This window comes from Piliocolobus tephrosceles, chromosome 13 (assembly GCF_002776525.5).
Source record: "Piliocolobus tephrosceles isolate RC106 chromosome 13, ASM277652v3, whole genome shotgun sequence".
In the NCBI taxonomy this organism is placed as follows: Eukaryota; Metazoa; Chordata; class Mammalia; order Primates; family Cercopithecidae; genus Piliocolobus; species Piliocolobus tephrosceles.
This window is the reverse complement of record NC_045446.1, coordinates 34,571,116-34,643,204: the sequence shown is the minus strand read 5'-3', so window position 1 is coordinate 34,643,204 and position 72,089 is coordinate 34,571,116.

Sequence of the window (72,089 nt, the reverse complement as noted above, 5' to 3'; positions counted from 1 at the left end):
GATTTTTAGTTTCTTTGCGCTGGGTACGTAATTCCTCCTTTAGCTCTGAGAAGTTTGATGGACTGAAGCCTTCTTCTCTCATCTCGTCAAAGTCATTCTCCATCCAGCTTTGACCCCTTGCTGGCGATGAGCTGCGTTCCTTTGGAGGGGGAGATGTGCTCTTATTTTTTGATTTTCCAGCTTTTCTGCCCTGCTTTTTCCCCATCTTTGTGGTTTTATCTGTCTCTGCTCTTTGATGATGGTGACTTACTGATGGGGTTTTGGTGTGGGTGTCCTTCCTGTTTGTTAGTTTTCCTTCTAACAGTCAGGACTCTCAGCTGTAGGTCTGTTGGAGATTGCTTGAGGTCCACTCCAGACCCTGTTTGACTGGGTATCAGCAGCAGAGGCTGCAGAAGATAGAATATTGCTGAACAGTGAGCGTACCTGTCTGATTCTTGCTTTGGAAGCTTCCTCTCAGGGGTGTACTGCACTGTGTGAGGTGTGGGCTGTTGGTCTGCTCCTAGTGGGAGATGTCTCCCAGTTAGGCTACTCAGGGGTCAGGGACCCACCTGAGCAGGCAGTCTGTCCATTCTCAGATCTCAACCTCCGTGTTGGGAGATCCACTGCTCTATTCAAAGCTGTCAGACAGAGTCGTTTGCCTCTGCAGAGGTTTCTGCTGCGTTTTTGTTGTTGTTGTTGTTGTTGTTGTTTAGCTGTGCCCTGTCCCCAGAGGTGGAGTCTAAGAGACAGGCAGGCCGCCTTGAGCTGCTGTGGGCTCCACCCAGTTCGAGCTTCCCAGTGGCTTTTTTGTTTTTACCTACTTAGGCCTCAGCAATGGCGGGCGCCCCTCCCCCAGCCTGGCTGCTGCCTTGCCCTTAGATTGCAGACTGCTGTGGTAGTCAGCTCTCCCTGGTTGGGCTGCAGCAGGTGACCAGCACCGTTTGTCCGGCACTCCCTAGTGAGATGGTCCCAGTACCTCAGTTGAAAATGCAGAAATCACCTGTCTTCTGTGTCGCTCGTGCTGGGAGCTGGAGTCTGGAGCTGTTCCTATACGGCCATCTTGCTCTACCCCCTGCCCCCAACAAACTTTAATGCACCAAAGGAACACACCTCAAAGTAATAAGAGCCATCTATGACAAATTCACAGCCAACATCACATTGAATGGGCAAAAGCTGGAAACATTGCCCTTGAGAACTGGAACAAAAGAAAGATGCCCACTCTAACCAGTACTTTCAATATAAACTGGATGTCTTAGCCAGAGCAATAAAGCAAGGTAAAGAAATAAAAGACATCCAAATACGAAAAGAAGAAGTCAAGCTATCTCTTAATTAATGATATGACTCTATGCCCAGAAAACCATAAAGACTCACCAAACGCCTCCTAGAATAAGTAACTTCAGCAAAGTTTCGAGATACAAAATCAACATACAAAAATCCATAGCATTTCTACACACCAGTAATATCTGAGCTGAGAACCAAATCAAGAATACACTCTCAATCACAACAGCCACAAATAGAACAAAATATCTAGAAATACAGCCAACTGAGGTGGTAAAGGATCTCTCCAGTGAGAATTACAAAACACTTCTGAAGAAGTCAAAGACATCACAAACCAATGGAAACACATTCCATGATCATGGATACGAAGAATATTATTAAAACGGCCATCCTGCCCAAAGCAATTTACAGATTCACTGCTATTCCTATCAAACTACTGGTGACATTGTTTATCAGAGAACTAGAAAAAATGATTTTAAAATTTATGAAGCCAAAATGGAGCCCAAATAGCCAAAATAATCCTAAGGAAAAAGAACAAAGCCAGAAACATCACACTACTTGATATAAAATTATACCATAAGCTACAATGAACAAAATATCATGGTACTGGTACAAAAACAGACACAATGGAACAGGTTAGAGAACTCACAAATAAAGTTGCACACCTACCACCATCTGATCTTTGACAAAGTCAACAAAAACAAGCAATGGGGAAAGGAATTTATCTTCAATAAATGGTGCTGTGATAAGTGACTGGCCATATGCAGAAGATTGAAATTGAACCCCTTCCTTTCTTTACTCTTTTTTTTTTTTTCTTGAGATGGAGTTTCATGCTTGTTGCCCAGGTTAGAGTGCAATGGCGCAATCTCAGCTCACCGCAACCTCTGACTCCTGGGTTCAAGCAATTCTACTGCCTCAGCCTCCTACGTAGCTGGGAATACAGGTGCCCGCCACCAAATTAAGGTAATTATATATATATATATATATACACACACACACACACACACACATATATATATACACACACACACACATATATATACACATATGTATATACACACACATATATATACACATATATACGCACACACATATATATATACACACACATATATACATACATATATATACACACACATAGATACACATATATATACATACATACACATATATATACACATACATATATATATATATGGTCCTTCCTTTCAACATATACAAAAATTAACTCAAGATGGACTAAAGACTTAACTCTAAAACCTAAAGCTATAAAAACCTTAGAAGAAAGCTTAAGATATACAATTCTGGACATAGACCTTGGCAAAAATTCTATAATGAAGTCTCCAAAAGCAGCTGCAATGAAAGAAATAGAAAAGTAGTACCTCATTAAACTAAAGAGCTTCTGCACAGCAGAGAAACTATCAACAGAGTAATACACAACCTACAGAATGGGAGAAAATATTTGCAAATTATGCATCTGACAAGGTCTAATATCAACGATCTATAAGGAACTCTAACAAATAAACAGGCAAAAAACAAACAACCTCATTTAAAAATGAAGAAAGACTATGAACAGACACTTCTCAAAAAGAGACAAACACATGACCAACAAACATATGAGAAGAAGACCAACATCACTAATGATTAGAGAAATGCAAATCAAATCCACAATGAGATACCATTCAAACCAGTCAGAATGGCTTTTATAAAGCACTCGAAAAATAATACTTCTGGGTGAGGTTGCAGAGAAAGGGGAATACTTATACACTGCTGGTGCAAATGTAAATTAGTTCAGCCACTATGGAAAGCATTTTGGAGATTTTTCAAAGAAGTCAAACATAACTACCATTTGACCAGCAATCACACTATCGGGTATATATCCAAAGGAATATAAATTGTTCTACTAAAAAGATACAAATTCACAAGTTTATTACAGCACTATTCACTATAGTAAAGACATGGAATCACCTAGATGCCCATCAACAGTGGACTGTATAAAGAAAATGTGGTAAATATATACCATGGAATACAGCACTGCCATAAACAAAGAACAAAATAATGTCCTCGTCAGCAACATGGATGCAGGTGAAGGCCTTTATCCTAAGTAAATTAATGCAGGAACAGAGAACCGAATACTGCATATTATCACTTATAAGTAGAAGCTAAACATTTACTACACATGGACACAAAAAGGGGAACAATAGACACAGGGCCTACTAGAGGGTGAAGAATATTAGGAGGGCAAGGATCAAGAACGACCTTACTGTGCTCACTACCTGGGTGACGAAATCATTTGTGCATCAAACCTCAGAGACACAATTTACCCATGTAACAAACCTGAACATGTACCCCTGAATCTAAAATAAAACTTGAAAAAAAAGATATCTGAACTTAGAACATATTCTATAAACAAAAATAAAGGAAACATGAAAATGAGCCTTTCCTTTAACACATGCAATTTAATAAACCCATATATTAGTCTGTTTTCATGCTGTTATGAAGCAATACATGACACTGGGCAACTTATACAGAAAAAAGGATTGACTCACAGTTCTGCATAATTTGGGAAGCCTCAGGAAACTTACAATCAAGGCAGAAGGCACCTCTTCACAGGGTGACAGGAGAGAGAATGAGTACCCAGTAAAGGTGGAAGCCCTTTATAAAACCATCAGATCTTGTGAGACAAGACTCATAATCATGAGAATAGGATGGGGAAAACCTCCCCCATTATTCAATTATCTCCACTGGTCCCTCCCAAGATAAATGGGGATTATGGGAACTACAATTCAAGGTAAGATTTGGGTGGGGACACAGCCAAACCATATAACCCCTATCTTACTTTCCTACCTAGCACACAATAAAGTCAAAACAACGGTATACATTTCCTAGGAAAGGTAGCTGTTTGGATTCTTTCTAGCTGATTCCTCCATTGCTAGGTATAAAATTTGCCTCATCTTACACTGAAAATATTGCTTGTAAAATGTTTGTGAAGTAGTAGGTTGTAAAGCAAGCTAGAAGGAGCTGTTTTGTGCATTTGACTGTGCCCCTTCATACTTTTGTATACCATGTTGGGTCTTCCTTAGTGGAAAAGTAGGTGGATAGAGAGGAAGAGGCATGTTAATACAGCAGCAGCAGAGTAGCTTCCAATGGGCAGAACTTAAATCTGTCGCCTGCAAGCAACCCAAAACAATCTTTAGTTGAAGCTTAGTGTTATACTTCTATTGAAAATATAAAAATTAAATTTATTCTCTAAGTTTATTCTTCCCTATTTTAAATTATTATTACTATATTATGAAAAGTTAGACTGGCCTCATATAATGCTTTTCTCTCCCATGCATAATGAAAACATTTTTCTTGGGCAGAATTACTCCGCTTCAGACAAGTATGAAGAGGTTTTGCTAACTGACAGATGCTACACAAATGTGCACAATTATTATTGTTACTGCTGTCATTATTGTTTTGGATAATCTTAAACACCAATATCTTTCTTTTTAAAAATAAAGATATTGACACCTCCTCACATAAATAAATTAATGTTCTCTATAGACACACAGGAGTCGCAGCCTCAAATGTCTATGAATAGAGAGGCAAAGAGGAGAAGATGGACTCAACAGCTAATACATCTCATGATTTTACCTTTACATCAAGACATAACTTACTGTCTTTTTTCTAAAATAGGTTGATGCTTTTATTCACCATCTTTTTCATTAGTAAAATATTTATCTATTGAAGACAATATGCAAAATTCAGAAAAAATTACAGATAGAAAATTAAACCACTTTTTTTTTTTTTTTTTTTTTTTTTTTTTTTTTTTTTTTTTTTTTTTGAGACAAAGTCTATCTCTGTCACCCAGGCTGGAGTGCAGTGATTCGATCTCGGCTCACTGCAGCCTCTGCCTCCTGGGTTCACACCATTGTCCTACCTCAGCCTCCCAAACCACTCTTACGGATCAATACTACTAACGCTTCAGTATACTTGACTAGGCTTTTTCATATGAGTACACAAAAATGATTCTCCCTTCTGCAAGTTTAAATTAGATGTGCTGTTTCTCTATTGCCCACTTTAATATAGTTATTACAACATTCCATGCTATTAAATATTATACTATAACATGAATTGTGATATCATGTTATAGTACATGACTGTAGTACATGACTAATAGTAGACTATTCTTGAATAAATGTATTTACTACACTGTTAGAAAATTGTTAAGAATTTGTTTCCAACTCTTTATAACTATAAATAACCCTACAGTGTAAATCCTTACGTACAAAACATCCTCCATCTCTGTATCACTAGTGGGACATACAGCCCGTAACAGTCACAGGTTTCCTGGGATAACATAAGATAGCAAGGACCAGTCTGGCTTACTAAAACTCATTAGGAGCTTCCTCATTTTCTCTGTCCTTATCCCTGGTACATCCAGTATGATATTTCAGGGGCCAACTCAAGGAAATTTATTTCCCAAGTTGTTCATGCCCAATGACAGTATTTTTCTAATCCCTCTCTTAATTCAGTCCCCTTCCTTCACAACCCTCATAATAATAAAAATTCAAGTTATAATCCAGAGAGGCAGCGATGGGATAATTTTTGGTGTGTTTCTCAGAGGTTCCATCTGGGGCACATTCTTTACCTTGAAGTCCTTTAATATTTACCAATTAACCTGATAAACAATCTCCTTACATCAAGTAGTCTGCCACCTACCAGAATAAGAGAAGTATTATATAATAAATAGGGTAAAGATGAGAGATCTTTTTGTGCTCTTTTTGAGATGGGATCTTACTATGTTGCCCAGGTTGGTCTCCTGGGCTCAAGCAATCCTCCTGCCTCAGCCTCCTGAATATCTGGGACTACAGGTGTGCACCACTGACCCCAGCTTAAGAAAATTTGCTTTTAAGTGTCTAAAATAGTAAATAAATCAAACCAAGCTATAATAGGAGTCAAAAGTGACTATAGAAGGCTATTATAACAATAGTCACAGTCTTTAAAAAGGAAATGTAGATGTTAATAAAGTTATTTTTCTGTTTCAAGAAAAGGGGACTAATTTAATAAATTATGGACAAAACCACCTATCATCCTGCTCTTAGACCTAGGTCATCAAGAACCTCCTCTGAGGTCCCCTACTTTATAGATACTTAATATTGGTTTTATCTTACCTGCCTTTGTAATAAAGCTCAAGGGTTAAGACACTGTAGTCTTAAAGAATCTGGGTCTTTCCTCACCTTCTGGGTCATCTTCTTGACATGGGGGACTCCAAATTCCATGCCTGAATATCATAAACTCATCTCTGAGGCTTGTGCTGGTTTCTTTCCAGCAGACATTTCTTCAGGTGAACATATTCTTATGTCTGAGGCAGACTGAAGGGGCGTCTGTTTGGGGGAACAGATGGTGCTTGGACCTGAGTTCTGGAATGTCCACCAGACATGGATGAGGCACATAATAGAGCAAAAAAAAAAAAAAAACAGAGAGAAGGATGCAGTTGGGAACCTCCATGTACTCTTGTCTAAGGCTCTGTAAATGTTAGAAAGAGCCTGCTCCTCTGAACTCTTACACTTAGTGACAAGTATACTTTATGTCATTTTTTAATTTTAGCATTATTCTTCTTGAGCCTGGAGATTCTTCTTTTAGGAAAAGAGTCAATGTAAATGTGTAAATGTGATACATACTTTTAAAATCAACTTTTAGGACAGAAATTGAGACTGTAGTACCCTACCCCTCTATAAACCATAACTCAGAGGTCTGCAGGTGAGAATCAATGTTTTCAGAGGCATTACAAAAATTCTCTTATAACAAACATAGGAAAGGATGTCTGCATTTTAGAAAGTTTCAGCAAGGTATTCTAGCAGCCACTTAAAGGAATGACACTTTGTCCATGTCCCAAGATCAGTTTACTGTTTATCGCTTTTGACTCCTAAACACAGCCATTCTGTTTGCATCCCTCCCTCTCCATGTGACTACAAGTCTGTTTTCTGAGACAAGAGGAGTAGCGGGTTGAATTATTTCCCCAAAAAAGATATGTTGAAGTGCCAACTCCCATTACGTGTAAATGTGGCCATCTTTGAAAATAGGGTCATTACAGAGGTAATCAAGTTAAAATGAGGTCATTTTGGAGTACAGTAAGCCCTAAATCCAATAATGGTTGTTCTTATAAGAGAGGACCCACAGAGATCCAGGGTAGTCACATGGAGGCAGAGATTGCAGTGATGCAACCACAAGTCAAGGATGGCCAAGGACTGCTAAGGCCACCAGAAAGTAAAGAGGTAACTAAGAATTCTTCAGTAGAGCCCTCAGCGAAAGCATGGTCTTGTTAACACCTTGATTTCAGACTTCTAAACTCTAGAACTATGATAGAATAAATTTGTGTTAAGCCACCAATTTTGAGCTAATTTGTCACAGCAGCCCCAGGAAACTAATACAGGTGATACTGGCCATTCCCTTCTCAACTTCCCTGTGGAATATCACTGGGCCTTATCTCCTACTTCCATCTTCCCTTTCTTCCGAGGTGTACTCACAGGTCTTTTGTTAAATGGTTCACTTCTAGTCACTTCAAAGAAGTGGGCCGGTGATGTGGGCGGGTGGGGGATAGATAGGGGTAACACAATCAGTAAACTTGGAAGAATGAGAAAGAATTTTCTAAAAGTCACTCACTGGCTAAGTGTATTTCTCTACTTAATTGACTAAATCTTCACAATGGCACTGGGAAGTAGGTATTTTTAAATCCCTCTATTAAGAGGAGAACTCTATGGCTCAGAAAGCTTAGGTTGTTTAAACTTAAGCACTCTGTCACCCAGCTAAAAAAAGAAGAGCCAGGAGTCAAACTGAAATTTGATCCCCCTAAAAAAGGGTCTCCAAAAGCTTCTGGTTGTATTAATGCACAAGTAATATTTATAGTTTCTCCCTTTTGAAAATGAGTTTGTAGCCAGGCATGGTGGCTCATGCCTGTAATCCCAGCATTTTGGGAGGCCGAGGCAGGCAGACAACGTCAGGAGTTCGAGACCAGCCTGGCCAACATGGTGAAACCCCATCTCTATTAAAAATACAAAAATTAGCTGGGCATGGTGGCGAATGCCTGTAATCCCAGCTACTCAGGAGGCTGAGAGAGGAGAATTACTTGAACCTGGGAGGCGGAGGTTGCAGTGAGTCGAGATTGTGCCACTGCACTCCAGCCTGGGTAACACAGCAAGACTCCATCTCGGAGAAAAAGAAAAGAAAAGAAAATGAGTCTGTCATATCTCAGGATCAGATGTTATTGTCTCTGTATATACTTCTTTTATGACTGATTAGTTTCATATTAAAATTCTACTTATTTTTAGTAAGCAAGGCATGTGTGGGATAAACACACACACACACACACACACACACACACATAGGGAGGTAAATTTCTCTTCCCCTCTCTGACCTAGCCACACAGTGTTCCTATGTGGAAGAAGCTTATCTTATCAGTTTCCTAAGTATTCTTATCAGAATACTCCATTATTTTACCCATGTATACATACATATTATTGCTTTCTTCTCAAATCATAGTAATATAAACCTAGTTCTATATCTCTCTGTGAGCTTTTTTTTTTTTTTTTTTTTTTTTTTGACTCTCATCTTACCCAGTTGTATTAGTCCTTTTTCATGCTTTCATTAAAGACATACCCAAGACTGGGTAATTTATAAAGAAAAAGAGGTTCAATGGACTCACAGTTCCACATCGCTGGGGAAGCCTCACAATCATGGTGGAAGGTGAAAGGCCCTTCTTACAGGGTGGCAGCAAGAGAGAATGAGAACCAAGCACAGGGGGTTTCCCCTTATAAAACCATCAGGTCTTGTGAGACTTATTCACTACCTCTGCCTCTGTGATTCAATTATCAGCCACCAGGTCCCTCCCACAACACATGGGAATTATGGGAGTTATAATTCAAGATGAGATTTGGGTGGGGACACAGACAAACCATATCACCAGTCATAGAAATTCTCCTGCCTTGATAATGTTCCTGTCTTTTCTAAAATATTGCTAAAAAATTCACATCCTTTTTTCTTACTCTTCCTTCTTTCTCTCAATGTCCACATTTCTAATGCTGGCAAGTTTGATGTTGTTTTGTTCCTTCACACTATTATTGAAGCAAACACTCAAGTTAATCAGAATATTCAAAAAGCAAAACATCTCTTTATCCCCCAAACCCTAACAACACCTTATCATAATGTAGGTCATTAAATTTTTACTGCTTTAGAAGAAAATGTTTTACCAATTGGTGTGGAGTTCAGGGATTTTGTATATTTGTCTTGTTTTTGTAAAAGAAGTTGTCCCTGAGGATGCATGGGGAATATTGCCCCCAGCAGGAGCTAGATCCCGCCATGATAAAATTCATTTGTCATTTTCCTTCCAAAAATAAGCTAATCCACCAATAGAGCAAAAGAGATCAACTTTGTTTACAGGCTCAGGAGAGCAAATTGTACTCCATTTGATTTTTGTTTAAACATTTATAGCAACTCATCTGACTCACATGTGCATTGTTGATATCACACAGAAAGTTCATTTGTTTAACTTTGTCAAGACTCTCCAGCCAAAGACCACTGGGAATGCACTCAACATTTAACAAATTGTTTTTTATAAAAAAATTATAATTTGTTGCAGTAAGAGAGAACACACAACATGGAGAACAATGAGGCACCTCAATGAAAGGGTGTTAGAGAACACTTACAAATTAGGCTTGCATGAGGTAACTTTAGGGAAAGTTTAAAGAAGCAGGTTTTGCTTTGTTTTTTATGCATCAAGAAGCAGGGCCTTTTTTTTTTTTTTTTTTTTTTTTTTTAAGATGGAGTTTCACTCTTGTTGCCCAGGTTGGAGTACAACGGCGCCATCTCGGCAGCTCACTGGAACCTCCACCCGCTAGGTTCAAGAGATTCTCCTACCTCAGCCTCCCAAGTAGCTGGGATTACAGACACCCACCACCATGCCTGGCTAATTTTTCTATTTCTAGTAGAGACAGGGTTTCGTCATGTTGGCCAGGCTGGTCTCAAACTCCTGACCTCAAGTGATCTGCCTGCCTTGGCCTCCAAGAAGTGGGGGTAATTTTATGATTGGGTATCCTACCTAACACATCTTCTCTAGAAGAATGGAAAACTAGCCTAATACTTAAGCTTAAAAAAAGTGTTGAATACAGAAGAAGCAATCATTCATATTAACCAGGGTAAGAAAATGTTTGGTCATTTTTGTTGCTTAAACAATGTTCATGGTTTCTATTTTGTCTTTGTTCAAACATGATTACAGATTAGTTTTTTTTCCCCTTTCTTTTTTGTTGTTTTTGTTAGAGAGATAGGGTCTCACTCTGTTTCCTGGAACTCCTGAGCTCAAGTAGTCCTCCCACCTGAGCAGCTAAAACTACAGGCACACACCACTATACCTGGCTAGAAGTGTCCTCTTTTTTTTTTTTTTTTTTTTTTTTTTCTGGAGGGAGAGTGTCTTAAAATTACAAAGATTCACACAATGGTCATGAATGACGCTGAAGTTCTGGGATATTGTTTATGTTCAACAGAACACCAAAGCCTGACTAGCAGAATATTGGACAAGCTTGTAGCAACTTTAGTTCTGGCTGATAGTATCAGGTCAGCTTCTGAATGTTAGGGGCTGGTTAACTCTTTCCTCTTCTGATTAATGGCAGATGAAGTTAAGTTGCAGGACATTAATCCATGATACCCACATTTTCACCACTGCTGAGATTTTGCTGAATAAGAGATTGTTCAAAGAACGTAGTCTGCAGTTGGGCTAGGGCTAGTGGCCCCTGTTCCCTTTGATGTAGAATGAGTAGTTGAATCCTCTCATGTGCCAACAGTTACATGGGAAATATCAGCCAACTGCAACACAAGCTAATTATCAGAAGCAAGTCTTGAAGCCAGGGGTCTACATCATAAACTCCAGACAGTGAATCCAACTGGGTCTGTATTAGAGTACCAGGTGACTATTTTTGTTCTCAGCTTAGTCATGGGCTCCTTTATTTGTCATATGTAAGTGCAGGAATACGTAGTTGTTATGGTTTAAATATTCCCTTGGCTAGGTAAGAGGGAATCAAGAAATATGTGATTGTGCATTAACAACTCAGTAATGAATTTATTGGTTTGTTAGGTTTTCAGAGTAGCAGAGTAGCAGTCATATGCAAACAAAATACTGAGTGAAAGCAAAAGTGATCATGGTAATATTAATGGTAATCAATTAATGAATACTACTTTGTACTTATTTAATTCTCAAAAAAAAAATCTGAAGTATATGTTGTGTACTCTATTACACAATTCAAGAAAGTAAAGCATAGAAAAGGTAACTTCCCCAAGGTCACACCACTAATAAGTAGAAAAAAGAGAATTCAAACCTCCTCAGGCTTGTCTGACCATATAGACTGCATTCTTTTTTTTCTTTTTTGAGACTGAGTCTCATTCTGTCACCCAGGCTGGAGTTCAGTGGTGTGATCTTGGCTCACTGCAAGCTCCACCTCCCATGTTTTCACCATTCTCCTGCCTCAGCCTCCCGAGTAGCTGGGAGTACAGGTACCTGCCACCACGCCAGGAGTGTGCGTGTGTGTGTGTGTGTGTGTGTGTGTGTGTATTTTTAGCAGAGAATGGGTTTCACCGTGTTAGCCAGGATGGTCTTGATCTCCTGACCTTGTGATCCGTCTGCCTCGGCCTCCCAAATTGCTGGAATTACAGGCGTGAGCCACTGTGCCTGACCATAGAGTGCATTCTTATTACCTATCATTAGTAAGCTTCTAGAATCAAATCCAGTGATCCATTCCCTGAGTAATATGCCTGGAAAACTTCCCTTTGTAAACCAGTCTTCTTCCACTGTTGTTCTCTAAACCTTCCTGCCGGGAGTGCCACTGCTTTGTGGTTTTATGGGGAAAAACATATCACAGGAACCACAAAGTTGGGCAGTTCAATGAAAAAAATGAATGAGGAATTAAGAATGCCTCATTCCATACCTGTCATCTTGCCTTTACATGAACTGATATAATAAATACCCATTTTGAAATGATTGCATGCATTAGAAGTCAAAATTACAAAAATTCAAAGGCAGAGATTTGTCCTACATTTTTCTTCAATAAGCATGGCTATGGAGCATTTGAATGATGATTAATTTCACCCACTTTTTTAAAAATGCTATTTTTAAAGATTTGTTTTGTTAAAATGTTTCCACTGAAATGTAATAGAATAAGTTGTCAAACTTCCAACACTGCACCATATCATTTAACTTAGCAAAGTGTGCTGATGGATGCCCCCAGCTAATTAGAAAGATGACTCGAAGACCATATCCTAATGACTCAGAAAATCTGCCTCAACTATTTTTCTTCTAAACTAATTATTGGTTTGAGAGATACATATCCTATTTTGAGGGCTAAATTTTTCTTTCCTGGAATAAAAAACACAGAAATCTATATTGCTGTTAGACTTCTGTGTCCATGGTTCTGATTAAACTTTTCCATTTATATGTATTGCATCCTTGGCCATATAAATCATGTTTATAATATAGAATGCCATATCTACTCCTTACCCTGAAGCTTTGAACAAATAATTATTAAAAGAATTTAAATTAGAAAGCTGCTCTATCCACTGTGTTCTTCACCTTATATGTGATCATCAGGATACTAAATCTTGAATGATAAAAAAGATCTAAGAAAATGAATCATATTGTGAATATTTCATTGCATATAAATTGTTCTATTATAGCATTGCTTTAAAGCCAAATGTTGATTTTTAACTTTCTAGTTTGTGTGTACCGAAAGTTCATATGTTCCTATCTCAGTTTTTCCCAAAGTAGGCAGGCCTATGCTGTTGAACACATTGCAATTCTGGTGAGTAAAAAAAAAAAAAAAAAAAAAAAAAAAAGCAAAAAGTGTACTCTTACAATACTGCTTACATAAATATCAAGCATGGTGCTACGTAATACAGAGAAAATGGTATGCAGTGTAGTCATGCAAATGCACCAAAACTCAAGAAATATTTTTAGTCTCTGGAACTTTCAAAGAAATGGATGACATTAAGTATAATTTAACAGAAACCAGTTGGCCTATAGCTGAACATAAAGTTCTAACCAAATCCAGCATGAATCTAATTTTTGTCCAAAATATTGTGGGCTTCATGAAGTTGTATGTTTATTCTAATTTTATTTTAAAAGTGATGCTCATTTCTAGGGAAATCAAGTTCGCAAATCAAACCCTGATCCATTCCAAGTTACATATGGCAAAAAGATTATTTTATTTTTATATAATGTCATGCTTTGAGGCATTTAGAAGAGGAGAGGTGGAGAAGGAGGAAAAGGAAGAAGTAGAAGGAGAAAGAAAATGAAAATGTGGTGAAAGAAGGCCAGGAAAAGACAAGGAATGTTCACGTTAATCTAATAAAAAGAAGAATGAAAGACCAAAGAGGAATCAAAATGTGTTCTACATTCAGCAGTTCATGTGATTTCTAAATCTGGCAAACCTGGAATCATGTCTTCTCTCTATAGTGAAATCTCTTCACACTCTGAAGATCCTAACAGAAAACCTTCTGGAAGGTAGAACTATTCATATTTTGCTCTCAGATGTTCCTGCAAGACATTCTCAAATTTAATTACCTCTTCCTACTCGTGAAGATAGGTATGAAGGACTTTTGTAATGCTAGTTAACAGAAGATGCTTCAGAGATCACTAGAGTAATTTGTCTGATGTCACAGTTTAGGGCAATGCCCATTTTATAAAGCACACATCAAATCCCACTCTCCCCTCTAAGCATCCCCTATTACCTTGGTCTAAAATAACTCATATTTCTCTACTCCTATAAGCAACCTGCTCTTATTTTTTTCTATAAATGAAGTCCCTATTTATTCTTATAAAGTAAAATTTACATTTATTCCTGGGTTACTTAGCATTTAGGTCCTACAAGTTTAATGTTGGTGTTGAAAATCTGGCCTTACTATCCACTAGCCATGTGGCCTTGAGCAAAACACTTACCCTATCAGCTACCAAAGATATCATCAGCTATTTCAACTGCAAAATGAGATGAAAATACTTATTCTGCATGGTTACTGTAGGATGAAAGACATTGAAACATATAATGCTCTTAGAAGAGTGTCTAGCACAAGATAAAAACAAAATGAGTGTTAGCCACCATTCTATTAATAGTACTGTCACACTGTAATTATTATCATCATCTCTTTGATGGAACATGCTATGTAATATCTTTAAAATATTTTGACTCATTTTATTTTTTTTCAGGTAAACAAGAAGTTTAATAAAAATAAAAAAAATACAGCATGATGGGCTAGCTGCTTCAAAAGGTCTGTCATATGTTGGTCAGCATGATATCCTGACTCCGTGTGTTCTGGAGGTCACAGGACTGGTCCCTCACACACAATCAGGACTACAAGTCCCATAGATTATAAGGGTCATATCCTATTCTTTTTTGTATCCCAACTTCCCTCCACCATTTCCTTGAGATTTAGAAGTTCTCAGAAAATATGTGTGTGATAAATAAAATACAGACTTGTTTATTGCTGACAACACTAATATTATAGATTAAGTTTCTCTGCCATTAATGTATACAGGCTCTTGGAAGTCAGGAAATTTATCCATTTTTGCTCACTCAATACAGTTTCTAGCATATTATAGATAATACATATTGTTTTATGTGTAAAATGAACCAGTAAACACTAGAACATATGCATCATACATGAAAGTTATTTTTTCTGTCTACTGTCATATCCTTATTACTCCACACACACTTGAGATAAAGTAGACAGGCACTCAATAAACTTAGATGAATGAATGCATTTCCTAATATGCACTGACTTTAAAGATCTCTTTCAGTAAGCTCTGCAAATAGGCAAAATCTCTGAAAACCTTAAAACAGGTCCAAAATGGATATCACTCAATATCAAGTGAAATTGAATACATGAAGTATAAAACCATATTTGGACAAAAATGATTGACAGGACCACGCAAAAGAGTTGTTAATGGCCTTAGGTAACATTTAATACCATTTCTCCAGGGGCAACCTACTCTGTTTTCAGGAAACTGCTTTGTAAGTGCCTGAAACAAGTCACTTGCTCTAGTCCTTTGTTTTTGTGAAGCCCAAATGGTAATCTATCTCTCTAGAATGATAGCGTATACATCTAAGGTCTTGGGAGAAGTACTACAGTAAGGAAAAGATTAATATCCTCATTCTGCTATTCTCTACCCCAAAATGAACAGTGGGCTCACTGTTAACAAATACTAGCCTCTGACTTCTCTTTTGAGATTTCCAAATTCACAGGCTCATGGTTCTCTCAAGCAGAAAATAACCTATTTTGTCTGTGCTGTATCTTTCTCTTTTATTTTCCTTTGCAATTTCTTGAGTATTACACTGTACAATTGACCACGTAAGAGGAGAACAGAAACAGTGTGCAACCAGAAGCTTTGGGGGTAAATTGGACTAGTGTTTTCAAGGGGATAGTTTCTGGGAAACAGAGTGAATTGCTCATGGTCTTCATATAAGAGTGAAGTTACTTGCCAAGTGATTTTCAGTTGTTATGAGGAAAGAATATTAAGTTTAAGATGAACACATTTTGGGGAGAAATCATGAAGACTAAGATGTTTCAGATTTATCTTACTTATTTCTCTACTTATAATATTTATAATAGCAGAAAACCAAGTAATCAGTTAACTTTCTGCATAACTAATGTGTGCTGAGCATTGTAATATATACATATCAAAGTTACAGGGAGAAACACACACGTAATCCTTACCAGTACCATAAAATATGATGGAAACACACACATGCGCACACACACACACAATTTCCAGATGAAAACCAGAAGTAAATAATTAGATGTTGGCTGGACGTAGTGGCTCACACTTGTTATGCCAGCACTTTGGAAGGCCGAGGTAGGCAGATCACCTCAGGTCAGGAGTTTGAGACCAGCCTAGCCATTATGGTGAAACCTCATCTCTACTAAAAACACAAAAATTAGCCAGGCATAGTGGCGGTTGCCTGTAATTCCAGCTACTTGGGAGGCTGAGGCCAGAGAATCACTTGAACCCAGGAGGCAGAGTTTGCAATAAGCCAAGATCGTACCACTGCACTCCAGCCTGGATGACAGAGTAAGGCTCCATCTCAAAATAGCAACTAAATGTTATATTCACACTTTCATAAATTGTATGATTATTTATTATGCTCCTCATTTATTTATTTTCTCTCTCCTCATGATAAGATTACATGTCCTCAGCAGGCTTTGCCACGTGACTTGCTTTGGTGATTAAAATTGGAACAAGAAGCAGTGGATGTCACTGTCACACGTTTCACCATCGATCTTTTCCTAGTGCCATGCACTCAGGTAGGATGGCTCCTTTGGCCTGTGTCCTGGTCTGAAGGGGCATGAAGCAGAGCCACAATCTACATGTGACATTAATGAAAAATAAATTTTTTTTGGAAAGCACTGAGATTTGGGAATACTTTGTCACTGCAGCAAAACCTAGCATAAACTTATTATATGCATATCTTGATAAGTCAAAATATTTTATACTTTTTTCCTTTTTCTCTGGCTCATTCCTTACTTCAAATATTTTTAAGGTTCTTCTTTATTTAATATGTAAAGTCAAAACGCTTAATGTGGAATTTAAGACTCTGTATGAGGTAGACCCTGACTCTCTTTAATCTCACTTCCTGCCTTCTGTTTCACCCAATACAGCCATACTGTTCTATCTACCATTCATCCATTTCCCAAGATGTTTAATCTCTGTACCAGGCTTATAATTTTTCCCTTTTTCTGGAATATTATGCATTCCCCTTCTCTAATCTCACTTTACCCACAGGGTCAATTCCAACTCTTTTGCAAGAACAAACCCCCTCATCTCCCTTTTACTTAAGTATTCTCTGACCAACTAATTATTCTCTTCCTACTTCTTGTCATCAATGTACCACCTCAGACTTCATTGCAATTGCTCTTTTTTTGACCTCTCTGACATTGGACATTTCTTGAAAGGAAACTACAACGGTTTAGATATATTTAGATCCCCAGAACCTAGCAGAGAGTCTGAAATATAACACATATCTGACAAACTTTGCGGAACTCATGGGTAAATAAATACTTCAATGAATTAATGGTTCTCCTGTTTGTCCTTTCACACTGGCATGTGATTTTTTAAAGATTACTGGTAAATGATTCTTAGGATGGGAAGTAATTGATTTGAGTATATTGACTTTGCTTTGAAATAAAAACACTATTACCTGTGGATGTTGTGTCAATCTTAAAGGCTTCTGCAACATTTAATTTTGTACGTTTTTCAGGGTGGTATCATTCTAACCAGATCAGTATGTTCTTCACTTCATCTAGAAGGTTAACACCAAAAAGCCACAGAATCACCTGAGAAGTTTCTATTTGATACTTCATTCCATTTTAATGCAAGAAAAAAATAAATAAATTATCCCATACCTCTCCTCAACAGACACCAGCCTTATTTTCTTTCTAGCCGAAACATATTACTTTTGTCTTTCCTTTGGTATTAGAAATACTAGAAATACTTGAAGATGGCTTAGAACCAGAAGACCTGAATTTAACATCCAGCTCTTTCCTAAACTGGTTTTATGACTTGTGTTGTGTCACTTCTCCCTCTGTAGTTTCATTTTTCTCATCTCTCAAATGAGAGTACAAGAGAGAAAGAGTTCTGAAATCTCTTTTAGCTGTGATTAAAAACAAATTAGACTAAGTCAATTCACTTACAAACTGAGAACCAAAAGCAAGGCCTAATATTCAGATTTGAAATGAACTAAAAAAAACTACCAAGTCAAGACTACTTTGGAGTCTTTGGAGTCTCAAGACTACTTTCCTACTATTCCAAACTGAAATCTACAGAATAGGCTGCGAAATCAGATAGACTTGGTTAGAATTTCAACTCTACCTTTTATTGACTGTGTGATCTTGATCAAGTTGCCTGACCCATCTGACTTCAATTACCTCCCGTAAAATAAGAATAAATGCCCTTATCCTACAGAATCTTTATAAAAATCAAATGTCTTCATATCTCAGTTTATGACAGTTTCTCCTGATTGCTCCAAGCAAAGATTTTGAAGTCATTGATTCTTTTTTCCTTTTTCTCTTACTCCACATCTTATAACTATAAATCCATCATATACTTTGAATGCAATCATTTCCCACAATCTTTACTATACCACTTAATTCTTACAACAATCTCACAAATTAATAAAAGTGATGAGGATGAGGAGGAGTCATAGGAGAAGAAGAAGAAAGTTAACACGTAGTACTTATTATTTACTGAGCAATGGTTTAAGCAATCGGGCTATGTCTTAGTTGTTTCTGGCTGGTTTAACAAATTACCATAGACCAGGTGGCTTAAATGACAAATATTTATTTTTCATAGTTCTGGAAGCTGGCTATCTGAAATCGGTATGCCAGTATGGTCAGAATGCTAGAATCTTCCACTGAACAGAATAGAATCCTCATTTGGTTGCAGGGTAGAATCCCCATGTGGCAGAAAGAGGTCAAGAGAGTTGTCTGCGGTACCTTTATTATGAGCACAAATCCCATTTAGTAAGCCTCCATCTTCCTGACCTAATTACCTCCCAAAGGCCCCCACCTCTTAGTACCATCATACTAATGACGAGGATTTTAGCAGATTAATTTTGGGGACAAAAAGAGTTAATCTATTGCAGACCATCTATCTTTGTAACAATATTTTGAAGTAAATACTATTTTTATTCATATTTTACAAATGACAAAACTGAAGGTCAAACAGTTGCTTTGCCCAAGGACACTGAACCAGTAAAGGAAAATCTAGTCACTGAAACCAGGAATTTTGGCTCCAGTACTCTTAACCTGGATGTTGTAGTACCTTCCCAGGGAAAACAAATACTTGGGATCCTGGAGTGGTAGGAAGAACGCTAAAATTCAAATCAGGGCTGCACTTTTTAGAAGCACAGCCTTTGAAATCTAAAAATATGGGTTTGAGTTCCAGCTTCACTACTTTGTATGTTACCCTGTGTGCTTTCTAAACTGCTCTGAGCTTCAGTTTCCTCATCTTCAGACTTGGAACTTGGGGTTTTATCTTGGATTTAAGTGCCACTCCAGTATCCATTTCTCCTTATCCATCCTTAGCAGTGTTTCTAATTTCTCAACTATGTGTACTAGGAAGTAATGAGAAGCAAAAGAGCTTGGAGCTCTTAGAACTCCTAGACCCAGGCATGGGCTTATATCTATAAGAGAGGCCCATCCACTGGGAAATGTGGCTTTCAGTAGAGAATCACAACAACTATCAACTCTTAGCCCAGTAGGTAGCAAGTTGGGGGAATAATCCCCCAACTTCACTTGTTTCTTGCCTAACAATTTTCTGCTGAATCCAAGTGGAAACCAGGCAAGAGAGACTATGGCTGCAATCTATGAAAATGAGCCTCCTGGAACAAATCAGGATAGAAAAGAATGAAGAATGTATCTGTAGAGACAAATAGAAAAAAAGATATATCACATTTTAATTTCAATGTAAAGTCTAAATGTCTGAAGCGGCAAATATCCATCACAAAAGGGAGCATCAAGAACAAAAATCAACGGGGTCCCTCAAAGATGAAAGATTGAACCTCAGAACATTATAAATAAATATATTTCCTTTCAACTTAATTAAAACAGAAGTAAAAAATGATTTGTGTTATAATGACAGAAAGTTCTTTCTATTAAATTTTTATTTCTCAATGTTGGCATTTATCTTTAACAATTTTCCCAACTTTTCATTTTGCCAGTTCACCTCAGACAGTCTGTACCACTGTTTGTTGAAACTCTTTTCCGTCTTGACTAAATCATGTCTGGCCTGGCAGTTGCTGTTCACATAAAATTGGGGACCAAGTGGGGGGAAAAAAAAACCTGAAGTGATAATAACTCCTTCTTGAAGAAAGTACCTGGAGTTTTCCATAATTGGTTTTCTTGTTAAAAAAAAAAAAAAAAAAAAAAACTCTTCAATTCTCCCCCTCACTTCTACTGTATACCGCAGCCTGCATTTTCAATCAAGCCACCATGTAAGACTTGCTTTCATACACACCCTTTCAAGAGTTTTCTGTCTGGTACCATCATCATTCATACTGTAGTTTATCTTATCAACAATTAAAGCATTTCCAGCTGTTTCCCAGCCAACTCTGAGAATTCCTTTTTTTTTTTTTTACGGCAAGACAGGGAGAGTTTTGGGCTCATTCTTGCTCAAATTTCATTGCAAGAGAAAAGGCATTTCTTTCTCTATATAAATTTCTTGCCATTAGACCAGAAACAAGAATGGTTCAAAATTATTATAGGAGATCTCTTTACTTTCCAGTCTGTATACCCCATAGATTGAGACAATCTACACTGGAAAGGAAGAGTCCTTCAGAAGAAATCTCTGCACAACAATTTCTTTCAGGTACTTCTGGTGACAAATTGTCTTACAATCCTAGAAGCTGAAATTTCAAGATATGTGACTTCTCCAAAAAGTGTATAAAATAGCAATTACTATGCGGGCAACAATTCAGCGCCTCCTAAAGAAATGAAAAAGATGGAAATAAGGTTGGCATTTGAATGTTAAACTATGTCAACAGCACACACACAAAATGTGTTGTCTGCGGTACCTTTAATATGAGCACAAGGTATGCTCCAAGAAGAGTTAGGCAGTTCTCTGAAAGAGGCAGAACTGGCTATCAGTAGTGAAAGTACAACGACAACAATAATAATATTAGCAGCAAATTAGCAAAATTGAAAAGAACGTGTACATGCCAGATACTGAGAGGTGACAATGTGCTAGCAGCCCTCACTCTCAGCACCTCCTCGGTCTTGGCATCCACTCTGGTGGTGCCTGAGTAGCCCTTCAGCTCCCGCGCTGCACTGTGGGAGCCCCTCTCTGGGTTGGCTGAGGCTGCAGCTGGCTTCCTCTGCTTGCTGGGGAGGTGTGGAGGGAGAGGCATAGGTGGGAACCAGGGCCGTGCGCAGTGCTCACAGACCAGCGTGAGTTGCGGGCCAGGTGCGGGCTCCGCAGGCCCCACACTCAGAGTGGCTGGCTGGTGCCACTAGCCCAGGGCAGTGAGGGGCTTAGTACACAGGTCAGCAGCTGCGGAGGTTGCATAGGGTCCCCCAGTGCTGCCGGCCCATATGCACCATGCTCAAATTCTTGCCTGGCCTCAGCCACCTCCATGTGGTGCAGGGCTCCGGACCTGCAGCCCGCCATGTCAGAGCCCCCTGCCCCTCCCACCATGGGCACCTGCGTGGCCCAAGCCTCCCCTAGGAGCACTGCCCCCTTCTCTGTGGCACTGGGTCCCATCAACTGCTCAGGGGCTGAGGAGTGCAGGTGCACCACCCATGACTGGCAGGCAGCTCCACCCGCAGCCCCAGTGTGGGATCCACTAGGTGAAGCCAGCTGGGCTCCTGAGTCTAGTGGGGACTTGGAGAATGTGAAAGTCTAGCTAAAGGATTGTAAACGCACCAATCAGCACTCTGTGTCTACCTCAGGGTTTGTAAATACACCAATCAGTACTCTGTATCTAGCTAAGGTAGTGGGGACTTGGAGAACTTTTCTGTCTAGCATTCTGTGACTAGCTCAGGGTTTGTAAATACACCAATCAGCACTCTGTGGCTAGCTCAGGGTTTGTAAACACACCAATCAGTTATCTGCATCTAGCTAACCTAGTGGAGACCTGCAGAACTTTTTTGTCTAGCTAGAGGATTGTACATGCACCAATCAGCACTCTATGTCCAGCTCAGGGATTGTAAACGCACCAATCAGCACTCTGTCAAAACGGACCAATCAGCAGGATGTGGGTGGGGTCAGATAAGGGAATAAAAGCAGGCTGCCTGAGCCCGCCAGGAGCAACCTGCTCCCGTGGGCTTTGTTCTTTCCCTCTTTACAATAAATCTTGCTGCCTCTCACTCTTTGGGCCTATGCTGCCTTTAAGAGCTGTAACACTCACTGCAGAGGTCTGCAGCTTCACTCCTGTCAGGAAGACCACGAACCCACCAGAAGGAAGAAGCTTCAGACACATCTGAAAGTCTGAAGGAACAAACTCTGGACACATCATCTTTAAGAACTTTCACACTCACCGTGAGGGTCCACGGCTTCATTCTTGAAGTCAGGGAGAACAAGAACCCACCAATTCTGGACACAATACTATATATGACACTGACCATGGTTATTTGATTTAATTCTAACAAGACCTTGTGAGGAAAATATTATTATGGTTCTATTTTACTAATGAGAAAACTGAGGCTTAGAGTCATTAAATAACATTTGTTCAAGATTTACAGGAATAGTAAGTAACAGAGCTAAGACTTGAAAATTTGAAACTATTACAGTCTATGTATCCAATCAATGGTGAAGTACAGACAATGGAAACTTGGGCAATTACATGCTGGTCCACTCCCACATAGGAGTCACAAGGTAGCACAGCTCAGAAAAAGTGTCCATTCTCCCTGGAAGGTACTACCCTGCTGTGGAAATAGACATGACAGCTTGCTTTGGGCTGAGGTTATTAGAGCTGACCCACTCTCTTCTAATTCCCAGCTTACCAGTAACCCTGGATAATTTGGCTTCTCTTGTGGCTTTCTTACACGGAAACAATGTGTTGATGCTGTTGGCATTTTAATTATTTGCTTTGGAGTTTTATGAGTTAATAATAAGAGTTGACATCCTTACCTGATCTCAGAAATGGGACTAACGAGTTTGAACTAAGGATCTATGAAATGAGCATCTATTGTTTTTATCTTCCTGGATTAGCAACCAACTTCTACCACCCTTTGGCTGAGGAAATGTTTCTTCTCACTCTAAGCATGTATTTGAATGCAAGTTTTTCATACTTTTGCAGATTCAATCTTTCTAGCTGTAGTTAGCAGCTGATCTATGATGTATCTATCATAGTATCTGACTTACCCAGACAAATTCTCAGCCCAGAGAAATGTACCTGTTGCAAATACAACCAACCGTAACTTTCCCTAGGACTGTTTATCTCGGGATTAGCGAAATAGTGTGCATTTAATGTTCTTTTCTAAAATGGTGCTGTGTGACTTCAGAGCTATGAGCAGCCGCAGTTCCCATCCTGTGAAAGAAGCCAGTCTGTAGGAATAAATGAAACTACATATAGGAAAGAGCAGACATGAAAGAATGAGATTAAGCTGCCACAGATGGCAGCAGTTTCTTGTCCCAGCTGCTTTGCCCCCCGGCCTTCCGGTAAGTAAGCTTTCTCATCACTCTGCTGTTAGGCAAAAACTAGTTCACAGTTGGTTTTAACCAAAAGAGTACTGACTAACATCTTTTAATCTAAAGACCAAAAAATGAAATGATAAAGCCAGGACTATCACATACAGTTGTATAATTTGTGCACTGCACAAGAACCAAAGTGAGCAGAACACCACAAAATCCAGCCATGCAACTTGGGAGAGAGTTAGCACCCACCTACAAGTGGTGACATTTTCAAATATTCACAAACCACTCTAATCACAGGGCTAATGTTGGCCCTGAATGAAGTCAACAAAGTAAATAACAACTTGTAAGCCCTCTTGGGGACTGAGTACACTGAGAATACCCAGACCTTACCTGATTTTTTTCTAACTTAATAAATGTCTCTCCCAAAGAGTATGTGATTGAGAGATGTCAATATCTGAGAATGATACATGAAGACTCCCCACCCCCACCAATCCTCAGGAAATCCTAGATTCTGTTCTTTCATTTATATGAGAGAAAAACTAGCTAATTTTCTTTTACCATGGTCATTGAAAAAGAGTCTATTTTTAAATGATGAAATTTCTTACCACTGTGGAATGTTTGACACACATTATAGATTCAGCTGACAATTGCTGGATTAGATATGATTTTCCCATAAATTTTGAGAGACAATATGTGCATGTGAACATCCATGCCAAACTTTCGATTGCAAGCCACACCATCCATGCAAATGCTCAGTCATTTGGATGTGATATAAAATGTTTCCAAGTGCACGAGCTACACTTATCCTGTTTCCTGGGCATCTTAAAAGAGTGCCATTGTTGTCATAACAGCTCATAACCACTAGCCTTAAGCTCCTCAAGCCATCTTACACATTCTTCTTGACTGTTATTAGGGTTTATAAGAAGATGAAAACTGGGCAGCTGGCTTTTCCATTTACCCAATGAATCACTTTATCTCCAAGACATATAAGGAATTGTAGGAAGAATAATTATTTAAATCTTGACTGCATTAATAAGCAACCAAATGGAGAAATAGGTCACAATTCTTATTATGCAGATTTCTGAATGTCAGTCAAGTCTCTAGCCATACACCATCACTGCAGCTCCTGAAAACATAGCTCATGATATCTACTCACATTTCGAACCATTTGGATTAATCACTGATGACTTATTCTTTTAATTGAGAGAGAGTATAACGTAGTGACTAAGAATACAGGCTTTCTAGTTGGTACATGACCTTGGTAAAGTTATTGAAACTCTCCGGGCTTCAGTCTCCGTATGTAAAGTGATAATAGCAGCACTTATGTTGTATAATTATGGTAAGCACAATAATACACACATAGTGCTGAGAACCATTACTAATATATGATAAAGACTCAGGAAGTATCAGCTCTTATTAGTTTGCACATATTTCATATTCATTAAGCTTTATCATATGCTGAGTAATAAGAATTGAAGAAGAAAAACACAAAAATGAGTAAGACAATCCCTGCCATCAAAATATCATGTTAGGTTGTTGGATGAGGAAACATATAAACAACTCTGGCAGAAAACAGAATAGTAAGTGTTCAATAGAATTAAAAACCAGATAGTAACATGCTATATATGTTCCAGATAAATAAATCTAATTGGGGCTTCGATAAAGTCCCTTCACTAGGGCTTCTTGGCATAGATACATGATAAATAGTAGCTGATTTAGTTAAGTGAGTTCAAACATGGAACAGGAAATGTAATGAACATTTTCAGAGATATTTTTGATTAATTTCCTTCTTACAGAACACGGCCCACAGTAGGTGCTCAATTAATCTTTGTTGAAGGAATAAAAATAAATACTGTATCCTTCAATCCCTTTCTATGGATGAGTTCCCAACACTAATCCCTCCACATGCAGATGTTCAATACCCTGAGTCCTCACAGTGAACTCACCTGCAAGAAAATCAGAGGAAAATAAACCTAACCCTTGCCTTGCGATTTTACTAGCAGCCCGAAACTTCTTGCTCTTATGCAGTAGTTTTTACGTTCCCACATCAGAAAAGAAAGAAGAGAGACCTAGGTAATAAGATATCCCAAGAGTAAGAAAAGGGAATAACTCTGAAAATTCATACTACAAACTCATGTGCCCTTACCCTCTGGTTTCCTTGCTGCTAGTTGCCTCCATGACTATCCTTCTCAAACCATCCTTTAATTGTATAGATGAAGAAACAGAGGTATCAAGTTACTCACCCAAGGCCAAACAGCTCACAGCTCAAGAACAGAGCCATCACTGAAAACAGTTCTCCTGCCTCAGAGACTAGGCCCTTTGACCTCACAGTGGTGCATCTCTCTAAAAGGTCAGTTCCTTCACTCCTTATTACATCTTGGGTGTTCTTCTGTCTCCCAAAGTGTGAATTTTAACTGACTCAGGGATACCTTGAGAGCTTCTTTAATGAATTTTTCTTAAACAACAGCGCTTCTCATTTGGAAGCAGGTTTGAAGAGCTGGATCTAGGGAACCAGCTGGGATGCCGCAGGCATCGTCCCTGGCATGGGTGCAGCAGATGGAAGCACTCCACGCCTCCTGCATGTGGCTAAGTAGACAGCAGAGTAGAAGCACTGGACACATGAAGAGCCTCAATTATAAAATGTTCCTCTAAGCAGCAGGAAATAAAAATTGGAATCAAGATAGTAAATGTTGCCTATCTGCCTGTGTAAAAAGAGTATTTCTAGGGCAAAATGGCCCTTAGCTAAGTACATAAATATAAAGTAAAAGCTATTCAAAAACTTAGAATTGTGTTTACTTATTAGATGGTTACATCTCCTATATCCTGATTCTACTTCCAGTTAACCAAGTTTGATCACATGTCAATATATTATCTCTTGTATTTCTATTTAAATGTTATGAATCACAAGGTTAATTGAGTTATTTTGTTCTCCAACTCCCTATCCCCTCATCACCAACACTACCAAACTCTGATCTGTTCTAGAAAATTACAACCTGAGGGACCATGATAAATTATCAGGTCTAGCCCATAGTCCTCTAGAAAATGAATATCTAAGACAGCTAGGACTTGGAATTATATTTTACCTTCATGCAGATGACCAAGATTAGAGGCTTAGAGACTCTTCAGTCAAGAGTGTTGGTTTGTTATCACTCTGATAGTCAGAATGGGCCTCTATACGTTTTTAACAATTTATTGCACTTTATTCTAGTTTTTATTCATAAGAGAAACAACTGTCAGATATCTGGCTGGTCTCTAGGATTCTCTCCAACTCTCAGACTTTATGTCTCTATTAAACTCTGCATTTTCTATATAAATTTGAACTACCTTCAGCCTAAGTGAAACCATCACTTATATTTACATTTATCATTTATTCACAGACTTAGTCTGTGTGATATGCCAGGCACTGTGAGTGGCTTTAGGAACATAGAGTTGAAAGAATGTCTCTAAACTCTGGATGCATGAGATCTGAGATAGAGATGAGCATGGGGTGCCATGGAAAGAACAGAGGCAAAGAATAGAACTCACTGTGGAGTTTCATTGCCAGGTAGACAATGGATGAGCAAAATGTCCAAAGGTGATAGCCAAAAGGTTTGAGAGCAGAATGAATTCAGGTGTGAGGAATAGGTTAGAAAAAGTGGTTCATACCTACCTCACCTAAAAGGGGTAAATGCAACATAATGAAAGAAGCACACAGGGATGGACAAACAGACTCAAACAGAATGAGCAAGAAGTTGAAGGCAAGAGCCTTCATGATGGCAGATGCAAAGAGCAAAACCAGGTGCATGGAGAGGTTAAGGCTTTGATATGAGTCATCAAAGCACATAGAGATAAATCATGGTTTGAACTTGAAATAAGGCTTGAGAGAAAAGTGGCTCTGTGTGTCAGCATACAGTCAGTAAAACCAAAATCATGCATGCTAATTTGGTAGAGGACTTTAATACTATGAACTAGTTACGAAGGTCTAAGATAAACTGAAAACCAACTAGGTAATCTGAGGCAACTACAAGATAAACAACATTAGAGAGCCACAATGACACCTAGGAATGGAAATACAAAGAAGAGTATTCAGGAGGTGATATTACTAGATCTTAGAAGCTGGGGCTAGAAGAAGAGGCTTTATCACAGGACGTAGAGGCACAGTAGTTGGCAGAAGTGTCACAGGGAGCAAAGGAGTGAAGGAAGGAATATTCTGACTTCTTCCTTCCTCTGACCCTCTAATCTCTTGCCAGGGCTTCCACTGGCTGAACCTAACAGGAAGCCAGCTGTCAAGAAAGTCTGAGAAAGAGCAAAAGATCCTTTGAGATTCAGAGCAGACCATGGGGACAGAAGGGGAAGGGACATGAGAGCAAATGGCAAATGACTGACAGAGTAGATGAGTAATCAGAGGAGACATGGATCTGAATATTGAAACAAGAAAACTCATTTAGAAATTTTAAGTGACACAGGTGGCTAAGTATCCCATATTAATCCAAGAAATGACAATGGAAGTAGGGTGTTTGCCTTAAAGAGGCATAATTGCAAAGGAAGCAGCTCAGAAATTTCCACAGAGAACTTCATGCAAACATTATTTTGTGTGCTCGAGTAAAAATACTAATAGTAGTTTTATCAGTTGAGTGTCTAATGTAAAATATATGTTTTACAGGGCACTTTGGATGAACTAGTCTAAATCATACTGCAGGATAGCATCATAACCACACTTAACAGCTGCCAACCAAAACTAAGGTGCAGAAAAGTTGAGTGAACTGCCCAAGGTAAGACAACCAATAAAACGGAAAAAGAGTATTTAAAATCCAATCTTAAAACAAATCCTCTGTTCATGGCATTAAACCACCATGTATCAGTGATCTATAATTGTCATAGGATCCAAAGTGACACTGGGTGTCACTGTGCCGGCTGGAAACCTCTGTGGCCAGTGGCATCTCTCCTTGGGTTTTGCTTTTGCTGAGTTCATTCTACCCACTTGGTCCAACAGGCTGCACTTGGCTCACACTACTGGACCAGATCCCATGCTTGCCATGGGCAAACCAGGTGTGCAGTGGTGAGGGGTGTGTAAGCATGGGTTCCAGCCACTGTTCACAATCAGGCATGCTGACTGCAACAGGGTGGGCAGCTCCAGACACTAGCACAGGCACCAGCTTTGTGTGAGGCTGTGCCTGGACCGATATACCATCAGCAGCTTCCACTACAGTCACCAGGGAATGTAGTGTTGACCAAAAGCTTGGAGATGCTAGGAACCACAAAACCCCAAAGAGGGTGTTACAGTCCTGGTTCAGGGAACCCCTCAGTCTGGACTACTCCAAAGGCCACAGCTCTTCTCTCCTGATCACCTGCAATGTGGCCAGTAGGGCGGGACTGGGGGTTGTATTTCAGCCCTGGCATTTGGCAGGTCCCGAATTCTTCTTCCACATCCAGGAAAAATGAGGTATGTGGACAATTGGAGGATGAGCAAGGTGGAGAGGAGCATCACTAAGTGACTTAACAGCTCTCAGGAGACCCAGGGTAGCTCCTTTCTGCAGGCAGATTATCCTAATGAGTGTCCAGTACTCAGCAGAGAGGAGACCCTGTGGTGGGTAGCTCCTCTCCATAAGCAGGTCATCCTGAAAACTCAAAGACACCTGAAGTGGGTAGCTCCTTCCAGTAGCTGATAGTCCTGACATCTCTGTGAGTTTGGCTGAGTCTGGGGTTTTTATGGACTCAGAAGGGAGGAAGTATATGCTGATGGGTCCATGGGCTGCCATGGGCGGGCCTGGAAAAAGTACCGTAAGTTCTCACTCTAGGCCACATACTCTACCTGGAACCAGCAGCCAGGCCCCCAGGCATCAGGCCATCTCTAGCTTGAAGGTGAAGTTTGACTGGGGACGTGCCCCTTTCCACCCAGGAATATGTCTGCCTCCCACTATCAACATACCATCCATGGTGCCCAGGCTGTTCAGTGCCTGCTGGCACATACTAAGCTGCTCTCAACAACCCCCAGCCTCCCTCCTGTGCTCATCAACACCCAAAGTCCATAAAGGGCCAGCGTGTCAAGAAGCTGGCATGTCAGAGATGACCCAAGCATATGCACACCTAGCTGGGTTGCAGCAGCAGAACCCAGTCTCTGCCTCAACTTTGCTGTGAAATCGGAGCAGGCAAGGGCAGCAGGGAGAGACCAGGCAGTGGGGACAGGCACTTCCAAGCCTGCAGGTGGGTGGGCTTCCCAGGCCCTGCAGGCTGCACTTTGGCAGGTGGGGCTCCTGCCCTACCAACTCAGAAAGGGGCATGGCTTCCACCTGTTTCCATCTCCTACTGGCTCTGTGGAGCATGCAGTCCAAGCTGTACATGCCCCGCTGCAGCAGGTGTCTTTGTAGCGGCCTCTCCAGACAAGCTGCCATTGCCATCATAATGACTTATCTCAAATTCATATATTGAGAGAAAATAGATTTGGTGTCTAAACACACAGATGGTGAAGCCAGATGGATTCAAATCCCAGCTCTGCCATTTACTACCTGTTACCATGGGAAATGTATTAGTTTTCTACTGCTGCTATAACAAATTACCACAAACATAATGTCTCAAAACAATTGGATTTATTGTCTTATAGTTTTGGAGGCCAGAAGCCAGAAATGAGTTTTAGGAGGTTGAAATAGAGGCAATAGCCTGGTTTGTCCTTTCTGGAGTCTCCAGGACAGAATTTGTTCCTTGCTCCACTCCAGCTCTTAGTGACTGCCGGCAGTCCTTGGATCATGGCCACATCATTCCAGTCCCTGGTTTCATCACATCACCTTCTCCTCTAATGTCAAATCTCCCTCTGCTTCCCTTTTACAAGGACAACTATGGTTACACTGGGTCCACCCAGATAATTCAGGATATCTACTCATATCAAGATCCTAAACCTAATTACAACTACAAAGTCCCTTTTTCTATATAAGATAATAGTTACAGGACAGACACAGTGGCTGAGGCCTGTAATCCCAGCACTTTGGGAGGCCAAGGCAGGTGGATCACGAGATCATGAGATCAAGACCATCCTGGCTAACACAATGAAACCCTGTCTCTACTAAAAATACAAAAACATTAGCCAGGTGTGGTGGCGGGCACCTGTAGTCCCAGCTACTCGGGAAATTGAGGCAGGAGAATGGCGCAACAGAGCGAGACTCCATCTCAAAAAAGAAGAAGAAGAAAAAAAAATAGCTACAGATTCAAGGGATTACAACCTGAGTATCTTTAGGAGACGTTTTTCAATCTAACATAAGAGGGTTCATTAACCTTTTTGTTTTCATTCCTAAAGTAGGGATAACAATATCACCCAGAGCTGTTATAAAGGTTAAATAAATTAATGCAGACAAATCCCTTAAAAGCAATGAGAATAATCATTCATTAAATAATGGGTATTATTTTAGATTATGCTTTCACATTTCAAACACATGAGTATGATACTCTGTAGCAACAGGGTTCATAAGAGTAGGGACTGCTGATTTTGTTCCCTGCCACAAATTCAATGCCTAACATAATTATTAGCCCATGATGGATATTAGTATTAGTTCGTCAGGGCTGCTGTAACAGAGTTTTACAAACTGGGTAGCTTAAAGCAACAGAAATTTATTATCGTACAGTGGTAGAGATTAGACATCCAAAATCAGGTGCTGATAGGGCCATACTCCCTCTGAACAGTCAAGAGTAGAATCTTTCCTTTCCTCTCCTGGTTTTCTGGTGACTGCTGGCAATCCTTGGCTTTCCTTGGCTGAAAGCTACATTACTCCATTGCTACATGGCCTTCATCTTCCTGTGTATCTGTGTCTTTGTGTCCAAATTTTCCTATTCTTATAAGGACACTAGTCATTTACGATTTAGCCCCTTCCTAACAGTAGGATCACATTTTGACCAATCAGATGCAAAGATATAATTTCCAAATAAGGTCATATTCTGAGTTGCTGGATGAACATGAACTTAGGGGGACACTGTTCAACCCAATACAGTACTTAGTAAATACTTAATTGTATGAATAAACGAATTAGTTCTGATCTGAAGCTAACAAAGTAGGCTTATCACCATGAGTCATACACAAAAAAAGCAAAGCAAGAAGCCACAGTGATTGAGATTCAAGCGTGTGATGCTTGATGGGAGAAATCTCTCCACAGTGAAGTTGGTTAGTGCCAATTAACAATGAACTCAAATTCCACTGGACTCAAATAAAGAGACATATTCCCATTGTCTTTCCACACATAAACCCAAACACAACTTTGACAGGTTTAGCTGGGGTTAGAAATTGTCAGTTTGCATGTGAGCTTTAAACTAGAATTTCAGGTCATGAAAATAGCATTAATTGTGGACATATATCTTAATTTGAGCAAAGAAGCATATAGTAACTCTAGCCGCCCAAAGCTGTTATATGAGGATATTGGAAAACCTGCAAAACAAGAGTTTAGTTCACTTTGGTGGAAGCAACATTATTCTACTGACCTGAATCCTCTGCAATTATAAACCTGAAGTGCTCCTTACAATATATATTTCACAATACAGATTCTATAAATACAGCCTACATGCGCACACCTAGGGTGACTAGTAATTTACAATTGTTTTATTCATCTTGTAAGTCAAAATGGGATAGATACCATATATTAATAAAACATTAGTGTAGAATGACTGAAAATGGGCTTAACAGAAGGTTGGAAGTGCACAAAGATGCTGCCATATTTACTGGCTACCTATTACTTGTATCTTTATAAGTATGTGGTCCCCATGGAATGTATAATTAAGATTCCTTAACATAATGAAAACAATTTCAATCTAGATAATTCTTCATGTGGAAAATAGCTTATTCTCTACTTAAAATTTTAACTCAAGAGGATTTTTAAAATCCTAGTCAAAAGAACTGTTATGGGCATTAATATTTACTTTTTATCAATATCCTGGTAGGTGTCTCCCTTTCTATTCTTGTTTTCTCTTGTACTTTTTGCATACAAAATTCATTTATATATGCAAATCAGGAACCAATATAATCCATCATCCCTGTTGCTGTAACATCTGGTGTATTACATTAGCCAAAAATGTCTGCTTCAGAGGAGGGAGTTAAATATCCTAAGGCATGTAATTGCTTGATACCATCCTTAGCTATCAGAAGTAAAGAAGAATTTCTTTCTGACAAGAATACATAATTAGCTTATACTATACCTTAACTTCACAAATTAGCATCAGCCCATAGTTCAGAGTACAGAAAAGAATTAGTTTTGACCTAAAGTAAAATTCAGCTGGAGGATAAAGAGCAGGAATTCTATTTTCTGTGCTGCTTCTGCCGCTAAGGCTCAATTGCTGAAGGCAGACAGATCTTGCAGCAGCAGCAAGCATATTGCTCTGAGGTTTGGGAACTGGTTTCAAAAACAAACTCCTTCTCTGATTGAATATTACTGTAAGAGAGCATCCTCTGCGGCCATGTCAGTAGACACTGCATATTTGACCATTTCAGCTCAGTGATCCCTGATCTATTGCCAGAAAGGATGGGTCAGTGGTAGCAAAGGATAAAAAGCCCACAGACCTGAACTGGGAGAAGACAGATGAGGGCTAGATTGTCTCAGGGAAATAGTATGGATTTAAAAATATTAATGTATCCCCTTGGCAAAAGAATAACTGGATATAAAGGATTTTTCATGCTTTAAGAAGTAAATCACACATATAACAAAAATTCTACAAAAAAATCAAAATAGTATTTTATCATTTATTCTTTAGGTCTGCAATCCTAACAACTCTCACATCCTCAGAGTAATGCAGATTACTAATGTCAGGGCAAAAGGGCCCACAAAACATTCTCAGAAGAACTAACAAATAATTTCCATCTGCAGTAAATGTGTAAGGGAATTTCTCTTTGTTTTTTCAATGTTGTGAAAAGGGATTTGTTTTCAGATCAATCCCTTTTGAAAGACCTTTAGCTACTTAATAAATTGTGCCAATCCTTATTAATTTTTCTCTTATTCTGCCTCTGCTAAAAACTTAGGACCTGACTTTTACATCCTACTGGGCAAGTGTATCCAGTCTTCATCTTATTTTGTTATTCTTAAGGAGCCTTCTGTGCTTTGAAAACAGAATGATCAAATAGCTTTTGCTACCACACTATGGAACTACAAACTGGGAACTTTCGTTTTATCCACCCTACTGACTTCTTGCAATTGAATGATTATAATCACCTAATTCATGCCTAAAAATATTTGTCTCAATATGGGCAATATTAAAGGAGTGAACACTTTTATACTATTTTTCAAAAGTTTTATGTCAGTAAGATGTTTGTTTAGGCAACCATAATATGAAGAAAATAATGTCATAGCAAGAAAAACTGATATTAATGTAAACTAAGATGTGTTGTCAAACTGTCGCCCAGACTTAAAATTTCTTAGTTCCTTAAATCTTTCAGGATCCTCTATCTTAAAGTCCCACCATATAATTCACTTTTCTGAACCTTACCAAAAGAGGGCCCATGAATGTTATCAATTCCTTTGCCTAATCATTCAATGGGTGATGGTGGGATGATTTTTTTTAACTTCTCGGCAACATATTTATTAATTTCTGATGCTTTAATGTAGTGAAAAGACTAATAAAGGTGAAGCAAAGAGCTGGTTGGTTCTCCTCAATTATATAACTTTCAAGTTATCAGTACTGATTTTGGTAATAGAATCCAAGAAGACTGAATTTACTTTATTTACATCTGTATGACTTGGACAATAGCTACAGCCATTCAGAAAGAAAGAGGGGTCTTCGTAAACGACAACTGTTCCAGTTTTAAGAGACCTGGTGTATTAGTCCATTTTCATACTGCTAATACATACCTGATACTGTGCAATTTATAAAGGAAAGAGGTTTAATGGACTCACAATTCCACATGGCTGGGGAGGCCTCATATTCATGGCAGAAGGTGAAAAAGTGAAGGAGGAGCAAAGGCACATCTTACATGGTGGCAGGTAAGACAGCATGTGTAGGGGAACTCCCATTTATAAAACCACCAAATTTCATGAGACCTATTCACTGTCATGAGAACAGCATGGGAATAACCTGTCCTGCATGATTCAATTACCCACTGGGTCCCTCCCATGACATGTGGGAATCGTGGGAGCTACACTTAAAGACAAGATTTGGGTGGGGACAAAGCCAAACCATAACAGCTGGTGTTCTCAAATTAGTCTCATTTTCAGTTGTATATTTTAAAGAAGAAAAGAAAACATCAAGCCAATTGCCTAAGAGCTGTGTTGAATAGTGTTCCCCCAAAATTCACATCCACCTGAAACCTCACAATGTGGCTATATGGAAATAGGGTCTTTGTAGATTAAGTTTAAATGAAGACATACTAAATTAAAGTGGGCCTTCATCCAATGACTGGTATCCTTACCAGAAGAGAAAACAGAGACACTCACAGAGCAAGTGGCTATGTGATGATGGAAGAAGAGATTGAAGTAATGCATCTAAAGCCAAGAAATGCCAAGAATTGCCTGAAACCACCAGAAGTTAGGAAGAAGTTAGGAAAAAATCATTTTTTTAAGAGTTTTGAGTGAGAATATGGCTTTTCCAACACCTTGATTTTGAACTTCTAGCCTCCAGAACTGTAACAGAATAAATGTATGTTGTTTTAAGCCCCTCAGTATGTGGTACTTTGTTACAGCAGCCATCAGAAATTAACACAGGCTGTGATTACATCTCTACTCAGTGTGACCCTCTCTACTCACGTCATACCAGGAATCCAAAGATAGATTTCATAGCTTCTCTAGTTAGGAAATCTGTACCCAGAAATTCTACCGCTTCCTTCACTGCCATAATTTTCCCTCTTACTGAGGAATGCATCAAAAGACTGGCCAACTCTAGTCCCTTGAGATATCAAGTCTAAAGAATTCTTAAATAGAATCATGACAATTAGTACTATTATGTTTATTATAGCATGATCTAACAAAATAAAATTCTCCTAATTCGCCCCATTCCAATAAAATAGAAATATCTGTTGATCTCAGTGATGGTATTCATCACTGAATATTGTCAAGTTTTTCAGCAGCTCAAAGTACCAAAAGTAGGTAGTTGTTCTCCTTGTTGGCAGGTCCCAAAGATCCTGGGAGTAAGTGTGGGGGTTCCTAATTATCATGGTTTTCAGAAGCCTCTCCTCAAAATGTTGGTCCCAGTGAGTAGCAGCCTCTGATGATGTAACTTCTGCTGTTAGGAATGGTGGCAATTACCTGGGACAGTAGCTCCTAATGTGGATTTCATTCTGTTATTTTTTGTAGCTTCCCACTGTCCCTTTGGTGTATCTCACATCCTCAAACAGTGTCTAAGTTCTTTAATAACTGACATCACAGTGTAACTCTCATTACATCACTTCAGAGACTGCTCACTGCAGGATTTCTACAGAGACCTCAAGGGTAATAGTTATCACTGAACCCATATCAGAATCATGTGGAAAGCTTGTTTAAAATAGAGATTTGTAGGCTCAGCCCACAAAAGTCTGTAAAGCCCTGAGGGTTGAGTAATTCTAACATGGTAGGACCATGGCCTTATGTTTAAGAACTTCGACTCTAATGCTAGCCTAGAGTGTTCTCTCATGCAACAAATTTCATTTGAGGAAGTGAGTGTCAGTAACAGCTCACAGCTCCATTTTTCTAACTAGTCCCTTAGCCAAGAGTCTCTGTTTCTTAAGCACATCAAATTTCTTTACCATCAGGATCTTTGCACTTTATGCTTTTTTTTGTCTTTCATCATCATGTCTCTGCTTTTTTCTCATCACTAAAGCCTTAATTCCATGTTTCCCTTCTCAAAGAGATGTCTTCTCTGACTAGTCATTAAAAGTAGTGCCTCTTCCTCATTCATTTTTCTCTTATCCTGTATTTTTTTTCCACATCAAGTACCAGTAGCTGAAATTATATTACTTATATATGTTTGTCATGGATTAGTGTTATTTTCCCAGCACTTCACTGTGTTCACAATGGAGCACTGGCCCTTATCCATTGGTCCCAGAAGTACAACCAACCTTCAAAAGTGTCTGACACAGAATAGAAATGCAATAAATTGAATGCATATAGAAAGGAAATAATATATGTTTCACATTGCTTGATACCTAATTAGCAACATAACTTGGGACAACAAACAATTATTCTGGAATATCTCTTAACTCCCTTTGGCTTAAACCATTGAGGGACGCCAAATATGTACATGAAGAACACAATCACCACCATCAAGAAGTTTCCTAAATAGAGTTTCCATCTTGTTGGAGTATACAGATTACTTGAACTGAAGTATACAGATTACTTGATAAAAATCCCTAATTCCTCTTTCAATGCTCCCTACTCACCTTGTCTATATTTATACATATATTAAAAATGAATCCTACAATCAAGACTGGGTATTGTACAATTGTTTAAAACAGACGTAACAACTAAATTTTATTAGTAACCCTGAATAATGTTAGCATTAAAATGTCCTAAAAACTGAACAAAGCAAGACAGGTATCCAAAGGATGCTCCAAGTGATTGACACTTTTTTTTTCTATATAGCTTGTGACTAGAGTTTGCAAATGTTCATTTCTGGTGAGTAATTAATAACAAAATCACGTTCTGAACTATTGTCTAAGAAATTCAGTCGGACTTCCTTCAGCCCTTCTACATTTTAAATTAAATCCAGAATTATTTTGGTGCTGCTGGTAAGGTGATATACTATCCTTCTATAAGTAGTGTACAATCAACATGTTTGTTCTGGAGAAATAGTGTTTGTACCTCACATCCAGGCCAATCCAGACCCCAAAAATCCATCAAGTAAGGCTCACTGAACAAATATTAAAATCCTTGAAAAGTACAAACTTTAGTTACAGGTATGATATACAAAGTCTACAAAGGCCATGTAGAAAGAAATGTATCATGTTGCTTAGTGGAATTCTCATTATAGAAATGTACACAATGCACTCTTCTTTCATTTTCTCTTTTCATAAAAATTGGCTACTATAAATAAAAAATGGGCTTAGTTCAAGTAAAATTGAAGCCTATATTAGCCATGAGAAGAAAATCTACTCACTGTTATCAGAAAATGTACTCATTGTTACCAGGAAAAATAGAATATTGATTATATAGGTACTACATATTAGTTGTTTCATAAGCAGTTTTATATACGTTATTTTTATATAGTGTGCTATGGTTTGAATGTGGTATGTCACCACCAAACCTCATATTCAAATTTGATCTCCACTCTAGCAATGTTGAATGGTGAAGTCCAGATGGAGGTGTCATAGAGTGGATTCTCATGCATAGATTAGTGTTCTTATGCTAGTGTGACTGAGTTCTTGCCCTCTTGGGAAAAGATTAATTCCTGAGACAGTTAATTATCAAAAAGACTATGCCTTCCTTGTTTTTTTTTTTCTCTTTGCTTCTTCTCTTGCCATGTGATCTTTGCACACAGCTGATCCTCTTCTTAATTCTGCTTTCTGCCATGAGTGGAAGAAGCATGAGGCCCTTACCAAATGAAGTTGCCCAATTTTGGACTTTTCGGTCACAAGAATCATGACCCAAATAAACCTCTTTTCTTCATCAGTTACCCATCCTTGGGTATTTGATTATACAACACAAAGCAGACTAAAATATAGTGCAAACCACCCTGGCTCTATATACCAAAACTCCATTTTTAAATGAGTAAATTGAGTGTCAGAAAAGTCATCAAGCTAGTTAGAGAAAGAACTTGGACAGTAACTATGACCTCAATGTCCATACTGTTTTCCTTATCTCATGTTGATTCTCTTTGTGCTAATGACAATCTATGTTAGTATAACCTCAATTTTTAAATCAGCTACAAGGATTCAAGAAAATCTTGTCTCATAGCAATATTGCATCACTATTTAGCAAGTTCCAAGACTGTTTCTTGACATGACCTATCATGGAGAAAAATTCTGTTTAAATCATTGCATTTTCTACCAATGTAATCATTCAACATATTTGGATCATTCATAATATACCATATTATTCTTTTAGTATTGTTCAAATATTTAATACTTTTAATGGTCTAGCCGCTTCTTATTTTTCTAAAATGCTTCAAAATAACACATATCCTCCTTACTTCCTCTTAATACCACCTTGCTTCTCCTTTCAAACTAAAGTTGTTTTGGTTTGCTCTTTCTAAGATTGTTTTTCTGAATTCATATGCCAAAACCACTCCTTCACCCAAGGAGTAATTTGTATTTTCCCCCCAAATATTATGTTTTAGGGGCTTTGATTTGTTCTCTTTGATTCTGACCTGACTGAAGCAATGGTCTTTGATATGGCCTGGATCAGGTCTTCCAAATCTCCTAATGAGATGTTAGGCTTTGGATGGAAATAGAAAGAATGAAAAGACAAGGATTTGAAGAAAACATACAAAATCAGTAAAAGGTTGCATAGTCTCCACTATAACCATCAATTCATACGTATTCAATACCTACTGGATACATGATATGAACTAGAAAAAATAAAAATTCAATTATCAGCTGACCAATTAAAAATTGGCTAAATGGTACCTTCAGAGTCATAGGCAACTAGAAATAGAAGTACTTTAGATATCATTCACTCAAACCATGCCATTTGTTAAATGATCAGAGAGTTAAATGTTAAACGATCCTGACTGAGGTCCAGATCAGACAGTTAGGTGATGCCAAAAATTCCACGTAAGCTCAAACGTTTTCCAGTAGATTTACAGTCTGGGAGAATTTCAGGAGGATTTAACAAAAATGCCAAATGATCAGAACAAGTTTGTAGGATAAAAAGGTAAGATCAAAGATTTGTGAAGTAGTTAGAAAGGCCATGGAAGAAACACTATCATCTCGACTTCATATTTTACTGGTTAAAGCATGGATTTAGATCTCTATTTTACATCCTAGGTGTATCATATGTTACCTTGGGCAGGTTAACCTTTCTGTCTCCATATATTTAATATAAAATGGATTTGATAATAATGTCAAAAATGTGATCAGAATAATAAATAAGATAATGCATATCTTAGGGATTGAATTTGGCTGCATGTACATAAAATCCATTTACAAAGTTTCACCCAATGGAGGAAATGTATTCCACAAACTTAGCCTATAGGTAGGCATTTCAGGGTTGGCACAGATGTGCCAGGCTCCTTCTATCCTCCTGCTCCATCGTCCTTTATATGAGACTTGCAGCCCCATGGTGGCCTGACGGGAACCAAAAGGCTGCTCCACTCAATGTTCACATATGCACTTCAGGCAGAAAACAGAAGAAACCAGGAAGAGGCAGGACTTTCCTAGAAATCTTTAGCAGACTTTTCAGTCTAAATCTTTAACCAGAACTTTGTCACATGGCTCTTCAAGACAAACTAAGAAAAGTAGCTCTTAAGCCAGGCACAAAATTTAGGAGTCTGTTAATACAGAAGCATGAATACAGGAAAGACAATTGATCTTATCTACTCCAACAATTAAGGTAGTTATCGCCGTGCCTGGCACATAATAAGTACTCAAGAATATAACATATTCTTATTAATACAAATAAGGCTCCAGGAAAAAAATGGGATTGCCTACCATATTTCAGCATTGTGATAGAGAGTTGTATGTATGTTGTTTTACTCAATTACCACCATGACCCTATAAAGTAATTCAGTTTCGTTTGCCAGTAATGTTTTGGAGTAAAAAAACATTAATGCTTAAAGAGAAGTAAAAAATGTTGTCTACGTTCCCCCACTAGGCAATGACTGAGATACTATTCAAATTCAAGTCTATTTGACTCCAGAGGTCCATTTTTCTGCTCATACTTCCGCTTTTTCTTTTTCTTGTTTTTTTTTTTGTCAAGGAGAATGACACCATGGATACTATACTATTGTCTGAACTGATCTTTCTTGGACTTGATTCAATTGTATTGGTCTTCTAGAGCTGGGCCATTCTAAGCTGTGAGGTGTGAGTGCGAGCTGTCAGTAAGGTACTTAGGAGTAATGTGAGATTGAAAACACAGGCAGCAGATCCAAAGGAACATTCCTAACAGACATATGACTCATTTGGAGCCTGCTCCACAGCACATGCAGCCCCCACACACTCAGTACCTTAGAACTGAACAATGCACTCCCACACCTCATTCCTGACATACGCAATATTCTTAAAGCAAATGGATCAATAGGACCAAATACACTGCACAAATGAGTCACGTGATGTACTCGTCACCATGTCTGCGCAACAGAACGCTGAGCGCTTCTGGGTTTCTGGAAGACGTTATGAGGTAGGATTTCTCACTTCCTTCCTAGATTGGAGGCATACTTGGCTGCGCATCTCTAATCTCCCCGAGACTCTCTCAGAAGATTTTCAACAAAAAACAGGAAAGAACTATGCTCCAATAATAAGTGATAATTTACCCCATTACGTAAAAGAGGTTTCAGATCAAGTTAAATGAGTATCCCACCATTTCCAAAGTATCTGAAAAATATTAAAGATGACATATGATTTGTAGGATGCAATAACTTGAAGAAATGTGTGAACACTCCTCAGTCTACATGTGTGGATAAAAATAAAAATTAGTGATTTGAGTGGACTGAGAATAAAAAGACTGAACAGACATACCAAGCCAGATGTGAGTATGATCTTCTCTTACAGGATTCTTTTTTAGGGCTGATGGAAAAACTGAAGTGCATGGTGGTCTTAGGAGACTCTTCACTAACATGGGCAATAATAACCCCTACAGCCATTGTTCTAAGTGTTGATATTCATATGGTTGGAATAACAGGAACCACCTTTAAATGGCTGAATAGGAAAGATTTATTATACCTATTATTTATTCTAAGTCTACTTGTTCAGACCTCCAGTGTAGTCCCACTCTTTTACAGTGCTGGAAAAACAGTAGTGAAATAAATACAGAAGTTATCTGTTGTGGTATATTCTATTAAGGGAATCTGATCGAAAAAGAAAACAAAAAACTCAAACAGCAGTACCCATGTTGTGCTAAATGCTGTGAGGAAAACAAGCAGAGTGACCTAAGGTAAAGAGCATGACAAGAGCTATTAAGGGAATGTTTCTGCTAGAAAGTGACATTCAAGATGAAATGAGAATAGCCTAAGGAGTTAGCCATGTTGAGACCCTGACAAGAGTACCCATTTATTCAAAAGTAGAAATGTGGAGCCCAGAACTGAAAACTGAAAAGTTATCAGGGACTACAAAGTCATCAGGAACCAAAACAGCCATTCTCTCAAGGGCTAACCCATGCCCGTCTCTGCATTTTTTTGTGCTCATCCTTAACTCTGTCTTTAACCCAACTGTATCAGTACTGCCTGACAAAAGTTCATCTAGATAATGGGTCAGTTACTATCTTACACATTTAAATTTCAGGAAGAATCTGTTTGGCTTAACTTGAGCCAGCTGAGCAGTTTTGACTCAATCATCTGTGACCTGTTGGACATATTTCCCACCTCTGCTCTTCATGAAGCGGGGTGAGAAGAGAGCAATGTTGGCTCTCTAAAAAGGGGTTGTGGAGTTTAGTAAAGTAGATTTTCTGAGAACATTCTGTTCTTTAATTCTTCAGTGGTTCATCTCACTATTCTCTTATCTATCCATTACCCAAGTTAATACATGATTAAAGAGTTCACCATATTCCTGTTAGTCTTTATCTGGGAGCAGGGGTTGGGGTGAGGAGAGGAGTAGTACAGAACTGGGATGCAAATACAGGAGCATACATTCTACTAGAAAACTCAAATACAGAAATATCTATAATATAGGGATGAAAATTCCATAAGAGGCACACATATTAAGGCATTTTAGTGCGGAGAGAAATATGCATACCTTTGTTCATAAATCATACATGGGGTCTCATTTCTCAGAGAAATAGTCGAGATAAAGTTCCAAGCCATGGGCAGGATTTTCAGTCTACCACTGCCTTCTCATGACATCCTGTAAAGTTAACTTCCATCGGAAAAGTAAACATAGCAGGGGAGGTAATGGGTTTCTGTCAGGGAAAGTGTGGAGAAGCCAGAAGGCTAAGTGCTGTATCAATAATAAATGTGTATGAATACGCTATGGCTTGTAATTAAGCCAGGCTTTCCAAAGAGTCAATAGGACTCTTCAGAAACATGATTATCTTTGCCAGGATACTGTTGTGCTGGTGTAAGAATGCAGCTGAGATTTTTTGATGGATTATACTGGTACATCACTTTATATTTCCTCAACTAAATTCATACTTATGATCAAATTTACATCTAAAATTAACTACAGAATTGGGAGATTGGGAATCAAACGTTTATTATCTCCATTATCAAGAGAAATATTTTTGCCCCCATTTCTAGGAGAAAAATTATCTGAGCTAATGTTTAAGAGATTAAGATTTGAGGAATTATTAGTCACCTTATATAGATATAATACAGTATTAGACATTATTTTTTTCTGTTCTTTGCAAGTCCTGTAGAATCTTCAACAGTTGAAGACAATACAATAGGCAGTGGGCCTCATAATTAGGATACATTGAAGCTGTTGATAATGGATCTTCAATCTTTAGTTCATCAACCACCTAGAGGTTGCAGGTTTAAGATGTGGGTGGAAAATAATACTTGGAAGAGGTTTTCTCAATCACTAAACCATCACCATGAATATTGAGAGAAGGGTGTCTCTTTTTCATCTAAATCTAAATGAGAGGTTTTAGGAGAAACACTGAAGAGCTTGGCTGTGGCTTGAGTTGATGGTAGTGACACAGAAAGGGAAGACAGAGACGGAGGAGAGAGTTGTAAGTGGCCAAATAGAGAAGATCTCACTTTCAGAGCTCTATCTGTATTAGGGAATGTTCCTATGAGAAGAACCACTGAAGACCCCAAAAAGGGCTATTAGTAAGAGAAACCCTCGGCTTTGGCACTACCAAACACAGGCATTAACAAAATCAGAATGTGCCTTCTAGATCTTCTTATCCAAACCCATCAACGCCTGACTCTCAAGGGACTCCCAATAGTAGCAAATGAATGAGAATAAAAAACAGAGAGAGAAAGAATCAACCAAAATCTTCCTTCCCTTTAGTAAATAAGCCTCAATTGGGCAAAGTTAGAAGCTTAAAATTGAGTAGGAGTTTTTATTAGACTGGGCTGGATAGTTTTACTATCTGAGAATGACCAGAAGAGTTAAAAGCTGTGCCTGAGGTTTTATTCGAGGAAGCAGTACATTGTAGCTTTAAGGTGTGTCTACAAATTCTTTGATATTCCTTCCTTCAAATGGTAGAGTTTAACCCACTTCATCTTGAGTGTGAGCTAGGACTTAATGACTTCCTTCTCAAGAAAAGACTATAAAGGAAGTAAGTTGGGCACAGTGGCATATGCTTGTAATCCCAGCTACTTGGGAGGCTAAGGCAGGAGGATTACTTGAGCACATGGATTTGAATCCAGCCTGATCAACACAATGAGACCTCATCTCTGAAAAAAAAATAAAAACTCAAATATGGAAAAATTGATGGTGTACGGCTAGGGACTATGTTGTAAAAGACACTACATGAACTTCTTCCTTGCCTTCTTGCATAGATTAGTCACTTTAGAGTAAGCCAGTTGTCATGTGATGAGGACACTCAAGCAACTCTATGGGGTCTCTGTGTTGAGAACTGAGAACTTCTACCCAGAGACATATTAGTGACCCATCTTGGAAGTGAGTTTTCCAGACTTAATCAAGTCTTCAGATAACTATAACCCCCATTGACATTATGACTATAGCCACAATAGAGCGTGAGAGCTAGAACCACCTGGCTAAGCTGTTGCTAGATTTCTGACTTTGAGAAACTGTGTGAGATACTGCATGTTTGTTATTGTAAGCTGCTAAATTTGGGGGTAATTTGTTATGCAGCAATAGATAAATCATACATAGTATTAAATTCACAGAATAGATTAAAAGGTGCAGATATGAAACAGAATCTATTTGCCTCCTGATTGCACTATACCAAGCCCAGCTTATTTAATCGTCAGTCACACAAAAAGTAGGTTTCATACCTGACAATAATGACTTCTCTTCACTCAGTCTCTGTCTCAATAGTTGGAATCATTTTTATAAGTATGAAATACTGGGCCGGGTGAGATGGCTCACGCCTGTAATCCCAGCACCTTGGAAGGCCAAGGCGGGTGGATCACCTGAGGTTGGATGTTTGAGATCAGCCTGACCAACATGGAGAAAGCCCATCTCTACTGAAAATACAAAATTAGCCGGGCGTGGTGGTACATGCCTGTAATCACTGCTACTTGGGAGGCTGAGGCAGGAGAATTGCTTGAACCCAGGAAGCAGAGATTGTGGTGAGCTGAGATTGCACCATTGCACTCCAGCCTGGGCAACAAGAGCAAAACTCCATCTCAAAAAAAAAAAAAAAAAAAAAAAATTACTGAGTTGCTCACCAGGTGATTTGGGAAGGTCAATTCTAAATAAAGTCCAACACTCCTGATTATGGGATAGAATGTGGTTTAGCAGAGTAGTTACAAGTAGCCTTTGGTGCCAGATTAAACTGAATCTAACCTTCATCATCTATTAGAAATGTGACTTAGAGAAGTAACACCTGTTCTCTGCTTCAGTTTTCTTATCTGTAAAACAGAGTAATAAGGAAAAACAATCCTTGTGGTGGTGAGATAATCAATTTTAGATACTCTATAGAAAAAGCTGCAACAGGTCAAAGTATAAGATGACCACCATTTCTTCCCATCTATCCAACCATGGGAACGGAAGTGCAGGCATCCAACTCTCCTTCTGTGTTCTAAAAATAACTGGTAAAAACAAACCATTGACAATGAAAGCTCAGAAGGGAAAACTGTGAAATATCTACAAATCAGGAGGAGGCAAAAGGATAGGAGTGGAGTCATTGTTCCTTGAAGTTGCACTGACACATAGTACTTTGAACAAAACTGAAAAAACATCTTTTGCCTGTGTCAAAAATGCAGGGCATGGTTAATTGAGATGACGGGAGGCTAAAGTGATCACATGCACACAGGCACACACACACAAACATGCACACACATATATTCTTTTGGACCTGGCACTAACACCAAAAGGTATGAAATTTGCACAGCACCAAATGGTAGTGAGGAGTCTGAGACCGGGTCATTTATTAAAGAAGTGGCAAATCACAGATAAAAAGAAGAGACAGGAACACCACATGAAAAAGAGATCTCACCTCATGGCACCTCAGCCCTTCTCCCCTAAATCACACACCACTAAACCTCACCTGGTCTGAGAACATCACTCCAACCATTTCTAGTATATAAATACTTTTACCAGAATTCAAAGTGTATTTGCCTCAGAGAAAGGTGCATGAGATGAACAACAGTTAGAGAACCTACTCATCCAGATGGAAAAGTCTACAAAACCTCTATGTAGACTTTGGAACTTGGAGGAACATTGTACTTTCAGATCCCTGAATGCAGATGGAGATAAAGTGAGGACATTTTCTCAACTTCTCCCCTGTGGTTGAAGAAAAGCCTACCATTAGACATTCCTGTAAAGTGTTTAGCATTACCCCCCAGCACAGAGCTTAAATGTATTAAATGAACGATGGGTAGTAAATCAGGATCTACAGAATTTCTTACTCCAAAACTTTGAAGTAAGATCATAGACCCAGATATAGAAAGTCCAGGGACCTTGTCTGTCCTCTACCTATTTGCAGTTTTTCCTTTGGAAGCCAAAGCCCTTGAGAACTAAGGTCAGAGCTGACTTTGCAAGCAGTATCACCTCTGAGGCATCACAAGCCTCAGGGTCCCTCATAAGCCTCTAATTCAAGGTTTCATCCATGGCAAGAGAAACTGTTACCTGGAAGGGAGAAGTGAGAAAGACAGCCTTGCTATGGATCAGCAGATTTGATAGCTTCATGTGTGGCAAGTTTGTTGACCTCAGCACCATTGACATGTTGGACCAGAAATTATTTATTGCGGGGGCTGTCCTGCACATCATAGAACATTTAGCCACCTCCCTGGCCTCTATCCACTACATGCCAGTAGTACCTCTTCTCCATTGTGACAAACAAAAGCATTTCCAAACATTGCCAAATGTCCCTGTTGGCATAATCTCTCCCAGTTGAAAAGCAGTTTCCTGTCACAGGAAACTCATCTCAAACTGAGTGCAGTACAAAAGGAGCTAATTGGTTTATATGATGAAAAAGTTTAGGCCTAGAACCTGCCTCAAGAACAGCTGGATCCAGAGGCTTACATGATATGACTTAGACTGTGTTCCTCTCCCCTCTTCCTAAACCCTTTAGTGTTAGCTCCATTTTCATGCAGACTATCTTGATAAGATTATTGCCAAAAATTCTAAAATTGCATCTTTTGTTTCAGAAATTAAAAAAAAAAAAAATCCTCCTTCCAGCTGGGCACAGTCATCCCAGCCACTTGGGAGGCTGAGGTGGGGAGATCGCTTGAGCCTGGGAGGCTGAGCTGAACCTCCAAGTGAGCTATGATCATGCCACTGCACTCTAGCCTGGGCAAGAGAATGAAACCCTGTCTCTGGAAGAAAAAAATCTCAATTCTTCAATAAGAACATTTCAGTCTAATTTGAGTCTCCAGCCCATGCTTGAACTGGTCATTGTAATAGTTACATGGTATATGCTAATATGGCTTGGGTCTGGGTTATGAGCCTTCCCTAAAGGGGTGTGGGGATAGTCTTTCCCAAACCCGGGAATCGAGAATAAGGGTGGGGTGCCTTTCTAAAGTAAACTTGGATCCAGTACTACCAAAAGGTGGGGATGGGGAGTGAAGACTGGATACAAAAACTAAGGTTGGCCTCTGCAGGTGACCTTTCCCCAGGATGCATCTGGCTTGCATTCCTTTCATGCTAAAAAGGAGGCAAGGCTGGCTTCTCAAGCTTCACCCAGACCCCAGGCCCCCTCACTAAGAAATATTAGTCACAAAGTCTTGGAGAATCAATAACACTGAGGAATTGAGACAGCACATAATTCATCCCCTTGGAAACTTTTCAAAAATATTATCTTGCTGATGCAGGGGAGGATTTCTTTACCTACTATAAATTAGGGGGAAAAAAGAAAAGAAAAAAAAGACAGAGGAAAAAAATCTGAGCTGCCTGACAATTATCCTCAGTGTGCATCACTCACATTGCAATCACACCCACATGCTGTGCCAGCACTCCAGCTACCATAGGCACGCACGCGCCCAGCACCCTCAGCCACCCTCTCACACACCTACCCCCTCAGAGTCGGCCCACCAGGCTGACAATCACACTGGCAACTCAGCGCCACCAAAGCCTTCTTCTCCCACACCCCGCCATTCCCTAGGTTACCAGCTCCCCAGTGCCGAAGGGGCTGCAGAAACAGGAAGGAAATGCCCCACAGACATGCAGCAAACCCAGCTGCACAGCAAACATGGTTTTGGCAGGTGGAGAAATCCTTCTAACAAACCTTCCTAGAGGGTTAGCTGCAGGTGAAGATCCTGCCCCTGGTAATTACTTTCAGTCCCCTTTCCAAAGTATAAGATGCCAGAGGCATTGACTAGAGTTCAGTAACCAGTTTGGGTCCCATAAGCATGGGCCATGCTTGCTTGTGCCTGAGCTAAAAGACAAACCGAATGCAGGCATTACTGGGAGAGATGAGCAGCGTATGAGGAGGAGGAGAATGGAGACAGTGCCAGGAATTCCAAAGAGCAGTCCTCCCCCAGGGAGCTGGGTGCCAGGCTCTGTGGGACGGGTAAGAGACATAAATAGCATTCTCCTAGATCCCTGTGGGGCCGGTAGTGGGTGGGCAGCTGGAACCCTCTGTGACCCAGTTAGAAGAAAGCTTTCTGGGGCTGGGACCTGGCCTTGTGTACAATGAATAGAATAATTGTGAAGATATTATTTCCTCAACTGTAAAATGATGATAGCAGTATTTAATTTCTCCCTCAGAGTAGTGTTGTGAGGATTCAACGAAGTAATATACACAGAGTGCATTGGGTAGTGCCTGGCTTCGAGTAAAAACTCAATAAATATTAGCTAATAATAAGTTGCATGGTACACAGAAAAGAATACATGCCTCCATTCAAAACCTATTTCTAGCACTTACTTTCCTTACCCAACCTGTAACACATTCTCTGAGCTTCAATTTCCTCAGCTGTCAAATATTTATTTCATGAGGTTTCTATGAAAATGTATCATGCAATCTATGTGAAATTTCCTTAGTTCTATGCCTCATAATATTTCATAGGTAGCTAGTAATACTGTCATTATCATCAACACTGTCATCAACCTTTGTACTTTTTCCCTAACAAATCATTATTACATTCAGCATCTTTCCTTGATACAATCCTATGTAGTATGTAGATATATGCGACAGGCTTTACCTCCATTTTCCATATTAGAAAATTGAGTTCCAGATTCAATAGTTTGTCTATATCAAAACAAATAGGAAGGGGAAGTTGGATACATGTAGTTTTTGGAATCCTAAGATGATGTTCAGTATATGTTGCCACTATACCTCCAAAGTAGAATTGAGGCCACCAAATCCATGACAGTAATGGCAGCTGCTGTTTGTTGAATGTCTACCAGGCTACAGGTCCTGTTCCAGACACTCTCTAGGCTAGAAAAGAATAAGCACAGATGGATCCTGGGAAATTCTGTTTCAGCCAACCCTTGTAGGTCCCCTACAATCTGTTTTAGGTGTGCATCTCTCTAAATTTCACTTTTATACAAACTGCATGCTTTCTGGCAAGATCAAGTATCCATCTAATTCACATATGCACCTTCTTATGTGCTATTCAGAAGAGTTAATTTCTGCATAGCCTTCCAGAGCTTTTCTCTTGCCTCCTCCGCTCTCCTCCCAGTCTTAAAAAAGACTCTCTCAACCTCACAGCCAGCTGGGTGAGTCATGGGGGAGGAGGCCAGCTTCCTCGTCTCTCCCCCAAACAAGGACCCATTTTATTTTGACTTTGCTATCCCATGCACTGATACATTAGCAGAAAAGGGAGGTTATCCTGGGAAGATCACAGCAGCAGGAACACTGGTCCCTATTCATGCATCATGCAGGTTCCAAACCTCTCCAAGTTCTAAAATCTCCATCTCTGTCTCTCGGCAACATTTCACCTGATGTGCAATTCTAGATTATTTTGCCATTCAAAAGTTCTTCATTTTTCTTGGTAAGAACACTGCTCATTAAATGGTCTCTTTGGATATTAATGTGGGTGTCAAAATGTGGGTTTGTTTGATGAGTGTCCTAACACATAGTGATTTCTAAAGCATTTAAAAAGAAAATAAAAAATGGTTGGGTATCAGCTTGTTCTATTAGCTTAACTGTACTGGCCTGGGAAGAAAAATCCTTAAAGTGTCGTACTTGACAAGAAAAGGGAAATTCAGAGAGAGACTTCAAAGGTGCAGAAATGATACTAAGGGCTGATACTGCTCATCTGACATAGATATAAAATGAGTCGTATTTATCAAGGCTTTTATAGAAGGAATGAGAGATGGGTATAGATCCCTACACCAGAATCAAGCAGTGAAAGGTTGTTATTTGCTTAAATTCTTTGTTTCACAAATTGGAAGAGTAGTACTCATTTTGAAGGGCATTATCCATTAGTCTCCCACAGAGAGGCTAATCTCCTCTGGTCTCTGACCAGAGTTTAAGAATGAACCTTTTCAGTGGTCAGAAAAATGTAGTTTTTTAAAAATGGTTTCAGGACCATTTTAAAAAGAAACTCCTTACAATTTCTTTCTTCTATTTGACTCATACCTTGACCTGGAAATCTCCTCAAACTCCCAAGTTAATGCTGCCTGTTGGCTTTCCTCATTTGGAATTAATAATAACCAGAGAATGCTTCTAGCCTCTTAGAGTTACAAGAAGTGAAGATCTATGTATGACACATGGTTAGGTGCTTGTGGTTCAAGTTCTACCAAAAAGTGGTCAGGTGACCATGAGCAAACCACTTTCACTCTCTGGGATACAAGGGTCTCATTCATAAGAAAAGGTTATTGACTATAGTAGATTCTGTCAGCTGAAATAGCTACAGAAATATACAAAGGTAATAAACAGAAGACTTTTAGGACAAACTGAGAGTCAAGGCTCTAAAATTAGGGGAGTCGGTAACCCTCTTCAACTGAACAGCAACTTTACTGATTAACTTCATCAACAGATGGAAGTTACAACTTCACTCATTCATTTATTTGGTAAACGCTTGGTGGGAATTTGCTGTGTTCCAGGCACTGCTCTAAGCATAGGGCAGAATAAGACAAAAGTCTCCACCCTTTTAGAGTTTATATTCTGATACAGGAGACAGACAATAAACAGGTAAACTTTAAAAATATAATTTTAGCTAGGAATAAGTGCTGTGAAAACAATAAAGATCTCAGTTGACTGCCGTATAAAGAAAAAATCTATGAAAACAGTCACACAATTCAGGCAAGTTCGGGGTCTTCCTTCTAAACTCTATCATCTCCATCTATGAAATAGGAATAGATTCCAGATAGAGGAAAATAAGCATGCTTGATATAGCTGCTTCATAAGAAACTAAGAGAATAACATTAAAAAATAGCACACAGAAACTTGAACTGTGATAAATAAGACAAAGAAAAAGCTGGACTTGCTCTAGAGTAGATGCTGATACAATATTCAACCCTGCATTGAACTAGGACTCTCAAGGGGAAGACAGTGTTTATCCAACGAGTAGTGCCAGCAGGCTTTCTGCAGGAAGCACGTACAAATATCTCCTAAGGAAGAGCACCCTCAATTTATATACTCAGGCTTTCACCTATTAAGTTCAACCAAATGTGATCTGTTTGCCCTCAGTTATAATTATAAGTAAACACTAAAAAGACAGAATAAGGAAGCAACAAGATACTATCAAAAGTGATCAGGTAGATGTTAAAAAAAAAAAAAAACTGGTCGGATGGATTTCAATCTCTAATTATTCAGATGATGAGCTACGTTATGCAGACCAATTCTCTGTTGACATAATAGATAAAAATTAGGTTGAAATTCTCTTTAAACCATTTTTTAAAATTGAAAATATAAAAATATTTATGGAACCAAAATTGAAGCCAGTACTTTTCAGATTGTAGTCCATCTATGTCTGGAGGACCCTGACACCAACTTGGGGGTGTATGAGGTCAAAACTATTTTCATAAGAATACTGAAATGTTACTTGCCTTTTTCACTGGGCTGACATTTGCACTTGTGGTGCAGAAGAAATTAAAGGGGAGGAGAGCTTAAAAACTGTAGGTACCCTGGCCCAAGTTAAGATGGTAGCCCAAATTGTAATAGTGGTCAGCGCATTCTACCAGGGACTCACAGAGAAAAAGCGGAGGAAGGGAGTTTCACTTAAGAATATCTTTAATTGAGTAGTAAAAATAATTTTAAAAACATTGACCACTGAGTACGTATCTTTTTAATACTTTGTGGGATGAAATGGGCAGAAACAAAGCATTTTCAGTGGAACCAAAACTAATGTTTGTCTTGAGGAAAAGTCCATGTGCCTTTTGACCTGTGAGCTCTACTAGCCACGTTTTGTGTGGTTCTCCATTTTTAATTGAAAAAGCGGACAGAAAAACTTTAGTTATTCATATTTGGGTATTTTCCAATTTTTTTATTAAAAATGAATAAAGCAAGACTGTCCCTTCAAGGAAAACAAGGGACAGTATTTTTTGCCAATGACAAAATTTGAGCTTTGAGCAAAAAATAACATAAAATTTTGGAAAACTTATATCTGCCTCCATGAGCTTGACAGTCTTCCTATACATACTTTTCTGAGAAAATTGGTGGTGATATTAACAAATGTAATTTTTAAAAATCAATAGACTCTCTAATTTTGTTTAGCAGTTTAGGGTTTACAGAGAAATTGAGCAAGTATTATAGAGTGCTACCATATATTCCCTCCTCCACCCCCAGCTTTCTGTATTATTAACATGTTGCACTAGTGCATTGCATTTGTTCAATATGAATCAATATTGATACACTGTTATTAAGTAAATTCCATAGTGTATATAAGGGTTGTTTGTGTGTGTCATTCTATGTGTTCAGACAAATAGAAAATGTTATGTGTCTGTGCTACATTATCCCACAGAAGAATTTCAGGGACATAAAAATTCCTGTGTTTCACCTAATCTCTCTCTGCATCTCTCCAAACTCCTGATCATTTTATTGTCTGTAGCTTTGCCTTTTCCAGATCATATGGAATCATACAGTATGTTGCCTTTTCAGACCAGCATCTTTCACTTAGCAATACGCTCTTAAGTTTCCTCTGTGTCTTTGCAGGGATTGGTGGCTCATTTCTTTTATCACTGAATAATATTCCATTACCTAGATGTACCACAGTTTATCCATTCATCTATGGAATAACATCTTGGTTGCTTCCAATTTTTTAGCAAATACGAATAAAGCTGCTATAAAGCAGCTATATTTGTACACAGGTTTTGGTGTGGACATGCTTTCATTTCACTTGGGTATCTTGAAGCACAATTGCTAGCATGTATGCTAAGATTAAATTCAGCAGCACTCCAAGAAACTGCCAAACTCTCCTCCAAAGCAACTGCACCATTGTGCATTCCCACTAATACATGAATGTGCGTTCCTGTTACACTGCATCCTATCCAGCATGTAGTGATATATGGTTTTTGGATTTAAGTCATTCTAATAGGCATTAGTAGTATCTCTTTGTTGTTTTAATTTGCAATCCCCTAATTGTATGTGATGTTGAGCATCTTTTGATGTGTTTATTTGATGAGGTCTGCTCAGATCTTTTGCCCATTTTGTAATTGAGCTATTTTATGTGTATTATTATTACTAATATTTAGTTTTAAGAGATCTTTGTATATTTTTAAAAATCCTCTATCAGTTATATGTTTTGCAAATATTTTTCCCAGTCTGCAGTTTGTCTTTTTCATTCTCTTAACAGTGTCTTTTGCATTACAGAAGTTTTAAATTTTAATGAAGTCCAACTTATTAATTTTCTTTCAGGGACCATGCTTTTGGTGTCCTATCTAAAAATTCATTGCCAAACCCAAGGTCACCAAGAGTTTCTTGTTGATCTTCTAGAAATTTTATAGTTTTGCATTTATATAATCTATTTTGAGTTGACTGTCATAAAAGATAGAAATATGGATCTGAATTCACTGTTTTGGATGTGGATGTCCAGTTGTTCCAGTGCCATTTGTGTACGTGGATTTCTGAATTTTCTGTTCTGTTCCATTGATTTATTCATCTATTTTTCCCTATCACCACTTCACTAGAATATTGTGACTTTATAATAAGTCTTGAAGTCAGTGTCAGTTTTCCAAATTTATTCATTTTCTTCAGAATTATGTTATTTGAGTCCTTGCCTTTTCATATAGATATAAATTATTCCTTTACAATCAGTTTGTCAGTATTCACAAAATAACTTTCTAAAATTTTGATTGGAATTGCACTGAATCTTCAGCTCAAGTTGGGAAGAATTTACATCTTAAAGAATTTTGAGCCTTCCTTTCTGCAAATATGAAATACATCTCAATTTATTTATATATTCCTTGATTTTCATCAGTTTTCTGGTTTTCCTCATGTAGATCCTATACGTATTTTGTTAGATTTTTGCTTAAGTATCACTCTCTTTCTCACTCACTCATAAAAATGTCATGGCATTGTGTTTTAATTTCAAATTCTAGTTGTTAATTTTAGATATATAGAAAAACAATTGACTTTTGTATATTAAGTTTGTATCTTGCAAAACTACTATAATTGCTTACTAATTCCAGGAGTTTTCTTGTCAATGTGTTGGGTTTTCCTACATAGACAATCATGTGATCTCATATATATATCTATATTGATACACACACACACACATACACACACTTTTTCTTTCTTGGGGTGACAGTTTTATTTCTTATTTTCCATTTTGTGTACCTTTTCTTGTCTTATGGCCTTAGCTAGGACTTCTAGTATGATGTTCAATGTGAGTGATCGCAGTACCTTGTTTCTGATTTTAGTGGGAAAGCATCTAGTTTCTCATCATTAAGTATTTGGCAAGTTGAGAAAATTCTACTTCTATTCCTAGTTGGCTGAGAGTTTAATCATGAGTATGCATTGGATTTTGTCAAATGCTTTTACTGTATCTGTTGATGTGATCATATGATTTTTCTCCTTTAGCCTATTAACGTGACATTAATTGAGTTTTGAATGTTGAACCAGGTTGGCATACCTGGAATAAAGCCCACTGGTCTCGGTATATAATTTTCTTTATACTTGTTGGATTCAATTTCCTGATATGTTGTTGAAGATTTTTAATGTTCATGATAGATATTTGTCTATAGTTTTCCTTTTCTGTAATGTCTTTAGCTGATTTTTTTATTAGGGTAATGCTGGCCTCATAGAATCTGTGAAAAAGTGCTCTCCCGGCTTCTATTTCCTAGAGGAGATTGTAGCAAATTGGTATCTTTTATTTCCAAAATGGTTGGTAGAATTCAGTAAAACCATCTGTGTTTGGCACTTTTTTTAAAAAGAAGGTTAATGATTTTTTTCTTTTTTTAATATATATATATATATATATATAAAATATGGCTACTCATGTAATGTATGTCTCCTTGCATGAGTTTTGATAGTCTGTCTTTCAAGGAATTGGTGTATGTCATCTAAGTTAGCAAATTTGTGGGCATGGAGTTGGTTATAATGTTCCATTTTTTAATAATTTTAGTGTCCTTGTGATTGGTAGTAATGGATTCTTCATCATTTCTGATATAAGTAATTTGTGTCTTCCTTTTCTCTTTGTTAACATGGCTAGGGGTTATTAAATCTATTGAACTTTTCAAAGAACCAGGATTGGTTTTGCTTTCAATTTTCTTTTTTTAAATTTCATTTATTTCTGCTCTAATTGCTATTATTTATTTTCTTCTGCTTGCTTTCAGTTTATGTTGCTCTTAACATATTTAAAAAATATTTTTTGTTATGGGATGACTGTGTGCCCTCAAAATTGTTATGTTCATAGTACTTGGAGAGGAAGCCTTTGAGAGGCAATTAGGTTATGAAGGTAGGGATTCCATGATAGGATTAGTACTCTTATAAGAAAAGATATGGAGAGTTTGCTTCCTTGCTCTCTGCATTATGTGAGGATACAACAAGAATTTTACAATCTGCAAAGAAAAAAGACTTCACCAGACGCCGGATTTGCCAGCACCCTAATCTTAGACTTCCCAGCCTTGAGAACTGCAAGAAATACATTTATATTGTTTAAGCCACCCAGTCTACGGTATTCTGTTATAGCAGCTTGAAATGACTAAGACAATTGTATAAACATTTGGAATAGCTTCAAAACCGAATGAATCAATATTTTCCAAATTACTAACACATTAAGTTATAAAATGCATATGTACAAAATGCATTGGTAAAATATGCATTCAAAAAGCAAGATAGATTTAATGTAATTGAATATAAAAATTCATTGATATGCTTTGAAATTTCACATTACCATTAACCTTTAAAAAGCTACCACTCTACAAGTTTTGGTGTAATATTAGAGGAGAATATCCACTACCATCCAAAGAGTCTATTAAAATATTCCTTTTTCTCCCAACTGTGTATTTATGTAATACCAAATTTTCTTCATATACTTCAACCAAAACAATAAATCACAGCAAATTGAATGCAAACAAATATTTAACTAGCTTCCATTAAACTAGACTTTCAAGAGAACTACAGAAATGTAATATTAATAGCACACTTTTTTAAATTTTGGAAATTTAGTTGTTTTTCATATGTTATTTTATGAAATGTGAAATGTAGTGTCAATACTACAAATTAGTGTTGACATGTGATTAATCTATTTTTGATAAATTCATGTATTTTTAATTTATCAGTTTTAAGTTCTAATATGAAAAATAAAAATAGATATAATTTTTAAAGGTCTTTGAGGATCCCAGTAATTTTAAAGATTATAAAGGAATCCTAGGATAAAAAATTTAAGAATCGATTAGTTAAGTCAGAGGTTGGCAAATATTTCCCATAAAGAGCTAGATAGTAAATAATTCAGGTTTTGTTGGCCAGTCTATGTCACAATTACTCAACATCATCATTGTAAAAGCAGCTCTAAATAATGTGTAAATAAAGGTGCATGCCTGTGCCCTAATAAAACTTCATTTAAATATCGAGTAGTTTGTCCACCATTGACCAAAGCAAAGGCAGAAATACAAGAGTTTAGCCAAGAATTGTCTAAACCTTTTTCCCCAAAGGTATTTGCAAAATGGGTAAAACTGGTCTCTTTTGACTGCCTAGTGGGCCCTGAAGTTCAGAAGTCAATGCCCAGGGTCCTTGGTAAGGAGGAATTTTAAATAGAGATCCTCTCCCCCAGTAAAATAGAGAAATCAGAAAAAAATACATTAAAGATAAGACTAAACCAAAACTAACCCTTACCCTTCCTTCATCCTTGAGATTTTGCTATGAAAATGTCTTTGGTGTTGAAGACAATGGTAGGGTATAGAGGAATGGATGGAACAGTCCCTGAAATAAGTCATAACCACAAGCTGGTTCCCATGAGGATTTGCAGCCCAAATTTACACATTAGTGATTAAACACACACACACACACACACACAAAGACACAATTGAGGGTAAAACCCTCATGGGCTGGTAATATCTTTAAACTCCTTTCCAAAGGAAGGAATAGTAAGGAGGTAAGAATATCAGTTATGGCATGAGACTGTTATTTGTTTCACTCGCTCTCTTGCCTCAACTTGATTAGGAGATAGCTGCTGGCCAACACCTTGAAGGAACATTATGATTAATGAAAATTATATCCCTGGAAGTAGTGTGCCAGGCCACCACTGCCAAGTGAGAGCTGATTCTTTACATCTCTTCTCAACTCAGCATTCAGAGAGTTGATATTGGTATCTTGAAATTGGTTATGGTGGGAGTATTTACACGACAGAAAGTGGCAAACACTACGAATTAGAGTTCCCCTCCCCAAAGTGTGCTATGTCTTTCACCCTAGGGTACAAAATTGTAGCTCCCTCTTTTAATATGAAAGCCAGATACCAGAGAGCTCAAACAGATCTGAATGGTCTGTGAATGGACTAACAAAGACATCTTATGTTCTGCCTCAGATTCATTCAGTTCTCTTAGCCTCACTTCATTTCACTTAGGTGTGGGCACTTGTTTCTCCTGTCACCACTACCATGACCACTCCTCTCCTCGCTGAATGGCTTGAATTTGTCACCTAAGCCCTCATTGTCCTCCTAATTCCCAATAAATTTTAGCTTAAGCACTGTTTTCTCTGAAAGACAGATGAAGATCCATATATATATATATATGGATATGGTTAAGGTATATATATATATATATATGGTTAAAGTTTATTGCTAATTAGTATATATAATATATAATAGTATATATAATTCACATATATTACATAGTAGTATATATTATATATAATTAGCATATATAATTCATATCTATTACATATGATTAGTGTATATATATATATACACACATACACATCTACATGTTGAAGATGCAGGCAATAGGATTTAATGTTGGATTAAAAGTGGGCTATCATATGTATGCAAGCATGTCTTTTGCGGGAACATGGATGGAGTTGGAGGATATTATCCTAGCAAACTTATGCAATAACAGAAAACCAAATACCACATGTTCTCACCTGTAAGTGGGAGCTAAATGATGAGAACTCATATACACAAAAAAAAGGGAACAACAGACACAGGGGTCTACTTGAGGATGGAGGGTGGGAGGAGGGAGAGAAGCAGAAAAAAATAATAGGTTCTAGGCTTAATATCTGGGTTATGAAATACTCTGTACAAGACAAAAATTTACCCATCACACAAGTTTACCTATATAACAAACCTGCATATGTACCCCAGAACCAAAAATAAAAATTACAAAAAAAAAAAAAAGGGTGGGCTATAGTGGGCTATACAGGAAAAGTAAAAAGCAGCTCAAATCTGATTTTGTCCTGAGCAATAGCAGTGCAATTCACTGAGAGAGAAAAGACAAAGTAAAAAATAATAAAGGAAAAATTTTGAGTTCAGCAGTGATCATAAATTTGAGATGCCTACTAAGAAGGCCAAGTACCTCCATCATGTCAGTGGTTTGATTACAATTTGGGGGGAGGTATTTAGTTAGATATAAGAATTTGGAAATAACCAACAAATTTTTTAATTTTTTGTATTAACTAGGCCATTTGAAACATTACTCCATTCCTATTGACTACCAGATTCCACCTTTTCAAGTAGATTTCTTTATATTTTCTACTGGTTTGGTAACTCTGAATCTGGGCAAGTTGCCTGGAGAAGTTGATCCTTGAGCTTCAGTTGAAAGAGGAGACGTGTATTTGGCAGATAGTTTTTATCCATGTGGTTAGAATGATTTCAATAAGGTCTAAAAAGGAAAGTGAATCTTGCACACTAAACCTTGCCTGTCATTTCTCTCTTTGTACCTTGGGATGGTGATACTTAACAAAAATAAAAGACTAAACATTATTCCCAGAAGAGAAAACTAGAGAAAAAAATTGTTGCTCAGATAAATCAAAAAATATCTGGACAAGTCATCAGGTATTTTTATAGAGTAAGTGCTAGCAATGATAAAGAATTGGCTAAAATATATTTTATTCCCCAATCAGGGAGAGATTTACTCTCAATAATGTAATATTTTGTGATATATATTATTTTTTATACAGCTAGCTGGGAAATTTTGTAGTAAATATGCTGCTACAATGAAAGTTATTCTTAGGAAGAAGACATTATCTGTACTGCATTTACAAACCTGAACTAGGTTTTTTGTTTGCTTTTGTTTTTTGTTTTTTTTTAAGACAGAGTCTTGCTCTGTCACCAGGCTGGAGTGCAGTGGCACGATCTTGGCTCACTGCAACCTTGACCTTCCGGGTTCAAGCGATTTGTCTGCCTCAGCCTCACAAGTAGCTGGGATTACAGGCATGCACTACAACGCTTGGCTAATTTTTTGTATTTTCAGTAGAGATGGGGTTTCACCATGTTAGCCAGGCTGGTCTTGAACTCCTGACCTGAAGTGATCCACCTGCCTCGGTCTCCCAAAGTGCTGGTATTACAGGCGTGAGCCACCGTGCCCGGCCTTTCTGAACTAGGTCTTGTACTTAACAGACATACATGGTTTCCTATATGACCATATCCTCTAATGAAAAAAGCGCTGCCACCTTAACATTTAACTTAGTGTACTGTGCTGGATTAAACTCAAAGAGATGCTTTATACTGGGAAATAATACATATTTTTGGCAGCAGTTTTATTTGTATGGGAAGAAACAGCAACTGAAAAGTATTAGCATCAACTGGGTGACTGTAACTATATCATGAGATCTCATTTCACAACACCAGAGTTATAACAGCAGGAGGCTAATTCTGCAATCACAATTTAGGCAAAGCTCTAACAATGCAAGCTGCTCCATTCCACACAAATGGGACTAGGAAGCTCTGGGAGGGATTTGGGGAAGAGAGAAGGGGTGGGCTGATTATTCCAACATCTTACAGAATAAAAAGTATTTCCAGAAAGTCAGAAGCAGTCATGAAAGTTTTAATTACAGAAAAAAAGAATGATTTCCCCTAAGAAATCACTCCTCTGTGTATTCAATACCAACAATTTAATATTCGTCTGTGTTCCCTATTTCTGTTACTACCTTCTAGGTTAACTTAATTAAGAGGATGGACACTGAAATTTGAGAAATGTAGATTTGAAGGCCACTTAGCTGCATGATCCTGGGCAACTTAGCCTTTCTAGTCCTCTGTTTTTCATTTGTAAAAGTGGGAAAATATTTTTATCTATTTCAGGTTGTTGAAAGGACCAAACAAGCTAATGCTTGTAAAAAAAAAAAAAAAAAAAACTACTACTAATGTGGTCATGGCACATGGTACATGGCACATATATCTATATAATATTATTATTGATAATGATAATATTTGTGTAGCTTATACAAGTCCCACTGAGTCTATTTTAAAAATGTCACTTCCTCTCTTTTTGTTTCTATTTTATCACCAAGACAACCATCACTTGACTGACCGTAGTAGCCTCTAGTCTCTAAGCTTTCCCCTTTCTGCTTTGTTTTGCACACAAATACCAAATTAATCTATTCAAAAACCTTTATTGGGGCCACAGTGTTCACAGAAAAGAGTCTAAACTCTTTACTTGGGCACTCAAGGCCCCCCGACCACAACCTTCCACTGTAAATGTTCTATCCTTGCCATGCATTGAAATTCCAGCCAGACTGAACGACACAGCCAAGCTGAAGCTTGATTGAGTTTCAGTTTACCAGAATGGTCAAGAGGGAACAAAGCCAGATGAGGAGTGCAAGCCGCATCTAGAGGAGAATGCCAAGTTTTAAAACTAGAGAAAAGAAGCCAATTCTGTAGTCGGGCCAAGGACTAATTTGAGGATCAAAAATAAGAGATAAAGCCAAGAAGGTCCGGAGGTATTAAAAGCAATCAGAGAGGAATCAAACAACAAAGACAAGGAGGCAAGAGGATTTTGAACTTTTTATGTGAACAGGGCTAGAACTGATAAAAACATGTTTTCATTTAGTTCTACATTCTATATAAAGCTCAAATGTTACTTAAATAGGCTTGGGAAAATAGCACATTTCACAAAAAATTATCATTTGTAAAATTTAGCAAAAAATAATTTAGCAATAAGTGTTCATCACAGTTCACTTTTGAAAACTGAAACTTGAAAACCCTTACGTAAGTAAAATTACTAGGAGGAAAATACTGAATGATTAATATTGGTGGTTATATTTTATATTAATTTGTATATGTATTTATATGTTATATATAATATGTATTATACCTGTTTATTACATAAATTGGCTTACATTTATACATATTTATTATCATATATATGCTTATATATATGCATATTTATATGTTTGTTTATATATATGCATATGCATATAAATATGTATATCTATATGTATATATAAAAATTCCCAGAATGGTATACCATGAAATATTCACTGTAATCAAGAGTTGTATGGGATTACAGGCAATTCATTTTCTTCTTCCTTGTTCATAAGTATAAATTTTCTGAAGTGTGTTGAAACAATAACGGGTAAATCAGCTGCTGAAGCCATTTGATTGGTCAGTAAAAATTTAGTGGTTGATCACTATGAAGTTTCCAAATGCACATTTTATATAACAGAATTAGAAAACAAACACACACAAAGACTAAGGGCCTGGGTCCCTGCCCTAGATTTTGATCACTGGGTATTTGCATTTCTCCTGTAAGACTTTCACTCTGCTGAGAGTATCCAATTGACTAATCTTAGGTCATGTATCTTTGATTTGGCTCTCCAGAGGCCAAAAAATATATGAGAAACAGCTCAATATCATTGATCATTACAGAAATACAAATCAAAACCAAACTGAGATACCATCTCCCACCAATCAGAATGGCTATTAAAAAGTAAAAAAAAAAAGATGCTGGCGAGGTTGCAAGGAAAAGGAAATGCTTATGCACTATTGGTGGGAGTGTAAATTAGTTTAACCGTTGTAGAAAGTATACTGATTCTTAAGTGTACATATATATAAAACTTTGTTATAATATAACAAATAGTTATAAATACATGTGAGAGAATAAAAGACATTATGCTACCTACAAATTCAGATATACATCCTGTATGAGTATTAGCTTCCTTGAATACTGGTGCTCACTATGTTTTAGAGCACTTTTGTAGACATTGCTGCATTAGATTCTCAAGACATACCTTTACATATGAATGTGGAAGCCTAGATATGGAGATGTGAAGGAATTTTGTCAATATCACAAAGGGAAATTTCACAGCCAGCAGTGGAACTAGATAGAATGCAGATCTTCTTCCAAATAATACAGGGTCAAAGATAGTATATAGTACACTTAATTGCATGGAGATTTTTGTATTTTTTAAGCCAAATGACATTTTACATTATATATTGAGAATATTTTAACCTGTTTATAAATAATAATTAAACATTTTTAATTACACTAAGTTATCTGCTATAATTGAGCAATATCTCTGTCTTCTAACAAATAAAAGAAACCAAATCAAACAAATGAACAGGAGGAAAACAGAAAGGGAAGGAGGGAAAAGGACAAAGAAGGAAAGAAGGGAGTTGGAGAAGGGGGGGAAACCTAGATCCTTTAAGCAGTAGAGATTTATTTTTAGACAAAAGAAGGTATTTTTCTTTCTTCTTTGCACATTTTCTTACAAAATACTACAATCTCCCAAATCCACTGCTAATATGACATTGGGGACTAATTAAAGTTATAAACCAAGAACTCATTAGAATGGATTGACAGGGTTTGGACTCATGTGAATTGACAAACAAAAGAAAAACAATCAAAAACCATGTCTCCCCTGTTCCATTTAAAATGATTTATTCATTAAAGGATTCTAGATATAGATTAACCTTCTCTGATTTTTTTTTTTTTTGGTCCCTGCCTTGAACCCCAAATGTGCTTTGATAAATGGATCAAAAGCTATGCTGTTTCTAGCTGGTTTCACTTCTGTCTCTGTGTATTGGGCTATCATTCTGTTTTATTAGTTCTACTGTTTTATTACTCCTTTCAGTAATAATCTTTATTGAATTACAGCAATACCTATAGTATCTTCTAGAGTACAGAGAGCTCAGTGTTTTTCCCCATTTTCTCTAAAGAGTAGAAAATGTCAGGGAGGAAAACCTGAGCTAGGAGGAAAATCTGAAGCCAATTCTTTCGGTAACATTAAGACCAGCCTGAGGCTGTCTATGCTGTGATGTGCTACGTGGGCTCCCTGAAGTGAAGTTGGGTCCATAAATAAAAACAACAAGCAAAATTTTCTGGTTTTCTGCTTGATGACTTTCCATCTTACGATTGTATACATTCTACTCATCCTCTTGAGACCATTTCATATCTTACCCCCTGACCCCCAACCTATGCCCACATCAACCTCTCCTGCCTTTGAAGTCACATATTATCTGTTCTATTCATTTGGCACTATCCTCATATTGCCTTGCATTGATATTTATACTTTCCCATGAACATTTTTTGTCCTCCTATTCAGGCTATCAGTGTAATTAACAGCCCACCAGAAAGAAACACATCTTCTTAAGCTGACTTTTGTATAAGGCTGTGCTTCAGTGGTCCTCAGGATGACAATCATGACTTTGTCAGGTAAGGCTCACTTGTGTCTGTCTAAAACAATGTTCAGATAGATGCTTCAAGTCATAAGTTTACGAAGACATAAACAGCACATAGAACAGCTGGTTATTCAGCAATTCAACAAGAGTTTACTGAATGCTTGCTCTGTACCAGGAACTGTTGACACAATTGTAGAAGATATGGCCCCTGTCCTGAAGGAACTCAGACTATTGAAAGTCAAATAAATAAATGTTATGGCAGAGGATATGATCAAAGAACATTCTGAAACCAGACCCTAGAAGTTTTCATCTTGTTGAGGCATCCTCCTAGTTATGTTGAATTTTTTCTCTTGCCTCATGTGATTCTCATCCCACACTGGGCTTCGCAGGTGTGTCACTTTCTTACATCAAGGCCCTCACTGAAATTACAGCAGTATCTTTTAACTGCATTAAAATTTCCAAAGTTGAGATTTTAAAAACCCTTTAAAAATCTTATTTTAAAATAAGCTTTGAAAGCTTTTGCTCATTAAATCACACAGTTGGTAAAATGCCTGACTTGCAAGGACCAGATTTTCTCTTTGTGTAGGTCTAGGCCTCTATGTTTCTCCCACAGCACAAGTGAACTGATTAGGAAGGAGTTTATCACCCCTAGTCTCAGAAAAAAATCATCTTTCTCCAGAAAATATGTATTGCTTTTTGTTTTTGAGGCAGGATCTCATTCTGCTGCCCGGGCTGGAGTGCACTGGTGCAATCTTGGCTCACTGCAGACTTGACCTCCTAGGCCCAAGTGATCTTCCCACCCCAGCCTCATGAGTAGCCAGGACAACAGATGCATGCCACAATGCCCGGCTAATATTGTTTATTTCTTGTAGAGAGGAGGTCTCACTATGTAGTCCAGGCTTACTGTTGTTTCTTAATTTAAATAAAAAGAAAGGAAGGAAGGAATGAGGAAGAAAGAGAGGAAGAATGGAGAGCTGCAAGGAGGGGTAAAAATAATCAAAGAGCCTCTCATTTGGGTTTCTTTTCTATTCTGACATTTTCCAGTATCTTCTTCCCTCATTATTTCTATCAATGACAGATTAGTGTTTCTTAACCAGAATACTCTGGCAGTAACATGCGAGTTTTAAAATAGGTTATGGTGATTTTTGGCCTTTTTTCTGAAAAGAAGTTATCTTGTGAAGATATTTTTAAAAGAAAATTAAAAATCCAGCTATCATCCTAATCAGATCTTTAAATTGTTCTTTCATGTATGCTCTCAGCTCTGTAAATGGGTTGTATAGACATAGGCAATGGCCTTCATGTAATCCAGATCAAGCCCAGCATCCTTCATGCTTTCTAGTGTTAGTCTCTAGAACTATTCTGGGGTTGTAATTCCCTGAAACCACCTTGTCTATCAAGGGAAAATGCATCCTGGTGGATGTGTGGAGCCATACCCTCAACACTCATAGTTTGTCCCCATCTCTGCAATGAGGAGAAAATAGACTGCTGGCCTGTCCTATTTTTCCATCCCTAATATCTCTGTGCTTGAAAGAACAGGGAAGACTAAATAGATCCCTTGAAATTCGTGCTGAGCCCACAGTGTTGGCCAGCATAGAATGAAACAGATTTGTCTGACAGATGAGTGCAAATAAGAATGTATGTTAAAGGTCCCTGGGCCAAGCTAACAGTATAAAATAGTATTATTTTAATAATTTACAACAATCATCATAGCATTTCACATCTGTGTATCACTTCAAGTTTTATAGTATCTTTAGTACATTACTACTTTTTAATTGTGCATGAGCCAGAATGAAGTTGTGGAAAGAACTGTGAAGCTAGTCAAACCCAGGTTCAAATTCCAGTATTGCCAATTATTAGCTGTGTGACTTTGTGGCAATCACTTAACCTCTCTGAGCCATGGTTAATCATGGGGAACATATCTAAGGCTCCTGTGAGGATTAAATGGTTAATATATGTAAAGTCTCTAGGCACATTACTGGGCAATGTGTCATATATGCTCACTCTAGCGTCCCTCGGGATTTAGCTTTAGGCAGGAAGAGGAGAATGGAGAATGAGAAAAGGTAGGAAAGAGTAGTGGGAGAAGAAAATAAGCTAATCCAGCTAATAAAATATAATACTTTCATTAGCAGAGTGCTATCAGTGGTGAATGCTATGACTTTTTGCATATTGTCTAACTTACTCTTGTAGCAATCCTGTGAAATAGTCTCAATTTGCATGTATGAACAGTGAGTGAAATTTAAGTAACTTGCCTAAAGTCACACAGATAAGCAGAGAAGACAGTGCTTAAATCCATATCCACCTGAACCAAAAATCCATGGTGATAACAATGTTTCCACCCAGAATTTACCACATTCGTCTAAAATTCTACGGGCCATGGAAACACAGAGCTCTTCTAGCAGAAAGTTAAAATAAAACAAAATATTTTACTTTACACAGAAATATAAAGTAAGCAACTGTGCTTTTGTGTACACGGGCTTATTCTAACAATTACAAGAAGCAGGGCTAATTTTCTCCATGCTATAGAAAAAATACAGAAGATGATTGTAAATTAGCTCAACCTCACATACACAAGTGGTAAAGTTACGATTCCAGCCCTAGGACTCTGACTCCAGACCAAGACTTTCCTCACAAACACATTACCTATCTAGAAAGGTGAGGCAGACCTGCTTCTAATGAAATAGGGTTGCCAGTCATGGGAGGAATCTCAACTAGTTCATTGATTTCTCAGAAATCCCATCAGCATGACTTTATTCCTGTTTCCACTTACACACAACTGAACTATTGACTTCGATTGCATGAAAAGATCTCAGATAAGTAAATGTCCTCTGGCCAGCAAGGATCCTCAAAGAAGAGAAATACTCAATGTCTATAGCACCCATATGTTTAACTAAAATAGTATCAAAACCATTTTTCAAATATTACAGAAGTATGTGTAATGTGTGTATATGTTCACATGCATTCCAGGACTGAGAAGTAATGATATGGAAAATGGAGAGTATTATTTCTCAGAGAAAAAAAGAAAAACTTTTAGAGAGAGACGCTTTATTCAAAGTTGCCAGTTTCAGGTGCCCTAGACACAGCCATCCCTGGACCAAGTTAAGACGTTGGTCCCATCTCCCACCTTACATGTCCTCATACTCTTGTCAGCTTCCTTCCTTCCAGTGCCCATGTTCTGCTGTCCCACGCAAGCATATTCATTCACCTTTCACCTACATAGGTATCCTTATGGATCACAGGAAGAATGTCTTTCCAAGACATCTAGGATCTTCCCTTCTTTTCTAATTTTTGCCATTTCTGTTCTGCTCTCTGGTCCATACATTCTGCTAATGGACAGTACACACTGTCTTCCATTTGCCCTCCGGATCCCTGGGTCTCTTTGTCCTTGGCCTCCTTACCCTCTAACCCAGGTGGCTACTCTGTGTGGCCTATTTCAACATGTGACTTTTCCCTTGGGTTTCTAACTGGTTTGGCCAGTGGAGAGCTCCATCAGAATACTGAAAGGAGTGGAGAGAAGTCTGGATTCCTGCTTCCTCCCCAGCAGGCATCTTTGTGCTGGCTCCATCTTTTAGTTGCAGGCTAAGGGGACTGATTGTTCCTATCGAGGGGTCCTGTCTCTACAAAGCTCTCCTTTAAACTCTGGAAACCACCTCTCCGTGTTTTTTTTAGTTAGGGTGATATAAGCTTCTCTGCTTTTACCCATTCTTGGGTACTATCTCTCATGATTTCACTTTATTCTGCACAAATGTTTGCTAATAGGTCTTTAATTACATCCTCTTTAACGTTTAATTACATCCTCTTTAACATACATTTTGAGTGTGTATCTATTTTCTGCTGATACCCTAATATATGTACTAATCAGCTTTTATATACTATCTTAAAAGTCTCAATCTGTCACTATTATCATACCAACAGCCCAAATAGAGACCCTTTAGGCTATTGCAACAATTACTCAGCTTATTTCTTGAGTCAACCCTTCCAGTTTATCATATACCCAGCAGCCAGAGCACCTTTTCTAAATTACAAATCTGACATTTTTTAAAGACTTTAGTGACGTCCCATCTCCTCTAAGTTAAAATCCATGTATCTTAACATGCAAGGCCACTCATCTACTTCATATCTTCCTCTGTTTTCCACTCCTCCTGCCCTTAGTCTGAACTCCCCCACTCACTTACAAAGCAGACCCTGAAACAATGACCTGGGTGAATATAATGTATTTGGGAGATGATCCCAGGAGATGGGAGAAAGAAGGCTAGGAAAGTAAGAAAAGACAATACAAAGTGCATTAAAAAGCCAGACAGCTGGAGTTCGGTTTTGCTGGTTCATTTCTGTAAAACTGTGGAGATTATGCTTTAGAATTTCCCTACCAATGAACCAAGGAGCTAAGGCTTTAACCACCGATTCTCATCTCCCACTGGTTAAGAGTTGCTCCTGGGGTTAACTCTCCCATGCTTCCCAGCAGCCCCTTTCTGGAGTTGAGCAACTGTCCTGGTGCCAGAGAAAGTCTCCCAGCAGAGCAGCAGACTCAGGCGCTTCAGTTGAGAAATTGTGTACAAGAGTTTCAGGTGAACTCAGAGATGAACTCGGGATATGGATTGGTACATTAACAGCATCTGCTGCACCCACTCTGCCTGCTATTCATGTCACAACATATCCTGTATGCTAGGTACGCCTAATCATTTCCTGTTTCATGCACTTTCACCTCTCGAAGAACATTTGCATTCCAGTCCTTCAATCGGGAAATTCTCTACTCCCACTTCTTTCGCATGCAACTCCCAAAGCCCAACTAAAACATTACCTAGAGCAATACTCCAGAGAGAACAACTTGTTTTATTCTGAGTTCCTAGATCATTTGTTTACATTTTATAGACACATAAATTATTAAACATATTTATATTCCCTACCATATTTAGTAAGAGCCTCAATTCTATATCTGCAAAATTAAAATGACACAGTTTTCATAGTGTTAAAAAGTTAAATAAAACTGTGTGTATAGAGTGTCCAACACGACGTTTGGCCCATAGTAGATGCTCCAAAACTTTTAATTCCCATTATTCTAACACTTTTCCATATTTTAATCTTTGATTCTCAAGTAACCAGCACAATCCCCAGCATATAATAAGCTCTCACACAATATGAATGTCTCAATAACATTAAATTACCATCACCGTAATCCACATAACAACTCTGTTATATAAGCAAGTCAGGGAACAACGGATCTTTAAAAACAACTTAAAATTTAAAACCATAGGAAAGCGAAAGTTTTGTATGACCAAAAAGAAAGCAATGTGTCATTAGCATTGTTGTCTCCACCATTATATTGGAGTATAGCTTAGAAACTCCTCTACGAAAAATTTCAAATAGCTGTAATAATGATAGGCAATGGGATCCCAGGAGTTCTGAAATGACCTGAACTTAGGTGAATTGTTTAAAATGATTTTTATAAAGCTCATAGTTCCAAATACCTACTTCCCCCTTCTTCTGAGAATCAGTTTCAAGTGCAGTACGGCTTAACTAAAATGGTATACACTGTATAGCTCTTATTGAATTTCCTTTGCCCTAGGAGTGAGATGAATTGACATGCCCTTTGAAAAAACTAGGATTTCAAGAAAAAGGTTTCATTAGAAATAATAAGTAACTCAAGGGCCTTAAAACTTCTTAGAGGAGGAAAACCAAAAAAGCTTGGGGAAGACTGCAAGAGTCACTTTCTTTTAAATGTCACACCGGTATTTTAAAAGTCATGGTAACCTGACCGCACTTTCAGTGTGGACTGTGAGGCCTCTGCTGTACTCACCTACTGGGAAATAAACTGAGATTCCCTGTAACTCCCTGAGAAACAATTTGTTTTAGTGGAGAATATGAACTGGTTTTAGAAGGCCTTGGTCCTTATTAAATGAAAGAATTAATGACTGAAATAATGGCAGTAAGAAAATCATTCCTGGCCTCCATTTCTTTGCATATTTAAGGAGAAGGTTAGAGGATGATGCATATTCTCAATTCTAAAATTTGAATTTTTTAAAAAATTTTGGTGGATACATAGTAGGTGTACATATTTATGGGATACATTAGATGTTTTGATAAAGACATGCAATGTGAAATAAACACATCATGAGGAATGGAGTATCCATCCCCTCAAACATAGATCCATTGAGTTGCAAACAATCTAATTACACTCTAAGCTATTTAAAAATGTACAGTTAGTTATCATTGAAGATAGTCACCCTCCTATACTATCAAATAATAGGTGTTACTCAGTCTAACTACATTTTTATAACCATAAGTCATTCCCACCACCCTTTTAGTTCCCCACTACTCTTCCTAGCCTCTTGGTAACCATCCTTCTACTCTCCATGTCCATGAGTTCACCTGTTTCAATTTTTAGATCCCACAAATTAAGTGAGAATATGCAATGTTTGTGTTTCTGTGCCTGGCTTATTTCACCTAATATAATGAGATTTAGTTCCATCCATGTTATTGCAAATGACTGAATCTCTTTTTTTATGGCTGAATAGTACTCCTTTATGTACATGTACCAAATTTTCTTTATTCATTCATCTGTTGATAGACACTTCGTTGGCTATTTCGAATCTTGGCTATTGTGAACAGTGCTATAACAAACACAGGAGTTCAGATATCTCTTCAATATACTGATTTCCTTTTCTGGTGTATATACCCAGATATAAGGCTGCTGAATCACATGGTAGCTCAATTTTTAGTTTTTTTGAGGAATCTCCAAACTGTTCTCCATAGTGGTTGTACTAATTTACATTCCCACCAACAATGTACAAGAATTCCTTTTTCTCTACATCTTTGCTAACTTTTGTCATTGCCTGCCTTTGGATATAAGCCATTTTAACTGAGATGAGATGATAGCTCATTGTAGTTTTGACTTGCATTTCTGATGATCAGTGATGCTGACCACCTTTTCATGTGCCTATTTCCCATTTGTATGTCTTCTTTTGAGAAATATCTATTCAAATCATTTGCCCATCTTTTGATCGGATCATCAAATGGGTTGTTTGAATTTCTTATATATTCTGGTTATTAATCTTTAGTCAGATGTGTAATTTACAAATTTTTTTCCCAATCTGTGGGTTGTGTCTTCACTTTGTTGATTGCATCCTAAGCTGTGCAGCAGCTTTTTAACTTGATGTGATCCCATTTCTCCATTTTTTTTTTTTTTGGTTGTCCATGCTTGTGGGTTGTTATTACTCAAGAAATTTTTGGTGTGTTCAGGCCAATGTTCTGGAGATTGTCCCCCACATTTTCTTGAAGTTGTTTCAGTTCTTAGGTTTGAAGTATTAGGTTTAAGTCCTTAATTCATTTTCATTTGATTTTTGTATATGGTGAGAGGTATGGATCTAGTTTCATTCTTCAGCACCATTTATTGAAGAGACTTTCTTTTCCCCAGTGTATGTTCTTGGCAGTGTTGTCAAAAATGAGTTCACTGTAGGTGTGTGAATTTGTTTCTGGGTTCTATATTCTGTTCCTTTGGTCTATGTGTCTGTTTTAATGCCAGTATCATGCTGTTTTGGTTACTGTAACTCTTAGTATAATTTTAAGTCAGGTAATGTGATTCCTCCAATTTTGTTCTTTTAGTTTAGCATAGCTCTGGCTATTCTGAGTCTTTTGTGGTTCCATGTAAATTTTAGGATTTTTTTTTTCTATTTTTGTGGTGAATGTCATTGGTATTTTGGTAGGAATTGCATCGAATCTGTAGATTGCTTTGGGTAGTATGGATATTTTAATAATATTCTTTCAATCCGTGGGCATGAAATATGTTCTTTTTTATGGTGTCTGCCAATTTTTTTCTTCAGTGTTTTATAGATTTTTTTTTTAAATAGAGATATTTCACTTCTTTGGTTAATTCCTAGGTATTTCATTTTATTTGAGGCTATTACAAGTAAAATTACTTTTTTATATTTTAGATTGTTCACTATTGGCATATAGAAACTCTACTGATTTTTGTATATTAATTTTGTATACTATGACTTTACTGAATTTATCAATTCTAATAGTTTCCTTGTAGAGTCTGTAGGTTTTTCCAAATATAAGATCGTATCATCTGCAAACAGGATAACTGGACTTCTTCCTTTCTATAATTGCTTGTCCTTTATATCTTTCTTTTGTGTGATTGTTGTAGCTATGACTTTCAGTTCTACATTGACTAACAGTGGTAACAGTGAGCATCCTTGTTGTGTTCCAGATCTTAGAGGAAGAGCTTTCATTTTCCCCCCATTCAGTATGATACTAGCTGGGGTGTGTTATATATAGTTTTTATTATGTTGAGGTATGTTTCTTCTATCACCAGTTTTTGAGGATTTTTATCATAAAGGGATACTGAATTTTTCAAACACTTTTTCTGCATCAATTGAAATAATCATATGGCTTTTATTCTTCATTTTGTTGACATGATATATCACATTGATTGATTTGCGTATGTTGAACCATCCTTGCATCCAAGGGATAAATCCAACTTGGTCATGATGAATGATCTAATATATTGTTGAATTCGGTTTGTTAGTATTTTGTTGAGGATTTTTGCATCAATAGTCAGAGACATTGGCCTATAGTTTTCTTTTATTAACGTCTGTTTTTCTGGTTTTGGTTTCAGGGTAACACTGGCCTCATAGAATGAGTTTGGAGGTATTCCCTGCTCCTCTATTTTCATAATAGTTTGAATAGGATTTGTATTATTTCTTGTTTGAAGGTTTGGTAGAATTCAGCAGGGAAG